Genomic DNA, 70,573 nt, shown 5'->3' on the forward strand with positions numbered 1-70,573 from the left:
CTGCTCAGACGAGGGCACAGATGGCTGGACAGTGGACAGATGGGCCAGGAGGGTAGGCAGCTTGGTGGGATGGAAATAACATGAACTAGGTAGGCATTGGGAGTCCTGGGCGCAGAGCCTGTCTGTTCCCCGAGTTTGCTGCACGCATCATTCTGGTCTCTTTAGCTGCCAACAACGGAAACACTTCGTAACCCAGACAGTAAAGATACTTATTAGGAGCCTCAGAGCGTGACACAGGCGTGATGGGCAACTGAGCTCCGCTTCAGGGATCCTTCCTGTGACAGGAGGCAGACAGGGTTTTAGGTGAAGGGGCAGGTAACTCCTAACAAGAATTGAGGATGTGTTGAACTACCTGCAAACACTGTCCAGGTCATAACTGTGTGACCTGAGTTACTTCTCTGTGCCTCAGTTTCCCCCACCTTGGTGTTCTGAAGCTGGCCACTTTTTCTTTACATCTACAGTTTGCTTTTTGCTGAGGAAAATTCCTGGCCCTGGCCCCAGATGGCACCTCCCCTACCTGGATACCTAGGGAATGAAGTTTGAGGGAGCTAGGTGAGTGAGCACGTGTGTATGGTCTCTGGGGGGCACTGAACCTGCATATTCTGTGACCAGTGACTCATTTGCATAATGTGAGGAGCCTGGCCACCTCATTTCCATCGAGCTGGCATGAGGATGGCACTTCCAGCTCATCCTCTCCCACTGCATGCTAACCTTGCCGATCGCAGGCCTGCATGGTGGTCTACCAAGCTGTCCTTCTCTATGTTGAGGAGTTCCTAGCTAAATCCATTGTCCTATCAGAGACCCCAAAGCCACCTGGGAACCTGACGCTACCCTATTTTTGACCTTTAAAGTCCTTCAAAGGCTCAAGAGCAAGACTGGGTACCTGGAATGCATCAGGGGTAGAGGGCGGAAGGATGCTCCCACACCACTGAGGTGGATGGGGAAGGCAGGTGTATCGATCGCTAAGAGGCGTCAAAACAAAGTAAGCAACAAGAGAAGCATGAGGCAGGTGTGGGGAAGCCTGGAGGGTTTGGCTCTGACCTGGAAATTATGAAAACGCTCCATGAAAGAGGTGATGGCTGAGAAGAATACACAGGAGGAGTAGGTTGTGGCAGGAGCTGGAAAGAACATGGCGGCTTGAGGAACAGTGTGAACCAGTGAGAGCAATTCCATTTGGCAAATAGAGATGGCGGACAGGATGTTGAGACGGTGAAGGGCTTTGTGGTGATTGGGGAGGCATGTGAGCAGCCTGAGAGGGCAAGCAGGAAGTCCATGGTAAAGCGCGAGCCTATTATGATTCCCCACCCCCACCCCAGCTTCACACTTGGGTGTCATGGTCTCTCCCAGCTAAGCTTCCTCTTCTCATGTGGGGTCCTCCGTGTCACCTAAGACAGGTGCTTGCTCAGGCTCCTCTGCCTGCCTCACCGCATCTGCCATCTTTCTCTTCATAAGCACTGCACAAAGCCAGTACCTGCTCCAGGATGCCCACAGTAGCACCCAGCCACCTACTCTTAGGCAGAGGAACAAACAAACCCACTCCCTGATGTCCTTGAACAAGCCCCTGCTGGAACTTCCTCCAGCTCAGAGCAGTTATTTGCATCAGCACCATCAGCCCTGGGCTCCTAGGAGTTGGGCAAGTGGTCCAGGCTGGGTGTGTAACTATGTAACTATGCCTACAGACATGGCATAAAGGTACTAGTGATGATATCCAGGCTGCAAGAAGCTTGGGATATGAACCCCTTATTTACAGATGAAGGACGGGTCCAGCACAGAAAAACGATGGCCCAAAGTCCTCAGCTTGTGGGGATAACAGTTGTACTGGATCATAGTAACACCATTCACAAAAGCCCAAAGGCAGAGCCAATCGATGTGTCCATCAGCTGGACAATGTAATGCTGTCTGTCCATACAATGGGAGATTATTTACCCACCGAAAAGAATGAAGTACTGGCTGGTAACGGTCACCAGCTTGGATGTACCCTGAAGACATTATGCTGAGTGAAAGCAGCAAGACATGGAAGTCTCCACGTGTGATCCTACCTCCGTGAAATAGCCAGAATCGGCCATGGAAACACAAATAAAATCAAAGGTTGCCAGGGACTTAGGGAATGGAAAATGGAGTATGGCTCCTTAATAGATAGATAGATAGATGGGGTTTCCTTTGGGGAGATAAAAACGTGTTGTAACTAGATAATGCAGGTATTAGATGCCATGAGTTTATTCAGTGTACAATGATGGGTTTCATCCAGGTGTAGTAGTACACGCCTACACCATTCAGGGGCAGAGATAGGAAAATCAGGGGTTCAAGACCAACCTGAGCCGCATAACAACACTATCTCAATAAATAAAAATAAACATTAGAGGTTATGCTATGCAGACTTTATAACCAGATGCCACCTGCTGAATCCTGAGTCCCTCCCTCACACCTGTGCTGCTAGTTCCACCCCCCCCCCTCCTCCTGCAGACTTGCTGGACCCAGGCTGGCTCTGGGAGTCTCGTGCTACCTCTCAGTACAAGAAAGCCACACAGCCACGTGCAAGAAGGACTCCCCATCCTAGAGGCAGGGCTCGTGACTTCTGGGAGGAGTCTCACCTGCTTCCTCACGCTTCCAGTCAGTGCCCCAAGTGAAATATCTGTACTGCCCAAGTTCTCACTCCGGCAGCCTATCATCTACATAGAAATATCCTTTAGGAAGTAGCTCCAACCTTCCCTGTGGAGGACACTTCCTCCTCCCACAGACTTGAGGAGAACTCTCCCCTTGAGTGGAACTTATGTCCAGACATCAGTTAAAGAGAGAGATGCCATGACACACTCATGTTAGCACATCCAGCTCTTTGGTCCGATGGGAAGGTCCGATGGCTCGCTCAGCACCGCGTTGGACTGCCGGAGGTCTCGCTCACAGGGCTTGCTCGGCAAGCACATGTTGAAGGCACCTCATCATCTCTGAGGCTCTCTGCTTGTATGTGTGGCAATGGGAGGCCACTGAGTGAGTTGACACAGCAAGTTTTAGCAAGTGTTGCCCAGCTGACAGAGAAGGAGGAGGAGGAAAGGGTTGCCCACAGCAATCCACTCCATGCTGCTATTTCTGTTCCTGGTGAGCAAAGCGAAAGGCAATACCCAGAGGCAGGGCTTCTCTATGCTGTGTGAATGGACCACCTTGGCTTTGGAAATCTGCTCAAACTCCCGCCATCGTCGAGACACACAGCTCTGAGGGGGGCAGAGGCTGGAGTCCAGCACAGGGCAGAGCCAAATCTTGCTCCGTTTTCCTCCACAGTGTTGGGTGCTACTCTCTCTGCTTTTCTGACTATGAAATTAGTCATTTTCTAGGAAGCTTATTTATAGAGTCCACTGCATGCATGCAGCACTGAGCTATTCTAAACGTGGCTGGGGTGTGAAAGCAGGTGTGAGTCACTTGTGGGTCTCTGTCCAGATACCTTGGTTATCTTTCTGCCTAACATAGTCGTCCACTGACTTGGGGTATCTTCTATCTAGGGTACTCGGGATTGAGAGGTTGTTCTCAAACCCAATTCCCATGGCCCCCACTTCTGCATTCAAATGTGTGTGTGTGTGTGCGCGTGTGTGTGTGTGTGTGTGTGTGTGTGCGCGCGCGTGTGTGTGTGGGTGTGTGTGTGTGTGTGTGTGTGTGCGTGTGTGTGTGTGTGTGTGTGTGTGTGTGTGTGTCTCATCATCATCATCATCATCATCATCACTAACAAAGGAATTAGGATGGTGCAGCAGTAAGAGTTCCCAGCCTAACTTCAGCTTCACTCTGATGAGACCTTGGGCAAGTCACATAATCTGCTAAGCTTTGTTTGATGAACATTATTTCCTGGGGTCATGCTAAGGGCTCTGTTTCAGAGTCTCTGGAAGGTGAACCAGTCTTGTGGGAGAAAGGAGGAGAAGGAGGAGGTAGTGGTGAAAGTGATGATGATGATGATGATGATGATGAAGAAGATGATGATGGTGATGATGATGATGATGATGGTGATGATGATGATGATGAAGATGATGATGATGATGATGAAGATGATGATGATGATGATGATGATGGTGATGATGATGATGATGGTGATGATGATGATGATGAAGATGATGATGATGATGATGAAGATGATGATGATGATGATGATGATGGTGATGATATTATACAGAAGGCACCTGCAAAACCCTGCCTCTCTTCTAGAGCTTGACACCATAGGGCCTGTTCTTTCCCATGGGTCCCCCTGATAAGGTGGATCTAATCAAAGGGACACTGAAGGAGGCATTTTTTTCATCTTTGCTAAAGGCTGGGGCTCAACCCTGGTCCACCAACTTCCCCTAACAATTTCTCTCCCTCTGCAGGAGTGAAAGAGAGAGCCAGGCTGCTGATGACTCCGAGGGAGGGACCCCGGACATGTGCTGTAGTGAGAGGCTGTTGGGTAAGTGTCCTCCGCACTCCTATGACTCAAGATCTCAGACTTGGTGAAGAGGTGGCACTTGACACAGACCCAGAGGCCTGGCTGGCTTTGAACTTACTATTCCAAGGTATCTGTCGAGCGGGGGATTTGTTTCTCAAACATTGAGTGTCTTTCTGACCTAGTGCCATTGGGGCAGCTCTGTCTCCTCTGGGAGAAAGAGCAGACAGGGTCAAGTTATGCTTAGAGGTAGAAAGGAAGAGAGTAGGCCGGGGGCCTGGCACAGGGAGAGAGCTGATGTGTCAGCGAAGGCCTCAGAAGCAATGGAGAAAATTTGAAACCAGATGATAGGATCTGAGCTGAGGGTGGCCAAGCAGCCTGCAGAGAAGCCTGGCTAGAAATCAGAGCCTGCCTTTGGAGTGCCGGCGACCACAGATGTGGGAGTCTGCCCAGCCATTTGAACCCCCGTTGTGGTTGTCACCATGGAGATGGCCAGGGCACGTGCCCACAGGGTGGCAGCATGGCCCACCAGTTGTGGACCACATCCCTGGTCAAGGTAAACTGCCTCCGAAGGAAAGGTGCAGGGAAGACAGCGAAGGTGGTTTTATTAGCATTTCATATGTTTCAATTCTTTTCCTCATAACAAGTGTCCTTGCGGCAATGTTACAAAATAAAGGCAGGTGAAACCAATGAAAACTTGCCACACCTTTGTCACGCAGCCTACGTTTCCATCTCCTTCACCCAAATGTTTGTTTCAAAAATAGCCATTTGAGTTCTAACTTTGAAGGCACAAAACCTGTGGTGTCTGAGAAACCTCGTGATCATGCAAGGTAGGAAGCTCTAAAATGCAGTCTCCGTGTGACATTTAAGATTGGCATTGGAAAGAAACAGATATGACTCTGAAGCAGTGACTTCAAAATAAGCAATGACAGCTTCTGTTGCCCACCCGTCCCCATGTCCCTGAGTCCCTGAAGCTCCTCTAGCAGCCTGAGCCTTTGCTGCTGTCTGCACTTATCCTGTAGGGGGCGCCCTTGCAGACCATGGTCTCCTAGGTCTCCTAGGGTGGATGCAGCTCATAGAAGGCATTCTGCTGGCGACCAGAGGAGCTAATTGGAAAGAAAGAATTGTCTGAAGGATTATGAAAGCTGGGTACCTGAGGGGCCACTGTGTGCCAGAGGGGGAGGGGTGGCAGATCCATCCTGCATATTTTAGCGTGATGGCACAAGTCCAATACATAGACATGAAAGATCTGGGCCCACAGGATGAAGAGCTTAGCTTCCTGACTTTCAGAGTGGTCCAGTCATAGAGCTGATGATTCCAGAGGAGGGAAATGAGTGTCCCATCACTGGAGGCATCCAAGTGCTAGAAGATAAGCAATGGAGAGGAAATTTCCACAGTGGGTGGGGGATCTCAGTGACATCAAAGTCTCTTTCAACTATTAAACACTTCTGTGATTCAGATATGAGTCATAGAATTCGGAGATGATTCTACAACCAGAGATGACCCCGCTGGCTAGAAAATATCCGCGGAAAGTAGGACATAATGTATAGGAAGCCAGGGAGGAGCACAGTGTGGAGGGAAGAGCACAGGGCTTGGCATTTGGGTCTGGCTCTGCTATTTACAGGCTGTGTATTTATGGGCGAGTCATTTAACCTGACTGGACCTGCCTCCAGCCCGTCACCTGAGAATAGAAAGAACAGCATGAATATTCATCTTCACACAGGTCCTGGGAGAGTAAAAAGATGTGACCCACTCATTGGTTCTGCAAGAACATTTATTGAGCACCTACTACGTCTCAGGTACTGCATTGGGAGCTGGGACATAGTGGTAGATGAAACACAGTCCCTACCTTAATAAAGGTTCATGGACAGGTTCTGTGCTGGTCCGATTCTGGAAAATGGGGCAAAGCCACAGCAGAGAGGTTACAGTAAGAAGCACAACACGTTTAATTCTAACTCTCCTCCCCCAGAGCCGGCAAACAATGTGGAATGGAAGAGGAGATTAGTCATCTCCATTGAAGCTGGCACGTTGCCTGCCTTATGCAATACTCAGGAAGTTGGTATCATTTACTGCCCCCATCTCACAGATGACAGGACCAAGGCCCAGGGAAGTTGGGCTTTCTTCCCAAATTCCCTTAGCTGGTTGACGTTTGGGAAACAAAGACTCAGTCCAGCCATTCCTGAGCCAGTGACCTCGCCGCTGCCCTGGTCTACCTGCACCGTCTCCACAGAGTCAGTGTTGTCTATAGATCTGTAGATCGACTAAGAAAGAGTGAAGGGATGCTTGTCCCCACGGGAGGATTTAGGCAGTGTCACTGTGCCTGTCTCCCTCTGTGTCCTACTTCTGGAAAACCCTATCCGCCAAGGGCCAGGAAGGTGTGTGCCCTCTAGATACCCACGATGCCAGGCAAATATGCTATTGTAATGATTATTTGTGTTTTTGAGCTTTATTTATCATGAACTCTTTAAGGCAAGGCCCACTCTGTCTCACTTCTGTGTCCTCCACGCCCAGCATTCACTCATGTATTCATTTATTCACCATTACCTGAGCACCTACATGTGATTGGCACCGTAATAGTTTCAGGAGACACAAAAGAAAGCTAAACTGAGAAAGCACCTATGCCATAAGACTGTATATTATGCCTTAAGAGTGGAACTTCAGGCCTAGAGAGATGACTCACCTGTTAAGATCACTGGCTGTCCTTCCAGAGGGTCCAGGTTCAAGTCTAGTACCCACAGGGAGGCTCACAAATTGTCTGCACCTCCAGATACTCCATGACCTCTGCAGGCATGTAGTATACAGACATACATGGAAACAAAAATCCATATACATTAAATAAATTAATTTAAAGAAAGAAGGGTGGGATTCTGGTCTTAAACCTGGCTCAGTCACTAATCAGAGAGGTATCTTCCTGCATCTGCTATCTATAAAGTGTCAAGATTAATCTTTGCAGGGCTGGAGAGATAGCTCAGCAGCTAAGAGCACTGGCTGCTCTTCCTGAGGAGCTGGGGTCATTTTCCAGCACTCACATAGCAGCCACAGCTGTCTGTAACCTCAGCTCCAGGAGCCCCAACACCCTCACAGAGGCACACATGTAGGCAAAATATCAATGCCCATAAAATAATTTTAAAAAAATAAAACATTTTTTTAAAAATGAATCTTTGGTGCCATATAGGATTGCTGGTTGGCTCAGTGAATTAATAGAGAGCTGAGGTCATCCGCAAGCATCTACTGTAGAGGGAAGACAGGCAACACATAAGGAAGGGGGAATCATGGGCAAACAATGGAATGGCCATAGGAAAAGATGAAAGCTAAGCAGAGGGAGTGGGGAAGAACTGGAAGGTGGTTTAGCACTGCGATCATGCAGCGCTGATCCTGGTGTGAAATATATTGCCACAAAGGCTGGTCATCCAGATCTGCTGACCTAAATGGCAACCTGGACATAAAACAGACAAATGTACAGAGGCCAAGAGCGCTGGGGTGCTGGGCCTCAGGGAGAGCCCATAGACACTGTGAGCAATTGCATAATGAGGATAATGGTATAAGAATACAGCCCCAAGTAGTCTCTCTCCCTCCCTACTGCCTTCCCTGCTGGGCAAAGATACAGGCAGAGTGAGGGCCAGCCAGGCCCGGTGACTCATCCATTCCCACACAAACTTCAGAGTGGGGTGACATGGCCAACACTCAGAGCCTCGGTCACCCAGACCTGAGCCAGCATGAGGCAGGTCATATAGACCTCTTAGATAATGCTCCCTGGAGTGAAGATGTCTTTAGGCATCACAAGTAATCCGGAAGCCCACAGCTGCCTTCAAAAGCGGGTAGGCTGCTCACACCCTCCAGGGCAACTCCCACATGCGCTCACACACTTGTGTTTGTTCTCATTTGACACAGCCGCATGCTCACACGCGCTCGCGCGCACACACACACACACATGCCCACACAGTCGCCCAAGCACGTGGCCTGCCTCAGACTCACGGGGCCCTGTGGGGGTGGACACGCACCTCCGGAGGACACGCACCTGCATGTCTCCTTCCTCTTGCATGCTCAGCTCGCTCAGCTCTGCAGTGACGGCTGCCTTCATCCACCATGCAAGTCCCCTGGCATCTAAAAGACACACCATCCCTCTCACTCTCTCTGGGTCTTTCCTGGGACTGCACCCTGACCTCCTCATGCGCACAAAGATCAGAAAGCACACTCCTTCCCTCTGCATCCCCTGTTCTACCCTTGCCATTTAGCAGCCTTGGTTGCAGAGACCATGGTTGGCACTTGGTGTAGACCTGTCACTCCATGCTTGTGCAGACATCTTTTCTTCCCCTCACACACACACTCTTCTCTCTTCCACTCCCCTGGTGACTCGCTTTACCTTCTCACAGTCACCCAAACACATGGGTACTTGCAAACCCACAGCCCCTGTCCTTGGGCGTGTAGGCGTTCACATTTGCATGGAAGCAAACAACACTGCTAATGGTGGGGCCTCTGTTCCTTCCCCCAGCCAGCATTGCCATGGCCCCAGCCTCAAACCCAACCGCCTCCTTCAAGTACACAGGAGTTAGAGAAGGCTGATGCCAGTGACGAGCGGGCCACAAGATCGAGTGACAACATTAAGTCTCACTTTCAGTGTCTCCAACGGGCAGACTCTTGGACAAGCTGACTCCTAAGATTTACAAGAACAGAGATCACAAGTGAGGTCTTTAATGGTATACCACCCCCCAGTCAATCTCTCGAGGCAAGGGCCCTTGCATGTGTGCACATAGGCACATCACCCTGTATAACCTATCGTGGTCCACAGTTCCCCTCAATCAGTATGCACCCTCAAAACCATGCTCCTGAGGGGGAAACCTTCTAAGTATCAGGTCATGATAAAAGGGAATTCTGAAGACATCTTTATCAGAGTACTGCCTGAGAAGAAGGCATGGACACCAGGTAGGTGCATGGGCACCTAGACCTTGTGAATTATTGGCCTAGAAGAATGGCGTGGCCTAATGAGAGGAAATGCAAGTCCCACGTCTAAGAATGTCATTGCTTTTGAGACCAAGGTGCCCCAGAGAGCCCCTATAGCTGACTAGACTCGTGATTGTCTCAGCTACCCTTAGAGTTAAGTGTTTGATGTTAACCTGGGTTCACACAAGGTTTCAAGTATACAGTGAAGGCCCAGAACTTGTCCTATGGGTAGGGACAGAGATGACTTCTTGGGTGGGTAGCTATGAGCCCTGCTTCCATCTTCAGTCTTAAAGGCAGATCCCAGCCCAGAACTGGACACAGTCGATATGTAGGTTGACCAATGTTCAGTGGATTATCGTCTGCAGCCAGGGAATTGATCTTGGTCTCAACAAGAAGCAATTGCTTATCCTGGGTACCACTTTATGGAATAGAGGAAATTGAGGCCTGTACTAACAAAGGCTTGCTCATCCTAACTCCGCAGTGACCCCTACTCCCTTTCTGCTGGGTTTTATTTCTTTGTTAGATTGATGTTTCTGTTTTCATTTAGGGCTTCTAATACATTTAGAGATGTTTACACTGACATAATTTGAGCCTTTGGGCCATTACAAACAAAGCACTGTTAGGATGTGCTAAGACACTAATGGAGTGACATTTTATAATATCATTGCCTTGAGAAGAGGCCCTGGCCAGGTATCTACTAGTGAGCAGTGGTAGAGCTTCACTATTTTCTGACACCAAGATAGAAATGAGAGCAGAGACCGAGGAGGCCGAGCCTTGACATGCTTTGGGTAGGTAGACAGACCTGGGTTCGAGTTTCAGCTCTGCCACTAACCGGCACCACAGCCTTAGGTAGATCATCTGAGTTGACCTCAAATTTCACATTCTCTAATCTACAGATGGTGATAGAAATAAGATATAAGGTTACAGTAACTAGTGACTTAATAGATTGAAAGTGTTTATTGCACAGTACTCTGTAAATGGTAGCTAATAACGGTGGTGATCATTCCAGAACAGGAAGCATGAACAGAAAAGAACTCTTTCATTTTTATACCCTGCTCCAGGGCTCAAACTTCAAGTTCTGGCCAGTCCTTTGGCAGCATAGCTTCCATGACTGTCCACCACAGGCCTGAGAGTTCACAGAGCCAACATAGCCTCAGACAAGAGTATTGTTGCAAAGTCTGGTAGGAAAGGGACCAGCATTGGTAAGAGAACAGGGGCAGACATGGCTGTAAGATCATAGGGAGTTACCTAGATGTGCAGAGACACTAGAAAGTCTCAGCAGCTGCTGCCCCCACAGAGGTGGATGCCAAAGCCCATTGAGATAGGTGAGAATTCGTCACATTCCCAAGACGTGTGGGGACAGATGCTCTTCTTTTCTGTCCCATGTCCAGCTATCATAACTCTCGATATGTTCTTTATAACCTGCTCGTAAACCGTGCCTTTTCAACCTTATCCTTTGACTCCCGCTCATTTCTTCTTTGCAGATCTCAGCATCTGTTTTACTTAGATATTGCTGCCTTTGTCTCAAAACTTAGTGGCTTCAGAGACCATTTTAACCTGCTCAAAAGCTAAAGCTCAAACAAGAATCTGCCAAGTAGGCTGGGCTGTGGCGACCCATGCCTTTAATCCCAGCACTTGGGAAGCAGAGGCAGGCAGATTTCTGAGTTTGAGGCCAGCCTGGTCTACAGAGTGAGTTCCAGGGCTACACAGAGAAACTCTGTCTCAAAAAAAAAAAAATTCCTCCAGGTGTTGTTCTGTTCCATATTTGCGGAGGTAATCCACTGGGCTGCGTTCACCTGTTGCTGACCGGGGAAATCATCTCCAAGAAAACTTTTCTTATATACCTGGTGCCTAGGTCTCTGCCATGTGACTTCATCTCTCTCTAGTTAGCCTGGGTTACCTCCCAGCATGGTAGTCGCGAGTACATGGACTTCTCATAGAGCAGCTGACTTCTGAGACAGAACACTCCAAGAGGGTGGAAACTGAAGTTTCCTGTTTCCTAAGCCTCAGAAACGATAGTATTATTTTGATTGACTGATCAGGGCTAGCCACACTCTCATCCCAGATTCGAGGAAAGGAAGAAACATGATTCCTCTTGATGGACCGAGTCCAGGAACCTACACCCCTCTCATCTGCCATAGCACACTTCACCACCTCCTCTGCTCCTCTTACATTGCTTTCTTTCTTAAATATCAACTCCTTTCCCCCACTTCCCACCCCATTGTTTTTCCAACCCTTTCCTTATTTCAACGGCACACTTCAGCATATCTTATGTCTTTGGCTCTTCTCCCTGCTTGCAAGAAGCATGGCTGCATGTAGACTCACCCCCAACACTTGTAAGGCCACTGTGTGCTATATCAGAATAATTTAAAGTTGGAAATAAAGTCAATACACTTTGAGATGGAATATTTTACATCCTTCTACCTGGACAATATTCATCGGTGAGGAGTTGGAAAGCCGGGTTCGTAAATTAAGCCAGGAGATCATTATGACTCCTTGGCATTCTGCATTAAGATTCAAGGTTTGAGCCAGGCGGTGGTGGCACACACCTTTAATTCCAGCACTTGGGAGGCAGAGGCAGGCAGATTTCTGAGTTGGAGGCCAGCCTGGTCTACAGAGTGAGTTCCAGGACAGCCAGGGCTACACAGAGAAACCCTATCTCAAAAACAAAAAAAAAAAAAAGATTCAAGGTTTAGAGAAAACCCAAAGCAGCCTAGCTGACTGGCTCTGTCCACTGCAAGGATGCTCACGCACACCTATGTGCAGAGGAGCTCTGGTCCATGCATCTGAGCCCCAAGCATGCCTTCTGCAAAGCAGAAATGCACACATCAGAAAACAAGACGAGAGAACATCATGCTCAACAGCCAGACTCAGGCCAGTACATACAGAGAAGCTTTAGATTTGGGTAGAAAGGAGGAAATAAACATCTTTTTGGCTTCCTGGAACCCATCACTTGTAAGAAGGATACCTAGTAAAAGAGGAAAGCAGAGTCCTTAGACATAAGGACAAACCAAGAGCCATTTTCCTGATGTAATGGCAGTGCTGATCACATCTGCCCAGGTGCTGGGCATCATTCTCATAGCTGGACCAGGACAAGCCCCTGCACCACGCCAGCCCCCAGGTCACTCTCCTACACTGGAGAGCAGGGAAATTGGTCTCCTGTAGCAGATGTGCGGCCACGGTGAGCTGGTGTGTGCATGGAGCGTGTGAGCCACAGTCTATTCACTGTATCTGATTTCTATTGTTAGCTTCAGACCCGGATATGAATCTGAGCCCTTCCTTTTTAAAGATTTGGATCCTGAACAAATCATTTCACGTCTCTAAACATCTGCCCACCCCCACTCAGGCTGTGGCTGACTGTGACTGTTAAGAAAGATTGTCTTCTTTTTTTCCCCAAATTCCAGTTGACTATCACCTTGCTTAAAACAGGCCATTTCTGATGCAGCAAGATAGATTGTCAAATTAAGGTGCTTGCTGCCAAATCTCATGACCTAAATTCAATCCCAGGAAACTACATTGGGGGGGGGGGGAAGAGAGAGAGAGAGAGAGAGAGAGAGCGAGAGAGAGACCCACTCCTGCAAGGTGCCCTCTGACTTCCACACACGTGCAAACACACATTCAAAAAAGGTACTTAATTAATTAAAATATGAATTTTTAAGAGACCATTTATCCATCACAAACAAGGCCATTTGGGATTGCACTTCTTCTGTCCACCCAGTTCCAGCCTCTACCAGCCCACACCAGTGCTCCTAGGTACACCGTAGCCATACCCAGACAAGAGGATCTAAGTCCAGCCTGCTGTCATCTCAGGAAGCCTGTCATTTCAGAAAGGGGTAAGGTTGCCTGTGTTAGACAAATTTTATTGCACCCGTTACCAAGAAACTTTACAGCTTAAAACATTCATTATCTTACTATTTGTTTAAGTCAGGAGCCCAGGGATGATTTAAAGGGCTTATGGTTCTGGCATAGCCTTTCAGAGCATCTCAAAATGTTGGCCATGGTACAGTAATCTCAAAACTTAACTGAAGCCAAACATCTGCTTTATCTAAATTCACCCACAGCTGTTAACCTGTTGGTCTTGGTTCCCTTCAAGCAGACCCTCCCATAGTGACCCAATAAGGACACTGGTTCCCCCAGTGGGGTGCCTCCAGAGCACATGCCATGCAGGAGAGAGCACCCCAGATGGAAGTCACAGTCTCTTCTAACCTTATCAGAGAAGTGATATGCTTCACTCCTGCTGTGTGCTTTTGGCCACAGAGCCTAACATGGCCACCATGCGGGAGAGACTGTGCAGGATTATGAATACCAGGAGGCAGGGCCATTGAGGGCTACCTTGGGGAGTGTCTACTACATTGCTTAAAAGATGAATAATTAAATCTGAAAAGCTTTTAACAAAGCTTAATATAACTATCACCCTCCATCCAGCTTCAGTTTCAACCCACTAGAATATTTCTGTATACTTCCTTCTTTACATCTTTCAGTGTTCAATTTGCATGTTAAATTCTATATAATTGTATATATGGGCTAGTGTGCCATCAATCTTAAAACATAAATATAAAATGTCCATCTCTTAACATAGTTAAATCCTTATAATCCCAAGAGATAGAGTCTTAGGATGTACCAATTAACCATTCCAAAATGCTAATTAAACGGTAGTTGTAGGTTGAGGGGGGCACCCCTTATCCCTGCCTGCTTTGTTGGCAGACCCCAAACCTGGGACTTACCCAAGCCCTTGAATCCTAATGGGGGCTGGTTAATCCTATGAGACCTCTGTAGAGAAAGCTGACCAAAAACAAAAACATGGCATCCTGTTTCCCTATAGAAAACCTACAAAATGACTCAGAGGCCTTGTTGGCAAGCCCACTTTGATAATGGGAGATTCAAAGGCTCCTTGACAATCGTCTGTGCTGCAACCAGACCCATATGCCTTTCCTTCTGGGAGGTGTCAGTTCCCAAGCAGGACCTCTCTCCAGCTCCCTCAGCTTTAGGAGACAGAACTAAAGGCCCTGCCTGTCCTGTTTTCTCTGTAGACACCAGACCAAGTTCTACTTCAGTGGTTTGATTTCTAGTTTCCTTAGAGGTCAAAAGGATGTTAAGAGTTTCCAGCACAGCAGGCCGTGCTTCTTCAGTGGTCCACATGAGGCCCCGGTCTGGCTTCCTGAACTTGCTTCCTTTTCTCTCTGCTGTGCCCGCTATACATAGTTCATGTGTCTAACGTTCTTTTTTTTTTTTCCGAGACAGGGTTTCTCTATGTAGCCCTTAGCCCCAGCTGTCCTGGAACTCACTCTGTAGACCAGGCTGGCCTTGAACTCAGAAATCCACCTGTCTCTGCCTCCCAAGTGCTGGGATTAAAGGCATCCAACATTCAGTCTTATTCCAGCCCTTGCTGAATAATTTCAACAACATATCACACTATTTTTAAATTGTGTATATTGAATAGACAGTCTATGTCTTACAATGGCGGGAACTAAAGTCTTTTCTGACTTGAAGGTGAAGCAGTAGAAACAGAACTTCGAATTTCGATCCTCTCCCATATTAGCAACACACAGTGTGCTCCTCCAACAGGGCGCTGGCTGATGCTTCCGGTTGTCAGCTCAGCAGGGTAAATCACGGAGGTTCTGCCTGACTGCTAAGCTTGCTTTTCAGCTGGTCGGGTGGGATAAAAGTATGTCTACTTAGGATCTTTTCAACTTGTACTGAGTTTCTTGGGCAGGAACTCCATCCTAGGTCAAGTGTTCCTGCTTCGTGTTGGATCTCAATTTGTTACCTGGTATCATACGTGATTCTAAGCTCTGCCACGGTGTCATGTGTGGCTTGGTATTTTGCTCCTAACGAATGCAAATGCTCTCTTTATGTGCCTGACCATTGGGCCTTCCTTCCCCTCCAGTAACGGCCATCCAGACACACCATCTCCTCCATCACTCCATCAATAACACAGGAGAGAAAAATGGGAGGAGAAAAATTACTCCTCCCTCACAGAGATGGTTCAGGTTTTGGTTTTGGTTTTGTGTGTTTGTTTTGTTTTTTGTCAACTTGACACAGCTGGAGTCAGTTGTCTGAGAAGAGGAAATCTCCTGTTGAGAGACTGTCTCCCTCAGATTCTCTGTAGGTAAATCTGTGGAGCTGTTTGATCAATGATTGTTGTGGAAGGACCCAGCCCACTGTGGGCGGTACCACCCCAGGCAGGTGGTCCTAGACTGTAGCAATAAGCCAAAACCAGCCCTTCAGGAGGCCCCCATGCACTGCCTGTGAAAACAGCTTCAGCTTCTGCCTCCAGGTTCCTGTCTTGACCTCCGTCCATAATAGACATACACTGTAAGATGAGATAAACCCTCTTCTCCTTGGGTTGCTTTTGGTCATAGTGTTTATCACAGCAGTATAAAGCAAACTAGAATACTCAGAGACTATGTACATATACATTTTTCTCCGAGCTTTGAGTCTGAGACCACACCCTCTGGTTTCAGACCAGCTCAACAGACAACGGGGAGGCAGGCCTTGCAGGCAGAAGCCTAAGGAACCAGGGCAGGCTAGACCATTTCTACTGGCCATGGTTAGGCCGTTTATCCTTTATCCTAAGATAAAAACAATAGACAGCCGTGGATTTGGATTTCTGAGGTCATTTAGCCGAAACTGCAGAAGATCTCCAAGCTAGGGCTTGGCCTGTCACTGCTGTGAGTCTTAGGCCTCCGTCTCTCAGGATACCCCCTGTGGAACCTATTTGCTGTCTCACTAATGAGGGGGCAACATGAAAGAATTGAGAGACAAACCTCAGAACCAGGGGGCAGTAGTGCACACCCGTAATCCCAACACTAAGGAGAGAAAGGCTGGGGATCCGGAGTTCAAGGTTAGCCTCAGCTACATAATGAGTTCAAGGACATTCTCAGGCTATATGGGACCCTGTCTCAAAAATAAAACAGTCTTACGCCCTGGACCTTTATTTCTTCATCTGGGAAATGATAAGGTCAAATGAGAAACTCTGATCTTCCGTGTGTCTTCGTGCTTAGATCTCAGGCCCTTAGGGTTCCTGGTACCCCATCACTCCAGGGTATCCAATGTCTGTTCCTTTGTTTCTCAGCATGGTGGCTGGCACCGAGAATGCACCCACAGAGTCCCACTGAGCCTCCACTCCGTGGAGTGCTGGGCCTTTGTGAGCAGCTGCAGAGCTGTTTGTAGTTTCACACAGAATCCTTCCATTATATCCTGCCCAAAGCGTACTTGAGTGGCATTTTGTTTTGAAAGTGTGTTAGCATTCTAGATTTAATTAACTGGCGGAGACAAAGCCTGGCTGTTTCCCTAAACCCTGTTCAGGCCCTGTTCAGGTCAGTGAGTCTACCCACTGACCCCAGCTCACAGCCAGCAGTCTCAAAGCCCCAGCCTACATCCAGGTGGGGCCCTCATTGTCCTCCTGGAGGCTCAGCTGGTAGATAAACAGGAAGTCCTTACTTACCTCAGCCCGCCTCCCTGCCCCACCTCTCGCCCACCTCATCTCTTACTTCTGGCTACCATCTACAGAGCATTCATGACCTGCTAGGTCCAGACTGAGCATTTGTGTGTTTTTACCTCACAGTATCCCAAAAGTCATACGAGATAGTGTTTGTACAACTGTCTTCTAGAGGAGAACTAGGTTCAGATTGTCATTCAGCCACTGTGTTTATCCAGGGTCAGGCATGTAGCAAACAACAAAGCTAGGCCTCAATCTGTAGCACTCTGAATCTTTAGGCTTCTAGCTGCTACAAGAAGCTGCCTGCCCAGAAGCCAGACTGGCTTCAGCCTCCCTTGAGTTTCCAGACACAGTTTCCCATCAGGCCCCCTTCCAGAGAGCAGACTCTCCTGTCTGTGAGCAGTAATCAGCCCATGTGTCCGCAGCAGACTAAGCAGTGTGTACCCTTGACCTCCGAGTTCCTACTTTAAGAGTCTTCTCTAATCAGAAAAGTCTGCCCACCGAGCGTCGTGATTGACTGTGCTGCAATCTAGGGTAACAGAGCCAGAATGAGAAGGCTTATGCTGTCACCAGGCCTCCTGGGTCTGTGTCCTGACCCTTCCATCCATGTGATGGCTTTGGGCAAGTGTCTTCTTTTGGACATCTTTCTTTTTCCTGAACTGTAAAAGAACAGTCCCATTACCTCTGTCATGCAGCCATTCGAGGACTTAGTAAGTGACCTCAGTGCTTGTAAAAAGGTCACCGAAGTCTCTTTCCACCAGGTAGCCAAATTTCATACAAGAAACCAGCAAGCACACGTAGGATTTCCATTTCCAGCCTGGCAACTTTGCATGTGGCCTTGCTTCTGCCTGGGATGGGGGCAAAGACCCCCACCTATTGGTGAAGGGACTGGGGAAGATTTACTCCTGCACAAACGACCACAGCAAGGCTCCACTCCTCGCCCGAGTCACGGGGCTGAGAATGGTGAATCCTGCATTCTGGTCCAGAATCATCTTCTCACGCCGAAAATAGTTTTCCTATTCTACCCCGTCCTGCCTGCCTGAGGAAACAGAGAGATGAATAAGATGTGGGTGATGGGGCTGGAGAGATGGCTCACTCTGGAAAACACTTGTTGTGTAAGTACGGAGACCTGAGTGTGGATCCCTAGAATCACAAAAACAAATTTAAATATATATGGCATCTGGTGCTTATAATCTCCCACCACCCCCCAGTCCTGGAGGAAGCAGAGAGAAGGGAGTCCACGGAGCTCACTGGCCAGCCAATCTAGACTAATCAGTGACACCTTGCCTCTAAAATAAGATAGACAGGGGCTGGAGATATGACTCAGTGGTTAAGAGCACTGATACCTCTTCCAGAGGTCCTGAGTTCAAATCCCAGCAACCACATGGTGGCTCACAACCATCTGTAATGGGATCCGATGCCCTCTTCTGGGGTGTCTGAAGACAGGTACAGTGTACTTATATATAATAAATCTTTTTTAAAAAAATCTAAAATAAGATAGACTGCACCCAGGTTGGCCCCTAGCATCTACACCGCTCACACAAATACAAGACGTAGGCCCTACTGTCAACCAGCTTACCGCCCACCATAGACTCCTCCCTCCACAGGCACGTGTTGTCCTGCTGTGCCTTTTGTGGATCTCGGTCTTGGTGTTCACTGGCTAGCAGGACTGATGGAGCAGAGATGTCAGGAGCCAGTGCACACTCCCCAAAACCTACGTCTACTGCCCATTGCCTTTGCAGAGAGGAACTAGAATTTTTTTTTCACCAGGATTTCTGGTGCTCCTAGACCCCTGCTGGCCTTTCACTTGCATGCATGAGTGTACACATACACACACACACACACACACATACACATGCACTCATGTGACTCTATTTCCTAAGGTGTTAGGAGGGGTTGAGAGTCAATACTCCTAAAGCTCTAGGAGCTGTATGAACTTGTGGTAACCACTCAGTCTGTTCCCAGAAGCTCAGCATGGTGGCTCCCATCTGTAATCCCAGATTTCGGGGGGGGGGGGGGGTGGAGGAGGGGCGGTGCGGGAAGATCAGGAGTCAAAGATCATCCTTGGCTATGTGAGGAGTTCAAAGCCAGCTTGGACTATAGGAAATGCTGTCCTAAAGGGGTGGAGGGTGTTGGCTCATAAGGTTTGGGGTAGCAGACAAGCCCCGAGCTTTGCCACTTGGCTACCTAGTGACCTGAGACAAGCCACGTCCCCAAGTTGCCCCTCGGTCTTTTCAGAGAAATTAACAGGCTGAGCCAAATAAGGCTCCCTGGCTGGATCAATAGTCAATGGCTTTGGAAACCTGATCAGGACTAAGTGTCATGCCCAGGTGGCAGGTGGTCTCCTGTGAACAGTAGAACGCCCTTAGCTGGGTAGTCACTGCTGGCCACTCTGAGAAAGGAGGAAAGCTGAATGGGACAGTCTCCCTCCGCACATCAGCAGGAGCAGGCTGAGCCAGGCTTCAGCTCCAGCTATGGTGGGCTGCTGCTGGAAACAGGCGGATGAGTCACTGGGGAGCCTCTGTGGTTCTCGGGCTCCACGGCGCCAGCCCCCGAGCAGCGGAACTGCAGAACTGAATGGTGTGATTTGAGAGCTGGGGTACAGGAGAGATCAGCGTGTCCTCGCATGCTCCAGATGACATCTGAGGCCTTTTTGCCTTCACTGTTTACCCCGGGTCTCAGAAGTGTTGGCCTAGGTTACTGATCCTGCCTCTCAGTCACTCTTCCCCTCCCTCCACATCACTCAATATCCTAGGATCCATCTGCCAAATATCATGCGCAAAAGCTGCACAGCACCCCTCCCCCAGGACAGCTGATAGGGTTTGAGGTTCCCACATGACCCTTTCCTAAGAAGTCATATGGCAAAAAGAAACCCTCCCTTAATGTCAGGAAGCCCTGGGTTCAAATCTCAGGTCTGCATTTATTCAGGAAAGGTACTTAACTTCTCTAAGGCGATGTTTCCTCAACTGGAAAAATCCCTTTCACCCCACTCGAGGCAAGCCTGTCAAGAGCCTCATATCAAATCGCCTGTAAGCAAGCAGCCTCTGAGTGGTGGGTTCATGTATCACAAAGCAACTGCCTTACTGTGAACTGCCGAAGCTAACCCTCCATCTGCCTCTCCCTGACAAATGGGGCCTAGTGATAACATCTGTCATAGAGAGGCCAATGCAACTACTTTGTAAACAGCACAGCCAGCCCAGGGAGGTGATGTCACCTTTCCCAGAAAATGATAGTGAGTGAGAGGGAGCACAAGACAATAAGAAGTGCCATTATCTCTAGAAGACGGACAAGAACCAAGAGAACTAATGGGCCAGGGCCCTGACATCTTCAGGGTCGCTACTAAATTCCCGGGGCCTGGCCCAGTTCTTGGCAAAGTAGGCATGCAGCAAATCCTTACTGAATGGCAGGGAAGCAAACCCTTGTGGTCCAAGCTCTTGGCATGTAAATTAGTGTGCACTGGATCCACACACAGATGAGCAGAGGCTAACGACGGGGATGGGGGTCCCAGTGCAGTTCTCCACATCTGCAATTTCAACGACTTTTTCTCAGGGATCCCCACTGCACTACCCACGCATGGAGATCAGGGCTTCTTAATGGGAGGTCTCAGGATCATACGCACAATACAGTGTATGTCTGATGGTGTAGCTAATCTGATCGTTTCTGGCCAGATTTTTTAATTGTAAAAAGATCTTATGTTTTATTTTATGCATGTGTGTATACATATTAACATTCATGCATGTGGTGCAGAGTCCAGAAGTATACATATCAGATCTGCAGCTAGAATTACAGGTAGTTGTGAGCCTCCTCGTGTAGGTGCTGAACCCTGGTCCTCTGAAAGAATAGTGAGTGTTCCTAGCCACTGAGCCATCGGGTTTTTTTTTTTTTTTTTTGGTCCCCATTTTTTTTAAATTTTCATATTATCATTAGTGTAGGGGGTGGGGAGAGAGAGTGAGAGAGAATGACACATGCGATCAGAGGACAACTTCATCAACTTGATTCTCTCCTTCTACCTTTATGTAGGTTCCAGGGATCAAACTCAGGTCACCAAGTTGTGTGGCAAGGACCTTAACACAGAGTCATCTAACTGGCCCCAGAAAATGACTTTACATAAACTCTGCTCTGAACGATGTACATCTGCCTGGCTCCTGGTAAATCTCATCATTTTGTTCATCGGAACCCGCAGAGACTTTTTCTTTAAACGCAGAGCCTTGGGCTAAAACTATACGGCTCAGCTAACAGAATGCCTCTCTTTGACGCACAAAGACTGGGGCTTGATCCCATCATCACATAAAATCAGGGCCAGTGACGTATGTCACTATCACCCCAGCACTTGAGAGGTAGAAGCAGGAGGATTAGAAATTCAAGTTCATTCTCAGCCACACCCTAAGTTTGCAGCCAACCTGTAACCCATGAGACTCTGTCTCAAAGGGACAATAATGTGTAAAGTCTCCTCCACCTTTGTCTCTGAGATCTCCATTCAGGGTCCCATCCTATACAGTTAGCCTGCCATTTCCTATATGCGAATATAATGGCCACAGGGTCTCAGAGGGGCTGGCCTGCCTTCTGAGTGGCTGTCACGTTAGATGCAGGGCCACGTGCACTACCATTCTCTATATCCCACATTTTTTCTTTTCTTTTTCTTTTTCTTTTTTTTGGGGGGGGATATATATCACCTAATTCTACATCACAAACAAACAGGCTTTGGGGGAGTGATGTGAACACACCGCTGAACACTGGTTAGACTCTTTCCAAGGCTTCCAACATGCTGATGCTGTTTCTTTGGATAACCACCATGTCGACATTGTCCTGCTGCCCGCTGGCTGCCATCTCCACACACTCATCATGAAGGGATCAAAGCCCCGCAGGATTCTTTGTACATGCCTGCCACCGTTTAATCTCAATGATAACTTCTTGTCCATAAACTTCTTCAGTTTGGGAGGGAGGGCTTTGCTCGTGTCGACTCCTCAGCGGTCTCGACACAACAGCGAAGGTAGAAGGTATTCCCCCACACTTCTAAGTGTGGATGGTGTCAGAGCCTGAAGCTTGAGAGTACTTACTAAGATTCGTAAGACCTGAACTCAGAATTCTTTGTTCCTTTTTTAGAATGTCTTTCTTGATACAAATAAGTAGACAGATAGATAGATACATACATACATACATACATACATACATAGATTCATAGATACATAGATAAATAGATATAGATAGATACATACATACATAAATAGATACATACATAGATACATAGATAGATACATAGATACATAGATACAGAGAACATAGATGCATAGATACATAGAACATAGATGCATAGATGCATAGATGCATAGATGCATAGATACATAGATACATAGATACATAGATATATAGATACATAGATACATAGATACAGAGAATATAGATGCATAGATACATAGAACATAGATGCATATATGCATAGATGCATAGATGCATAGATGCATAGATACATAGATACATAGATAGGAATTTAGGATATATAAATAAAATTACCTCTCCTCTCCCTCTCCTCCCCCCAAGACTGACATGGTAGCACACAACCTTGATCTAAGCACTTGGGAGGCAGAGGGAAGTGAATTCAAGGCCAGCCTAGTCTACATAGAGAGTTCTAGGCCAGCAGGGCTACACACTGGCACCCTTTCTCAATAAGTACACAAAGACTGCTGTTAACCCTTACTGTGCCTCAGATCATCACACTACCTGTGTGCAACAGCATCCCCTCTTCATCAGGGCTGCTCTGCCTTCTCCTGGGCGCATTACCTTCTCTTACAGTTAGTTTAAGGCTGATACGATCACACTGTGTGCAACCTCGCCTTTTCACACTCCAAACTTCCAAACTTTCTTTCCGTGCTATTAAATATTCATCCACAGAATCATAATATAATGGCTGCGTGATACTTTATGGCAGGCAAGTTTCATGCTCCTCAGACTGGAGCACATGTAACCCTGAGGGCAAAGCCACAGGATAAATGTCACCCGTCTTCCTGAAGCACAAATTTGATTCAAAACTTTGGGAGGGGAAAAAAAACATTTTAATATCAAAATGAGTACTATGCCACAGTGTACGTTAGAGAAAACCCATCATTTTTTAAAAAGAAAGCAACAAAGTCCTGATCTATGTGAGCTTAATGCTGTTATCCTCTGGGGTTAGAAACAGGTAAGAAAGAGATTCCGGTTCAAGTTCCTGTGCACACATATGCATAGGAAAAGGCCCAGGGAAGAGACACGACTCAAGGGCTGCAGCTTGAGCTAGCCTAAGAAGCCAGTGGTCCTGGCCTGCACCTTCCCACCCCTCTCTACATGACACCACCGTCAAATGTGTGCATGGGGGCCTTGCCCTTGAGAAATCGCTCTCCTACAGAGGAGGACACTCTTCCCACACAGTCCTGCTTCTAGCAGCAGCTTTTCCTCCTTTTGCACCAAGAATCAAACTGAACTTACCGGTCACCACAGTGAGCCACCGTCCTCTTTCCTTCTTAGGTCCCACCAGCACTCTGACATATCACCTATGCACATCCATTTGTTCTGGTTTTCCCGTGGAACTAGCAATCACTCGTTCCAAAGCAAGAACAGTAAGTATGACCTGCCACTTATCGGGTGCCCGCAACGTGCGTGTCAGGAAGTATACAAAGTCTTATCTATAGTATCTAAACTCTTCATAGCATCTCTGCAAACTATATATTATCTCCCCCACCACCACCACTACCACCTTATTGAGTAAAAGAAGAAAAGGAGGAGCCAGGCAGGGTGGCACACATCTTTAATCCCACACTTGAGAGATAGGCCGATCTCAAAGTTCAAGGTCAGAGATCTTCATAGTAAGTTCCAGGCCAGACAGAACTCCACCTGTCTCCAACATGCAAACAAACAAAAGGAATGGGGTAAAATAATATGGACTGTCCATCAGGCACTCATCCAGTCAATAGGTATCAAGCCTACACGCCAACAAACTGATATCACTCTGCCCTCGGGGACTTGTGGGTGAAGAGAGCCAGTGACGTTCTGCATGTCATTTTACCAACCATAGTGAGTGTAGTGTATCCACAGTCCCAAGTGACTGCCTCAAACTGAAACCATCTCTTCTTGACCAAACAGGCCACTTTGAGGGGGCGAAAAAAACAGCTCTTAGCCATTCTGCCCTTCATCTCCCCTTCATAAAAGAAAAGCCAGGGGGGGAGTGATGGCAACTTCCTAGGGATGCTGTGAATAATGAGTGAATTAATGCTTACCAGCACTCAGAACAGAGGCGTGCCAGGTATCTTGTGGTGGGCGGTAGTATAAAGGAAGGGCATGGGTAATGGGGCAGAACCTAGTTCCGGTGACATTTGTCAACCACAAGATGAATAGGGGTTTCCTAGGTGACACAGACAGTGGCAAAGGAGGGAGCAGGGTGTTGAAGGAATATTCTGGGTAGAAGGAATAATAATAGGCAAATATTAGGTACAGCAGCAGCTCACCTGGGAACCACAAAGCTACAGCTGGACCACAGCACCAAGGAACTTCCGGAGTCTGCAGCTGGCAGCAAGGAGCCTGTGATTTTAACAAGGCATCTCCAGGCCCGAAGTTCTTGCATAACCCTGTGCATCTAAGTCTGATGAGAGGCTGGGTAACGTTGAGTGAATGAACACATGTGCAGCTGTGTTGGCTTCACACGCTTCCCTTGTCAGCCAACAAATGCACGCATGCAAGTCCACATGTATTTCCCAATCGTCCTGCCCAGCTGGACATATCCACTTTGTCAGGCTCTTTCTTTTGGGTGGGATGCTAACCTGAGTTTGGATGGAAATTTCCAGCATCTGGAACTCAGTGAGGATGCTGTTCCTGGTTCCCCACACCATATCAGGATGCTCGGATCTAAGCTGGCATGTTAGAGGTGAAACTCCCTTTTGACTAGTCTTGATGGAAAACAACCTCCGGAATCAGGATAGAGCAGAGCCTCTGCCCTGCAGGCACAGGCAGAGGCACTCGGAGTACTTGGTGACAGCCTGTGCTGCCCCTGACAGGGTGTAGAGACTCAGTAAGAAAAGCAGGGTGGACTAAGGCTGTAGAGCAGTTAGTAAACTGGTTGCTGTGCATGCAACCAGGCCCTGGGTGTGGTCCCCAGCACCATATAAACCAAGCACGGTGGTACAAACCTGTAACCACAGCATTCCAGGAGACAGGAAGGGGGCTCGGGGGAGGGCATTGATCAGAAGTTCAAGGTCATCCTCAGCTACATAGTGAGTTTGAGGTCAGCCTGAGGAAGAAAGGGAGGAAAGAAGGAAGAAAGGAAGGAAGGAGGGAGGGAGGGAGAGAAGGAGGGAGGGAAAGGGGAGGGAGAAGGAGGGAGGAGGGAGGGAAGGAGGAGGAAGGGAGGGAAGGAGGAGGAAGGGAGGAGGGAGGGAGGAAAAGAAAAGGAAGAAAATGGAGCCAGGAGGATGAGTATGCAAATCTAACAGCCTGCGTTCAATCCCAGAACCCACATAGAAAAATTAAAAAGATGTTAAAATACCTCTGAAATCCCAGCATTTCTAAGGGGAGGTGGGCAGGGGACAGGAAGGAGGGTCAGCTGAGAGCATCTACAGCGCAGCACCGAAAAATGAGACTGCTTCAAGAGACATCCTTTCAGTAAGCCCGTGCACACATACTCTCAGTTAATATGCAGTTCTTTAAGCCAGGAACGCCTGGAGGGTGGGGAGAGATGGCTCTGCGGTTCGAAGCACTTGCTGCTCTCCCAGAGGACCTAAGTTTCGTCCCCAGCACCCACATCAGGCAGCTCGCAGCCGTCTGTAACTCTAGCTCCAGGGAGTCCAACGCCCCTGGCTCCCTTGGGTACCTGAGCTCATGTGCACATGCCCACACTCACACACATACGTCTACACATATTAAAAATAGTCATTGTTGAGGGCTGGACTTCAACATGGCCCAGCAGTTAAGAGCACTGACTGTTCTTCCAGAGGTTCTGAGTTCAATTCCTAGCAACCACATGGTGGCTCACAACCATCTTGTAATGGGATCTGATGCCTTCTTCTAGTGTGTCTGAAAACAGTGACCATGTACTCGTATACATTACATTAACAAGCCTTTAAATAATAATAATAATAATAATAATAATAATTGTCTTAAAAAGAAAGGCTAATAATGTTGAATACAGTCTCCATTTCTCAGATGGGTAAACTAAGGTTCAAAGAACAAGTACCCTAGGCTATACCAATTGCAGTCACACCGGAACTAGATGCCAGACAGCCATTATCTAGTCTCTCCAGAATTTCCTTCCATACTGCTCTGACTTCTGCTTCCTGATTTGATTAGTGTGGGGGTCTCAGGTGAGGAGTTGCACAGTCAGAATCACCCCAGGATTTTAGTCTTTCAGCCCCACTTGGAGCACATATTACAAAAGACAAAAATCGAGAGCAGGAGTGGGCGGATTGTTCAGGGTCATGGCCTGCTTATGCCGTATTCTTTATTCCCCCCCACACACCCCTTGCTTTTCTAATTGAGTTTGAGGTCCTTGTTTTTGTTTCCTTAAGAAATGGAAAAGAATGAAGCTGCGTAAATACAACGGTACTAACTCTGAAAACCCCTGCCATTTTAACTCTCTTACTGCAGAAATAAAAGAGAAATAATTTGTCCACCCACACGTAGCTCTTTCTGACGAAGGTAGGTGAATATTGCTTTGCTAATCGAGGGTGACTGCTGGAAGTGGGGCCTCTCTGACTGAGAGGAAAGCTACAGCAGCAACCCCAAAAGGAGCCAGACTACATAGGTCCACAGAGCCCTGAGCTCAGACAGAGCCCAGTCACCAACCCCTCCTGTCCCACCTTCCGCAGGCCTCCCCCAGCCGGTAGAGATGGAGGCACTGGACGAGGCTGAAGGACTCCCCAGCAAGCAGAAAGAGATGCCACCACCCCCGCCACCCTCACCGCCCTCTGAGCCAGCTCAGAAGCTGCCACCTCAAGGCGCTGGGAGCCACTCCCTCGCCGTCAGAAGCAGCGTGTGCCTGTTTGCTGCTTCTCAGTTCCTGGTAAGGATGTCACGGGCCTCACCAAGCCGGGAGAGAGAGGGTGGGTTGAGGGATAGCCTTCTCTTTCTCCCAAAGATGGCTGCCTGGGGAGGTTGAGGGATGAGGACCTTTCTGGTGACCTCGGTTACTTCAAGTCTTCATGACTGGAGTGAAGGGAAGGCTGGAGTTCTGAACTACAATCTCAGGAATTAATTTCCTCATATCCTGCCAACCCTAATGCCTAACTAAAAATCCTGGGTCCCTGAGCCCCGTGTCCTACAGAGTTCTCTCTGAAGACTTCCTGCCTAAGGAGGCCTTTCTGGAAGACACCCCCCCTTCTGTGTGTACCTGTGGGGTCTCCTGTGGGGGGAGGGCTGTCTCAGTTACCTGTGATTAGCTTTTTTCTGAAGAGCCCTGAGGCCTCCTCTGGGTGCGCCACCCTTCCCTCCACTGCCCAGTCTGAGAGGCTCAGGAGTTTCCTGGGGGCTGAAGGTGAGCTCTTCAGGGCAGTAGAGGGGCAGAGGGCGGCAGCTGTGCACTCAGTCTGCACCCTGACTGCCCCAGCTTGCCTGTGGGGTGCTCTGGCTCAGTGGCTATGGCCGCTCCTGGCTGCAGACTACCACAGACCTCATCTCCTCCTCGCTCAGAGTGTTGAACCATCTGGGACCTGCGGTGAGTAAACTCTGGGGGACCCCTAGGACAGCGAGCGGGATGGAGTGGGTTAAGCTGGGGTTCCCATTCCCACCCTCCCCCGCAACACCTGGCTCGGGTATCCGAGTTCAAGAGATGTTTCTAAGAACCCAAAGGCCTTCTGTGGTCATCCCACCCAGACCCAGGATGGATTCATAGAGAAGAACGCTGCTCTTCCCCAATCTCTCAGTATGCTGACCAGTTTTCTGATGTTCCCCAGGCCTGGCTGGGTTCTGAGACCTGGGGGATATCAAGTCTGCTGCTAGTATCTCTGACTGTGAGCCTGCTCATCGTCACCACCCTGGTAAGGTGCCTCTGTCCTCAGCCTCGGTGCCATCCCCGCCCCCAACTCTCTCTAAAGTCCCACTTCCCACCAGCTCCATCTGATCCACAGGCAGGATGACCTGGGTTCCGAATGGGCCCCAAAGATGCGCTTGTCTCCTTTAGCCAGGACACCTCCTTAAAGCAGGTGGCTCCTTTCTAGAAGTGAGCGTGGCCATGGCGGAGAGAAAGGGCAGAGGCAGAAACAACCCCAGGCTCCACCCAGAAGGATTAAATCACAAGAAGCTGGGGACAGAGCAGAGAGAGTGGGGGTGGGGAGAACTTGACGTGTAGGAGTCAGAAGAATGTCGTTGCTCCGAACCTTGTAGTGTCAGAGGGCTCAATCCCACGGGGTACCCCCATGAACCCAGAGGGCAGCAAGCACGGTCCCAGGTCCATGATGCTGTGTGCTCCCAACCAGGTGTGGCACCTCCTCAAGGCGCCCCTAGAGCCACCTGCCCCACTGCCCCCAGAGGACAGGCGTCAATCAGTGAGCCGTCAGCCCTCCTTCACCTACTCAGAGTGGATGGAGGAGAAGGTAGAAGATGACTTCCCGGACCTGGACGCGGTGCCCGAGACACCCGTGTTTGACTGTGTGATGGACATCAAGCCTGAGACGGATCCCACCTCGTTGACTGTCAAGTCCATGGGTCTACAGGAGAGGTGGGAGGGGTAGAGGAGGGGTGGGGCTGGGATCACAACTCTCAGCTCTCTTTAGAGGGTAGGTGCCTAACTCCTGGTTTAGAGGACAGGGTTATCTTCATAGCTTAGCCATGCATAGACCTGTACTTTTCCAGTAATGCATGTTGATCAGGGTACCTCAAGATGAATGCCCAAAAAAAATAATAGTAACACAGCCCCTTCCCACGTACACACAGGCATGTTTAGGGTACACATATATGCACCCGTACTCTCCTTGGCTTGAGGAAGTCGGAGTTAGTTTCCTTACAGTTTTAACTTAAGATTCCTTAAGTTTTGACTTACCTGTGTTCCTTGTAACTTGTAACAAAGGGACAGTAGATAGCATTTCCCAAAAACCTCCTGGGCATGAGAACCCTACTTCCCCAGAGGGCCCATAGGATTTCATGAACATGCTTTGGGAGATAGTGTCACCCTCTGTTTAGAGCTAAGTAAGCTAACTCGTGTCTGGTTTGAGATACCCACAGAATGTCATTTAAAAAATACTTGATGAGGACTCAGAAGACCTAGACAATACTTCTTTGGCCCAGCCACTTCCTCATAGTGAAAGCCTAGACCATGTTAGTGCCCTCCCGAGGCTCAGTGTCCCTTCCTATGTAGCCAGGATCCTTTCCGTCCTGATGTTTTAGGCACTGCATGATGGAGTTGGTCCAGTATAGACATCTTTGCTGCTGTTGGCTGCCCTTGTGCTCCCTCCTCCCCTGGGTGCAGAGGGGTGCTGGCCTCTCCTAGCTGAGATGCACTTGACCCCATGCCAGCCTCATTCTAGAACTGTGCTATTGAGGTCTGAAGCTGCACTCCTAAGCTTGAGTCTCACCGTAGTATATATCTCCCCTGTGGGCCTCCTTCCTCAGCAGAGTCCAGAGGAAGGCTGTTAGGGACAGCACGAGGGTGAAGCTTTTAGAACAGGGGCCTCCATCCCACTGTGGGAAGGAGCAGATGGTGTAGGCAGACACGTATGGTCCTTAGGACAGGTTCTTGTTACATTCCTCTTCCTGGAGCCCACTCTACTCTCCACTGACCACCTTCCTCCTTCTCCTCTTCTATGACCCTTGCAGGAGGGGCTCCAATGTCTCCTTGACCCTGGACATGTGTACTCCTGGCTGCAACGAGGAGGGCTTTGGCTACCTGGTGTCCCCACGAGAAGAATCAGCCCATGAGTACCTGCTCAGTGCCTCCCGTGTCCTCCGGGCAGAGGAGCTGCATGAAAAGGCCCTGGACCCTTTCTTGCTGCAGGCGGAATTCTTTGTGAGTCCTTCCAAGTGGCCACCCACCTTTGTACACCACCCGGCCAGTCAGTGCTTGTGTGTACGGCCCCAAACGTGGAACAGACTAACATCTCCTAGTCGTCATCTCTGAGACCTGATGTCCTTACCAGGAAAGTCAGACAAATGGCAGGAGTTAGGGAGATGATAGCTTGCGTCAGGCAGACAGTGGTGCTTGGCAAGGTCCTTGCAGGAGTTAAAGGGGACAATACCAGAGAGCAGGCAGACAGCGGTACTTCTGGATCTGTTTCAAGGACCGTGCTTTGGAAGCTGTAGAAAGCAGCAACTTCCTGGTGGTGTGGTTCAGTGGGAGAGCCTGTGCCTAGCAGCATACACAAAGTTGGGTCAAAGCCCATAGGAAACGGACATTCTGTTTCTGCACTCTCCTGTCTTCCCACCCTGCTCTGCCTCCATTATCAGGGATGTTTTTCCCCACGTCCCTGGGTCCCCGGTTTTCTCTCCTGGGTTTAAAGCTTAGGCCCTAACTTCTTTCCCAACCTCTAACCAACATGTGTTAGATCTAGAAGGACCCAATAAAAAATGGCCCTGATCCCCTGCCTGGAGTGTGTAGCCCTTTAAGAGCTCAGGCATAAGAAAGTGTGGCCTGTGACGTCACCAAAAGTAAGTCTGAAGGGAGCCTCGGCAGTGAGTCAATGCTTTGATACTGGGCCTCAGAAATAGCAAACGCCACTGCCACCGGAGTGTCTTTGTCCTTGTCCCATAGGTCTGCACCCATCGTTAATAAGGGAACCCCAGGAGTGAGAAGGGAGGAACTGAGGCCCAAGGTCCTCTCTCCCATCAGACTCACCAGTCAGGTAGCTCACTCCTTGTGCCATGTGGGCTCAGTGCTCCAGGCTCCCCCCCCCCGCAGGCTCCACCCGCAGGAGAGGGCTGCGCCCCAGCTTTCTTCTCCAGCCTCGTGCTCCACTCCCATACCAGCAGGAGCTGTCCACTTCCAGGCCAGGGGACTGGGACCTTCCTGGAATCATTGCGACCTCTGGGTCTCTAGAAAGCCTTCCTCCACCACCCAGCCTCAGTTCCCACTCTCAGGTCCCACCTCTCCCCATGCAAAGAGCCCTCCATGTCCCTTCCTGCTCAATAGATACCATCAATGTTGGTCAAGAGGAAGGAACACAGGCTGCTCACCCACTCCATGGGCAGTTCTGCACATGTGGGTGGTGAGGGTTTATTATTATTATTATTATTATTATTATTTCTTTTGATTCTCACAAGAGCCCTAGGAAGGTACCACTGTCTGCATTATGCAAAGACTGTATAGTATATCCAGAGACCGTGAGTCAGACTACACAGACAGATTAGAAAGAAACTGCATAGGGAGACATCCCTGGGGAGGCATCCCAGTGGCCATCAGTGAGGGGATAGAGCTGGGTGAACCAGTTAGAGCCAGTTTGGAGGTACAGGGCTAAAACTAGTACTCTCAGCAAGTACAACACCATGAACATAGACCCGGATGGGTCTGGGAGAGGACAGAGGCATGACTAAGAGTGGAAAATCAAGAAAAAAGAAAGCCAAGTCAGGAAGATCACAAGTTCGAGGCCTGCCTGAACTACATAATGAGTTTAGGGGGTAGCAAGCAACTTACTGAGACTCTGCTCCAAAGTTTAAAAGCATTGGGGGAAAGACAGAGCTGTGATCTTAGCTCAGTGGTGAGGGACTTACCCAGCATGCACAAGGCTCTAGGTTCAGTCTCCAGTATCAAGGAAAGTGGGGAAAGGAACAAGAGAGGGAGGCCAGCTCCAGAGAGACTTCACACTCCAGGGTGCCCATGAGACACAGGGCTACTTTGAAGGGACAACAATGGGCCTTCAGGGATGGAGAAGCAGGCTCTCTTTTTACTGGGCAACCAGGGAGGGTTCTTAAAGGAAGTGACCTCACATAGATGTGTGGAGAAGATGAAGGTGGGCAAATATTACCAAAAAGTGAACATCACAAACAAAAGTCCCAGGAGAGGGTGGCAGATGGCAGGAACACGTCCCCAGAGCTACCTGGATGTCTGCTGCAAAGAGAGCAGGGAAGGAGGCGGTGGCTGGCAGGATCACTTTTTGTCTTGTTGTTTTCCCTTGGCCTTTTATTGAATGTCTATCACAAACCAGGCTGGCCCTCAATAGACAATTGCTGTGGTATTTATTTTATGCCCTTGGCATATGCCAGCAACTATTCTAAATGGGTGTGTGCGCTAACTCACTTGGTAGAAAATGTTTATCAAACAAATATGTGAACTCGAGACAGTGCCTGCACTGGCAGTCGGAGGCAAGCGGCCTCTGGATTTGGATTTCTGAGAAGACCACCCTGGAGTTGCTTACAGCCCCGTGTCTTCCTCTTCTAGGAAATCCCCATGAACTTTGTGGATCCAAAAGAGTATGACATCCCAGGGCTGGTGCGGAAGAATCGGTACAAAACCATCCTTCCCAGTGAGTACCTGCTGCTCCGGGGGTGGAGAGGGAAGCGGGGTCCTGTCATCCGGGAAATCGTCAAGTCCAGGACCCATGGGGATGATGAATGACCATCCCAGGGGACAGGATGGAGGCTGGGACAGCCAGGAAAGGGAAAGGAATGAGCAGGCACGGCTTCACCTTCTGTCCCTGGACTGTCACCCTTGCTGGCCAGTGGCATGGAGCGCAGCCGCAAAAGCAGTTACAAAAAGGGTGGCTCTGAAGTATGTGCATGGCCTTTCTCATCTGAGGGAGAACATCATATTTTAAGGAAACATTAAAGGTTCAGAGAAGGTAAGTGGCTAACCCATAGCCACACAGCTGGAAAACCAAGGCTTTAAAGCTGGGCTTCGGTGAACCCAGAATCGGGCTCTTCTGATTACCTATATCCTGTACGATGTAACTGTCAGGACCTCTAACAAGCAGAGCCACCTCCCAAAGAGAATGAGGTGCTGTCATCCTGTAGTGATCTGTCTATCATGGGGTGTATCCAAGAGAGGCTACATAGCAATGCCCCCTGGAAGGCCTGAGCAGAGCTTGTCTCCTTTGGAGGTGGTCAGACCAGCTGACCTACTGTTCCCGTTGTATCCCATGATGCCATTGTCAGGTCATTTGCATCAAGACCCTCTGGGGGCTAGCTCAGAAGGAGGGGGTGGCGTGTTGGAAGTGAAGCTCCCCCCAAAAACCTACTCCATCCAGTGTGTGGAGTAGTGAGCCCTTAAAAAGCAGTTTGCCATCAGCATCTCCAACAGCATGTAAGATGTCATGACTTATTTTTAACTTTTAAAATATCGACTTGTGGTTGCTATGGTTACACAGTCTCTAGGTAGTTACGTTTAAACAAAGCACCATTTAAGGCCAGGATGCCTTATTTGGGCTGCTCACCTCTTTTCTCAACTTATTCTCGCTGCTCCCGTTCTTCCTGCAGGCAGCGGCCTGGCTACCCCAGAACCTAGCGCTTTGCTTTGCTCCTTAGAATGGCCACTGGAGCTAGCCGTACTCTGTGTGGTCCTGCTGAATTCTTAACAGGCTCCCTCCTCCTCCAACCACACCCTGAACCTCCAGGCCCCCACACTCAACATAGAATGCTGTACAGCCAGGCAGAGCTGACCCTGAACCTTAGACTAGACAGGGGAAGGGAGAGACAAAGAACAGGGAAGGCCCAGCAGGGGCAGCCTCTGCGATCAGGGACACCCTGAGATTTATTCTACCGCTGATCACACACATTTCCTGAGCTCCATCCCAGGGACTGAGAATTTGGATTCCGCACACAGAGCGTGGTGTCTAGCAAAAGAAACAGCTCTGTAGACAGTCCCAGGGAGAGCACCACATCAGCAGACCCTCTGAAGACCAAAATTCAGGGTCACAATGCTGTCCCATTCAGCACAGAACCTCAAGCCCCAAAAGGACGGCGAGCAACTGGGAGACAGTCTGGTCCTTCCTGAATGAAAAAGTAGATGACTCCCTCAGCTCCAGCCCCTCCCTTCCCTCCTGATTACCAAATGGCTTTGCGGGTGTTCAGTCTTCCATGTTGCCCAGTTCTTATGAGCACCATTTACATATGGTACACTGGCATAAATGTCCCTGGGAAAGATGCCAGGCAGGACAGCCTGTGACCTTGACACCTACTGGATTGTGCCAGTCACATCCTGACTTGTGCTTTTTCTCCTTGCCTCACTCTCACACAATGAGGCAGAACACAAATCTAATCATGTCCCCCTTCTTCCTTAAACACAGTCAAGGTCACCCTCTCTAAGCATGGTATGCGACACTATCTGGCGTCTGGCTCCTCTCCAGCGCCAGTCTCAGCCTTGGTCTGTGCACCTGCTTGCTGTTTCCTCTCCTGGCCCTTCAATCCCTGAAAAGTGCCCCGACCACCCTGCCCCAGTCCCAGTCCCCTCTGTCCCTCTAGCCCCAGAGCTCTCAGGCCATGCACCACTTGTCTTCCTACCCAAGGGTATCCTATCTTTGAGGCAGGGATCATCCGTCTCTTGTTGATCTAGAAGGCTTTTCTCATAAACACAGCATCAGACATAGCTGGATGAACCTGCAGTCGTGACTCTCTGATTGCAAAGTTCTCACATCTGGCCAGAAAGGACAGCAGCACCCACATCTGTCCTTCCAGCACCTTAACCTGGATAGGCAAAACCAAGACAGGTCAGGCAGAGCGGCCGGTTTGAGCACTCTCTGTTGGCCACGCAGGAGCCCCCTCCTGCTACTCTGACCCCCGCCCCTCCCCTGAACCACTTCTATGCACTCTCTACAAGAACTGTCCACGCCCACATCACCTGTCATGACCTAGGCAGAGATGAGGGGCTGGCAGAGAGCTGGAAATGAGAGGCAGACTCCCATCACCTCCCATCACCTCCATCACCTCCATCACCTCCATCACCTCCCATCACCTCCATCACCTCCATCACCTCCATCACCTCCATCACCTCCATCACCTCCATCACCTCCCATCACCTCCCATCACCTCCCATCACCTCCATCACCTCCATCACCTCCCATCACCTCCATCACCTCCATCACCTCCCATCACCTCCATCACCTCCATCACCTCCATCACCACCCCAGCAGCTTTAGGCTCTTCTCCATTCTCATCATCTGCCGGAAACTCAGGATCACGGCAGTTACGTCTGTTATATGGCGGGTGCTGCTTCTCGGCCCAGGGGCTGTGGTTTCTCCTTTTAACTCTCTTTCTAATATTGTATTTATTTATTTATTTTGTATGCACATGCATGTAAGTGTACAGGGCACACTTGTGAAGGTGTGAGGACAACCTGTGAGATTCAGTTCTCTCCTCCAGCACATGAGTCCCAGGGACCCAACTCAATTTGTTACGCTCGACAGCAAGCATCTTTACCCTCTGAGCCATCCTACCAGGCCCTGTTAACTCTTTTCATCTTTATAAGGAAAAGGAGGTCATCAGGTAGTGACTCTTCACGACATTCCTGCAGTGCCTGTGACAGCACATACTGGCTGTGATCCTAGAGGAAATGTGGGTGCTGTGGAGGAGGACGGAGAGGTTGGGCCCAGCTCACACCCTCACCTGTCTCCCACCACAGATCCTCACAGCAGAGTGCGTCTGACATCACCAGACCCTGAAGATCCTCTGAGTTCCTACATCAACGCCAACTACATCCGGGTATGTAGCTCCATCCCCAGGGCCGTCCACTAAAGGAGAGGCCTGAGCTGACTTGTCCCCCAAGCCAGTGTGGCTCCTACAAGCCTCTGTGGGATGGGGCCCCGGGAGCGCTGCCTCCAACCCCGACCTGACGGGCTGGACTTGGGTGGCTGCAGGGCTACAGTGGGGAGGAGAAGGTGTACATCGCCACCCAGGGACCCATCGTCAGCACTGTGGCCGACTTCTGGCGCATGGTGTGGCAGGAGCGCACACCCATCATCGTCATGATCACCAACATCGAGGAGATGAACGAGGTAAGGGCCCTGTGCCATTGCTTCTCGCTTCCTGCTTTGTGCCCCCCCCCCCAGGTGAAGCAACTCATTTGCATATTAATCTTTATGAAGATCTTGTGAGCCTGGCATGCACTCACTGGTCAGCATAAGGAAATGAGAGGTGTGGAGAGTTAAGGTATACAATCAGCAAACACCACGTGGAGCCGAGCAGGGCCCGGAGCCCGCTACTGAAATCACCCAGTGACCGTGACTTCAGCCATGATCTTCTGCTGCTTCCCAGTCCGCCACTGATGCGCACGCTCAAGATGAGCAGGCTCAATTAATTGAATCTCCATTGTTTAAAAAAAAATAATCCTTCAGAGGGAAGTTAGAGAGCTCAATTGAGGACCTGAGTTTTATCCCATTGTAAATAAGTCCAGCTGTGGTATATGCATGCAGCTGTAACCCCAGTGCTCGGGAAGCCAAGAGACAGGCAGATCGAGGGCTCACTGGACAGCCAGTCTACTTACATGGTGAGTCCCAGGCCATGAGAGATCCTGTCCAGAAAACCAAAGTGGACTGTCCAGGAAGAACAACACTTGAGGTTAAACTCTGACCTTCACACACACACACACACACACACACACACACACACACACACACACGCACACACACACTCCTATAAAAGGGTATCATTTTCATTTTTCAAATGGTGAAACTGAGGCTCAGAAATGAGGAGTAGGTCACAGGTTATAAAAGTCAAGATTTCAACACAGACCTCTATAACGGAGCCTGCCGTCCTTGTACACCCATCTGCTGGCCCCAGCGGAGCAGGAAGGGATGTGCAAGAGCAACAGGAATGTAACCCAGCCTGATCTTGGTCCTTGCAGAAGTGCACGGAATATTGGCCGGAAGAGCAGGTAGTCCACGATGGCGTGGAGATCACCGTGCAGAAGGTCATCCACACGGAGGACTACCGGCTGCGACTCATCTCCCTCAGGGTGAGGCCTGGACCTAGACAGGAAAGGGCTGTCCGGGGAGGCTTAGTTGAGACCCCCAACTGAAAACAGTACTGAAAGGCCTCCTGTGGGTGACCCCTCAGCCCACGGCACTCCCAGGACGGACTGGTAAACAGGGGTCAATAGACTCAGACACTGAGAGAGAGCCTCAGCTGCACCTCGCAAACCTTGCTTACATGTGCACTAAGCTCTTCCTGTGCACTGCCAGTCATAGCAGCTCTTCTCCACATCTTCTCAAGGCCAGAAATACCTGGGCAAGGATGCTTCAAGGGCTTGTCCTCATCGTAAATGAGAGTTCCTTATGACTTTGAGTGACAGTAATGTCCCTTCCACTGGGGTGCTGGCTTCCAGTCTGATGCATCCAAAATGTTCACCAGCAGAGGGCAGGCACTCCTTGCTGCTTTGGGACACTCAGTCATGGTTACAGGAAATGGCAGGAAAAAGAACCGCCCCCCCCCCCCACACACACACAAAATATGAGCAGCACAAAGCAGCTCAGAAGAGTAGGGGACGGCGTCCAGAAAGTTGTGTTGCTTCTGGGATAAGCAGGAGAGGACAGAGATGTTCCTTTGGGGGTCACCAGAAGGTTCTGGTCTGGAGAAGCAATGAGATGTGTTTGTGGAAGGTGAAGTCCCCTGTGATAGCCCAGAATGGTAGAGAAGTTAAGCCAGACACCAGGAAGCTGATGCCCTATCCAGAAACAGCCTGGTGCTGATGCTAACAGCCATAGGGCTCGGCCACAGCAAAGAGCTCAGGACCTGACGTGTGTCCCTCTGAGCTGCCCTGTCTTTCACTGGATACAGTGCTAGGCAAGATGCCGGGGTGCCTTAGCCCTACACCATCATGTGGACTCTGTCCACATGAGCATCTAACAACCAAGACTTCCTGGAGACCTTGAAGGCCAGGGAGTGAGGGGCAGGAGCTGTGGTCAGTGTCACAGCAGAGTAACCCACGGACATGAGGAACCATCTTCCAAGTAGAGAGGCGAGGAAGCAGGCTAGAGAAGATCCAGGGTGTCTCGGTATTTGACGGTGTTTCCAAGCACCTGCTTTGTGGTTCTGGGTCAGGGACTTGGGGCATAATTGTGTCCTGGAGTCTTTCTTCAAGGCACATCTATAAGATGGCAAACACCAAGTAGGGATAGGCAAGGATAGAGAGGGGCAGAGTGCCGGATGGGGTGCTGGGTGCTTCCTGGGAGTGCTGTGTGGGGTCCTGGAGGATTGGTAAGGTGTGACCAGGAATGTGCAAGTGTGAAAGCTCTCCCAGCACGCAGAAGGGGCAGCTGTATGTACAAGCACACATGTGTGCCCATTTCCTGAATTGGGTCATCCCGGGACAGGAAGGATGATGGAGTGAGGGAATTTCCTGGGGTCGCTAAGGGCATGAATCACATGTGAAGGGGTGAACTCCCACCCCATCTTCAAATTCCCACACAATGGAATGGAGGTTTCAGTGTATGAAGTTGGGGGGGGGGGGGGAGCCACTGCACTCAGTCCTCAGTGAAGGGTTTCTCGGTTTAGTGTGGGATCAGAGCTTTAATGGATGTCCTCTCTCTCACGAGAACAGAACTCTCTCGCTGAACTACATCCCCAGCCCTTTTTACTGTTTGGTTCGTTTTGAGACAGCCTCACTAAGTTTCCAAGGCTGGCCTGGAACTTGCTCTGCAGGCCACGCAGGCCTTGAGATTGTGATCTTCCTGCCTCAGGCTTCCAAGTAGCTAGGATTACAGGCCTGAACCATCAGACTCGGCCAGCAAAAGGTCTTAAACACAGATTTGGGTTGGGGAGGGACCATTTTGATGCTGTGGGTCTTTGGTAGTCAGGGAGGGGGATGGCTGGACCTTCCCACCATGGGATGGTAAAGCAGAGAGGAGGCAGCGGCTAATGAGGACAGTGGGGTGGGCAGGCAGAGCACGGTGCCTGTGCTCGTGCTCATGTGACTAAGGGGTGCCCGGAACATCTGTCAGGATAAGGAACTTTCAGACAGTAATAAATTGGATAAGAGGCTCTTTGCCTTTCTTGGATGATTTCAGAGTTTGGAGGCCAATGCCGCATGCATGCACACGCATACACTGATGTGCCACTAAGCAGTATGGTAGATGGGGGACAACAGATCCCCAATCTCATTGTGTTCCTCCCTTTCCTCCCTCCCCATCTCCATCTTTGGATCAATTGGGTCTGAAAGCATTCACATGTATTTGGGGGGTGGGGTCTCTCTCTCTCTCTTTCTCTCTCTCTCTCTCTCTCTCTCTCTCTCTCTCTCTCTCTCGGACAGAGAGGGACTGAAGAGCGAACCCTGAAGCATTACTGGTTCACATCCTGGCCTGACCAGAAGACCCCCGACCGGGCCCCCCCACTCCTGCACCTGGTACGGGAAGTGGAGGAGGCAGCCCAACAAGAGGGACCCCATTGTTCCCCAATCATCGTTCACTGCAGGTGGGTTCCCCTGGCTACCCGCTGGGACAGGGCCACTCCCATCCCTGGGCTGCAGGGTGCAGGGCCACTCCATATCCCTGGGCTGTCCTGTCCCTCACACCACCATCGCCTTGGCCCTCAGTGCAGGGATTGGGAGAACTGGCTGCTTCATAGCCACCAGCATTTGCTGCCAGCAGCTGCGACGTGAGGGCGTGGTGGACATCCTAAAGACCACGTGCCAGCTCCGTCAGGACAGGTCAGCCCACTGGTCAGGGGAGGAGAGGGTGGCCGTGTGATGTGTGCATGAATCGAGGGACAGTGTGTAAGGTGGATAGGGAACTGAAAAACCAAATGGGAGAGAGCAGAATCCGGTCAGCTCTTTTCTTGGAGGAAGGCAAGCGGTTTGGAAGGACGGGTGCTGAAAACAAAGGTGCATCCCTCAAAGGAAGGGCAGAGGGCGATAGCTGGGGAAAGCTGGTCTCTCTAAGCTGCAGACTAGCTGGTGCCCCTAGTGTTTGGGGAAGCCCTCCCACAGCCTACTGCATCTCTACTGGGCAGGGGCGGTATGATCCAGACGTGCGAACAGTACCAGTTTGTGCACCACGCCATGAGCCTCTATGAGAAGCAGCTGTCCCTCCAGTCCTCAGAGTGACCATGCTCTTCCTCTGAGATCCACTGGGCACTGCCAAGCCTGAGGCTGGGTCTTCACCCCAACTACCCAAGATCTTGCCTTGGGTCCTGGGCCTATTCCCTGGCCTTCCCCTTCCTTCCCCCCTCCCTCTTCAGTCTGCTTCCCATCTGTTGTCCTGGCCTGGTCCCTACCCCAAGCCTAGCTCTTCTACTGTATACACTGCAGAGTTGGGGAGGGCAGGGGAGGAATGTGCCAGGCTAGGCCTGGGGCCCCTGGGCCTGACCCACATCATATAGACCTAGGGCCTCAGTTTTAACCATGGTTCCACAGCTACTTGGTCCAAAATGTTTCCATGCCACACCCCAAGTGTCCTACCGTCATGTGTTCTGTCTGTCCATCCATCACAGCTATCTGTACCAAACACTGTGTCCCGGTCAGCCAGGAAAGGAGCCCTGAACTGAACTCTAGCCCCTCAGCCCTCACCCACATCCCCACACCCAGACTCCCACCCCACTCCCCACGTAGAGATAGCTACCTGCTTCTGGCCCCACCAGCTCCTCTGAAAAGGCAGAGTGCATTTGCCATCAGGATGTGGATGGCAGAGACCAAGCAGGGGAGCATGTGATGGTTGGCAGGTCCCAGCTGAGAAGGTTCCTGGGCAAAAGTGGGCATCTCCAGCCTGTGAGGCACTGGAGATGAAGAAGACAGGTACAGCGGGGAACCCCAAAGATCTGAGCCCTGAGGGGGGCCTCCAAGAGTAAGGTGGGGACAGCTCCAGAACTGTGAGACAGCTTTCCTTGTCACTATGGGAAACGGCAAATGTCTCACGATGTGTCGCGCTCTGTGTGTGTTCCCTTGTCCATGTGTGTGTTGAGAGCCCATGAGCCGGGCATGCATGACTCTTCGGCAACATGTGTTATCTTGGAGCCACGTGTTTTTATTGCTGACTTTAAATATTTATTCCACGGCAAACAGAGACATTTGGCGTCTTTTTATAATCCGCTCGTGGTCATTGAATAGAGCAATAAACAGAGCATTTTGAGCAAAGCTAGCCTCCTGGGTCTGTTCTCTCCTTACACCCTGGGCTTTTGTGTGTGCCTCCCCCACCTCCCTACCCCCACCCCAACACACAGACACACACACACACACAGACACACACACACACACACACACACAGCCCCTGCTTCCCAGCGCATGTGCTTAAAGTTGGCCCTCATGCTCACTGGCGCCCCCTGTGGTGATTGTGAATATACACGAAGCTAAATTAAAAAAAAAAAAAAAAAAAAAACTCTATTAATACCTCAGGATTCCCGCTTGCCTTCAGCCCAGCCCACAGAGGTGCACTGCACCCTAGGGAGCCTCAAAGATGTGTATGGGAAACTTCCAAGAAGGCAAAATAACTAACAAGTCACCAGTTGCAACAGACGAGCCTGGGAGACCAAGGGTGCGGCAAGGGGACCTTCCCGTCACACCCAGACCCCTCTCTCACTGGATAGCATGCTCCTTTTCTCTGGAACCCCATCTGAGCTTTAGACTCCCTTAATTTTTTTTCCTTAATGTCTGTGGTATCCCCTCCAAGGTTGAATCTTTTAAGGCCCTGCAGGCTGGTCAGCAGCCCTGCCCTGGGGTGACTTCCAGTAACCGGCAGTGGCTCACAGCCACCCCTGCTTCATTCCAGGGTCCAGGGATACGAAGAGAGGAGAAGCGTCCCAGGTGGCTTATGATCTGGTTCCCTGGGGCCCTTTGGTGGAGGAAGAGCTACCCTCAGCCCAGGCCTTACAAGGGAATTTGCTGGTTTGCAGCTGCTATGGAGCCCCATGGGGCTAGTGTGAGGTGAATGGACTGATCTGTAGGTCCAAGGCAGGGATGGCAGCTCAGGGGGATCTCCCACCCAGAGGATGAGCCCTTCTATCCCGATTTCAGACTGAGGAGGAGGAAGGAGGAGGGTTGATGTCATCCCTTGCCCCATAAGGCCACAGAACTCAGGACAAATGGTATTCCCAGGATGTGTGCTAGACGGTGCATCCCCCAGACTCATCCAGCGCACCTCTTCCCGGTACTGGGGAGACCAAGGCCTTTGGCTTTTTTCCCAACCCCGTTAGGCTGTGCGTGCTACGGTGCCCAAGCATGGTCAGGCACAGATGCCAACCTGAGCCCCTCAGCCTGGAGAGGTCCAACCCTCAGCAGTGAGAAGCAGAGCCTCTTCCACGAGGCACAGGCAGTGTACGCCCTGCCTGCCGCCGAAGCTTTCCTCAGGCCTGATCCCTAGCATTCTGTCCACTCCTGGGTCTAGCTTGCTCCCCTCCCCGAATTCCTACTGCAAGCTGTGTGCCCTCGAGTCTAAGACGCCTAAGAAAAAGACTCGCCATGGTCTATATGGCATCTAGGGATCTGGTGATGATCAGTGCCTGCTACTGAAACAGAAGACGGAGACTGGCGATCCCACCAGCAGAGCCATAGCTGAGCCTCCAAGCCACAGGGTTAGAGGGCACGGGTTACTACAGAAGCTAAGGCTCCTGCCATTTCCCCCAGAGAGAGAGCGGTGAACTGGTGCTTTCTATACAAGAAGGGGATATGGTCTGAGGCAGAATAAATCATCTCGCAACCCAGAGATAGAAGTAACCCAGGCAAAAATGTATAAGGTAGGAACTGGGAGTTAGCCTCGGAGCACCTGCTCAGGAGAAGGCTTAGAGTTCCCTGGGGGCCACTGGGGCAACGCAGGGCTGGAGGAGCAAGAAGATCAGACTCTTTTTCTGGGTGACAAATTTGAATAGGTCATTTCAATCACACACTTTTCCTCATATGCAAAACAGGTTCTTAAAAACTACCAAGCAGGTTAGCTAAGAGGCAGGTGCATCCACTTACTGCAACATCAGGGCTGTCATCAAGAACAAAGAAACATCTTGTGAACTGGCTTACGGAGATCCCCAAGGCACAGAGAACACAGGGCAGAACTGTGTGTCTGGCAGGCCTCCTGACATGTACAAGGGGAAGGCCACATGCATATATATGCCTGTCTGCACGGGAGAGATCCAGAGGAAACCGCAGATTTGCATGCAGGTCCCTATCTGGGGCCTGAGAGGTGGTAAGGAGATGTTTATGGCACCTTATGTTTTTAATATATTAAACAACTGGTTCAAAAAAAAAGTATAAAGAAGAAAAGCTAAGGCTCTGCTTTGTCCTGCGTCAAATGGAAGCAGAGCTGCAGAAACAATAGCCACCTGCCTCACCATTCCAAATGCCACAAGTCCCCAGGACCCAGAAATAAGAGCTAATCAGCATCCTTGCAGGGCCTACCCCAGAATGGCATCGTCAGAAATCCCTCCTTCGGCCTGACTCCCTCTCCTCCTGATGAAACACCCAGCACTGCCTCCCTCTCCAGGTACTCCAGCCCTCTGTGAGCCCTAGTCAGCTGAGTAAGTTTAAGCCCCTGAAACAACCTGGGATTGTTTGTGTTGCTGGGTGAGGAACAAGCTCACTAGTTCCTGTCACCAGTCAGGGAAGCAGAAGTGAAGAGTAAAGAAAAGAGAGGCCAGAGAGTAGACATCCATCGCATTGCCTGGCTGCTCCTCTATGCATTCCCATCTCCCCTTGTGTCCACAGACACAGCACATGTGTGTGAGTGCATGTGCGTGCGCGCACACACGCATAAGGACACACACACAAACACACCACCTCTGAATATCCCTCCTACTCCTCCTTATCTTCAGCAGCCTCATCCTCTCCCTGGTCCACACAGGTGAGTGCCCGAACCTGCTGTCACCATGACAACCACTCAACACCAGCAGATGGTATAGGAATATGTGTCCATGGAGTTCTCCAGCTCCACCACCCACATGGAGACCTTCTCCCAGACAACCGAGACCGTGGGAGGGAAGTGGAAGGGGTGAGGTAATATGAAGTGGGGTCTTCCTCTGCACCCACTCATGGGTAGGTAACCTGAGTGTTTGCTGTGACTTGGTCCAGCAGCAACATCCTCTGTTCTGATCCAATGGATCCAGCTTGAAGTGATGGTCAGCACAGATCAAACCTCTGGGGAAAGAAGACCAGGAAAAACATGAATCCCACAGATGTGTGTGAAAGGTTGACAAACTCTTTAATTGCTTAAGACTTTCAGAGCCAGAGGCAAAGGGATAGCATGAATGCCACACTTGCAGGAAGGTAGATACCTTATCTACACTGAGGAAAGCTAATCCAACTTCACTTAACCAGGAGACCCAGCCTCCAGCAAAGGCAAGACAAGAACATAAACAAAAGCCCTAAAGTGATCTTAATCCTTGGGGGCTGGACTTGAAGGAGAGTGCACCAAAGGAAAGCTGAGGAAGGGTCTCAGGGCAAGTCTGTTCCAGCTGTGTCTCTGGTGCAAGCGATTAAAAGATGGCTGGGAGCCAGGGTGTTGAGTAGCTTCCCTTACAGCCATCGCTTCTACCTTCAAGGTCCCAGAAGAACAGAGTCTAAGTCCTCTGAGTACAAGGTCATGAGATAAACACCATATCACTCTGGCCAATAAGAAAGAGCCTTGAAGTAAGGACTCAAGGTCTGTGATCTAAACTAGAAATTGCAAAACGGTTTTTTCGCATGACTCTCAGCCCTAGCTGTGAATTAGAGCTATCTCAGCATAGGGGTGGGGCTGGTAAAACTAGCCATGCCAGAGTCTCTCCCAGACCATTAAATCGGGAATGTTTTTAAGCTCCTCGGGGATTCTGGTGTGCAGCCAGGGCCGAAAGGACTGACCAGAAGAGTTCAGGCAGGAAATGAGGAAATGCATGTTGGGGGAAAAGTGGGGGACACTGGCAAGAACACCCTTCTAAGGAGACAGTTGTGGTTCGCCTCCCACTAACGAGCAACTGAAATTCACATGTGACAACTTTCCTTTTCCATGGACGACTACTTTTTGTTTACACATTGTAGAGGTCAAATAAAAGACATCTGCAGGCAAAGTGCAGCCACACCACGGCCTGTTTAAGACCTCTGGTTGCTATTTAAAATCAAGGCATGAGAGCGTCTCAGAAAAATGTTTTCTATCTCAGTCCTTCAGACGAATACAGATAGCAAAAGCACCTACTTCACTCGACTGTCCTGGGGATCAACACAATCACCTCTGATTTGTGCCCTACATAGCTCGTGACACAGAGGAAGGGCTTCCTAATGCAGGGCAATTGTTATTCACTGATAACTTATTACTGGTTTAGATCTTCCATAGTTTATACTGCAGAGAGAGAACACTGGCCTAGAGTGTGCAAGGCCCTGGATTCACGCCCCAGAATTGCAAGAAAACAAAACAAGAAGGGGACCCAGGAAGTGAGGTGATTTTCTTTCCATTATGGAAGTCCAGAGACAGCCCCTCGGGGTTGGCGATGTGTCCTGTCCCTCACCCAAGTATCACCACTGCCAAGAAAACCAACACTGAACCCACAGACTGGCTGAGAAAATCTAGAACAGAGTTACAGCCCTCCCAAGAGGGAGCAGGCCCAAGCACCTTATACTAGGGGACCGGAACCTCCAGGAGAGAAACCCAAGAGACAGACGGACGGACGGACAGACAGACAGACCTCTTTACATGTCTCCTTTTATACATTTGTATGAGACTCAAAGTGACCCTATAAAGCTCCTTGACCACTGAGTGGTGGAGAGGTGTGAGTGCCCCCAGTGGCTGAAATTTGATAGAATTTGATGGTTATCATCTCTGATGTAAGCTTTTCTCAGCCACAGAAGGCCTCCTGTCCTCTGTCACTGCCCTTGCTTTCCACGCTCCGCCCACTCAAGCAAACACGAGTCCTCAATCCCTGCCTGAAGTCCCACCTGGAGGCTTCCTGACTTCTCTCTTGGCCCACAGGAAGTTGTGAAAGGACACAGCACAGTATCATCATCTGCTTGTGGCCCTGAGTTCCAGCATCCTGCCTGGAGAAGTGTCTCTGAGTTCCTGAGAAAACATCCCATCATCTCTCTGAGGGTGTGCCTCTCCCCATGACTCCCCTATTCCTTTTTCTCCTCCAGCCCCTTCCCCAATGCCCCCCAATACACACACTGAGTATTGTGTCCCTCCTACTCCAGGCTGGACCCAGATCCCCAGGAGAAGGCAAAATGTGTCAGTGCTTCCAACATACAGGCTATGGAGTAAAACAGTCCTATGACCACCATAGGAAATAAAGCAATGTCCAGAACCCTGGTGCAGAAGACCCCCAAGCCCACCATATGCTAGACGAGGGAAAGGGGGGCGGGGACTGCTAAGATCCTCTATTTAAAAATCAACAAGGAACACATGCTAAAGGTGAGGCTGAACCCCAAAGAGATAGAGGCCTAGAGAACACCCACTCATCACACACCCAGCTGGCCCCCCTGCCAGGGCAGACTGCAGGCCTCAGAGAGCCACCATGGCAACCCAAAAACAGTGGTGGGGAAGGGGACACTTGCTTACATGATGGGAGGAGCCTTGGGGGCTGAGGTGTTGCCAGAGCAAGGAGGGGCCCAAATTATCTGCAGGGCAAGGTAATAACTAGAGCAAAGCCAGAGAGCAGGGATACAGCCAGATGGAAGGGAAGTGTGGAGTCCGGCAGACAACAGCAAAGGAATAGCTGGTCAAAACAAGGACCCAGTGGATGTCTACATAGTGAGCACAGCAAAGAGGGGTCACAGTGGATGGAGGGACACCAAGCTGGGGACACAGGGACCTAGTAAGGGACTGGTCATTGAGAAGGGGCTGGAGATCCTGGAGCCTCCAGAAAAGGCTTGTCAAAGACCAATCATCCTTAAGGCACCTTCTGGGTCACTTCCAGAGAATTGCTACCCAGCTGCAATTCTTGGCTTCCAGAGGCTGATGAAAGGAAGAGATAGGTCACTGGGAGAGCCTGTGATTTCCAAGGCCCTTTCCTACTCCCCTCTGTAAAGGTACAGTTCTGCCTCTCTCCCCCCAACAGAAGTCAGCTCCTTCCCCCTCCCCAGCCCCATGTTTGGATCTCCTGCCCACACACACAAGCTTCCCCAGAGTCACCTCCTGCACACGCCCTCATTCAACAAGCTCTCTGAAAGCCTGTGAGCACCACGCACACAAGAAGCAAACCAAGTTTATTCACTCTTCTTTCCTCTAGGGTCTAGGTCAGTGCCTGAGACGAATATATAAATTGCGTGAAATGAAATACTCATCTCACTTCAGGAAAATGGAACATAAAGTCCGACTTGGGAGATCCATGCCCTTTAGGAGCTCATAGCCCAGGGGGAGGACTCATCAGCTGTGGTAGCTGATGCTGTTGCTATAGAATCAGCCTGTACACGCCCATACCCACACAGCTTGCCCAGTTTTTCACACATAACCCCAACACACACACAAACACACAAACACACACACACACACAACACACACAAACCCTCTTTTTTTCCCTCTTCCCTTCTTGTAGAAAATCTCTGTGCCATCCCCTCCCCTCCCCCTCTAATGGTGTAACTCTGATCCACCTAGAATGGCTGACCTCAGGTGATTCAGACGACAGGTACATTACAAACAATGAGCACACAGATACCATTGCACCATCCTGGCTGGTAACAGAGGCTGGGCCTGTTGTCTCCTCCTCCTTGTCCTCCTCATCCTCCTCCTCATCCTTCTGCCCTTTTCTCCTGGGAACTAGATACCTGACTGTCAGATTGTGCCCTCTTTCTGTCCTCCAGTCACAAAAAACTAGATCAAGAAGCTGTTAAAAGAGATGGGAGGTCTGGGGGAGGTCCCCTGCCTAGGATGCAGTCTCCCAATCCAGCTAAAGCATTTCAAAGGCTTTGTCACAAAAGCCCTGAGTTCAAAGCCCACAGAGAGTGGAAGGTTATCTCAAGGTCGGTATAGAGGGAAACAGTGAGTAACAATCTAGGGTTTCCCTGACCCCAAAAAAAGAAGCAGGAGGTGACAAATGAGAAAGATGCTGACAACTTGGCCCAAGGTACCCAATAAGGACTTTGCAAAGGTCTGTACGGACTATGGTTTCCCTGACTTGAAAGGGCTACTCCGAAAAAGGCAGATGGTGTAGGAGGGGATAAAGAGGAATGGGTGATGGGAGGTGAGTGCCCAGCAGGGGACAGGGACCTGGGGGTCAGGCCTGGGCTTCTCCCCTGCCCTGCGGACACACACACACACACACACACACACAGCCAGGCTGTGTACCACAAATGCTACGAGAGAACCTAGCACCTTCCTACCTTTATTCACTTCATGTCCAGAGTTGCTAGCATGTGAACTCGGACAGACCTAGGTTCAAATCTCACTTGCACTGTCTTGGGTATCTGAGTTTCAATTTCTACCTCAGCAAAAACTATACTTCTCTTGCACATTTATGTTTCTATTGTTGTCATTTATTTCTCAGTCAACAAACTCTTGCTAAGCACTGACCATGTAATTACAGAGCCTGGGCCCAGACACATAATGACTGCTCTGTGAATGGTGACTCCTTCTTCATCCCCTACAACCCCAATCTTCCAGTTGCTCAATTAGTTTATCAGGAAAGGAGGTATTACCTAATGAGCTTAGCCCCTTAAGGGGTTTCCTCCAGGATTCTGGGCACAACTAAATAGAGTCCAAATGCCTCTGATCCTTGCATTTTGATGAACCAATCTCCCCGGTCATTAGAATTCTGAAGCCACTAGAAGATGTAGAAACCAAGGTTGACACCACCAATGTCTTCACCTGCATCATGGAGGTGAAGGACCCCATCCTGAGATGATATGGGTCAAGGTGGGAAGCGCCTAGCCAGGGACCACCCTGGCCCTACCATGGCTTCTACACCATCTGCCTTCTCAGACCCTCTCATAAGCCACGTCTATAAGCCACGTCCTCTCTTACAGCCAATCAAGAGGACACCTTCTGATATCCTTGAAAGAGGCTGGTTCCTAGACTTTGTTTCTAGTCATTCTGTCATTTTCATTTTGATCTGTACTGTCACTTTCCTCTTCCTATGCCCTTGTCTACCCACTTTTGAACAGATGGCCCGAATTAAATAACCCTGAAGGTAACTGAACTTCTGCTCCTAGGAAGAAGCATCTAACGGGTTCATACAGATTAAGAATGTGAACCTTACAGGAAAACAAAAACTTTGGGTCTCACCAGGCTGGATGACAAAGCTAATGTCTTTTCCTAAACCCCTTCATTGCCTCCCCCACCTGTTCTCAGAGGCAGGACACTAAGCCTTTCAGGATTCAGTAAAACAGTCTGACGCGTTCTGAGCACTAAGCTCATGTCACAATCACACTGAATGGACCAGACATGGATGTGCATGGGTTTGATAGAAAGTCAACACTTCAGCATTGTAAATACTATAAATGTTGGCTTGGATATGCTATAGGATAAATCATCAGAAAACACAAAATATTCTTACCTTATAGTAATGAGGAAGAATAGGCCATCATTTACGAATGTAAGATTTATTATAGAATATGATTATTAGTGATCATGACAACAAACTGAAGAAGATACTTGCTCTCTCTAGTGGTGAGTTTGGAGTACACCACTTTGAGTCACATACTTCCAGCCACCTGGCCAGGAACTTTTTAGAAACCATGGATGAAACACACACACACACACACCACTTAATTTTAAAATGCCTTCACCAGCTCGAAGGTTGGGCACTCCTAAGTCTTCCCTGCTACCTCAGACCCAATCAGGGAAGTGGCCGGTGGCCACCCACCCAAATTCTCGCATAGCTAATTGGCTTTCTCTCTTGCAGCTTCTACATCCCATCCTTTCTCTTCCCCCCCCCCCGCTCCCCCCCCAAGTCATGGCGATTCTGTCTTCTTTTTCCCAGTTCCTAACCTGCACAAATCTAAACGTCCTGCCCCGGCTCCCTTTGCCTAGCTGTTGACCACTGACATCTTTATTGATCAATCAAAAACCAACTGGGGACAATGACCGTCAGTATTTACACATGCAAATTCTTAATTTAATCAAAACATTAGAACAAATTTCCAACAGCTATCTAAAATAAAATTGATGTCATTAGAAATATAATGTTTATAAATAATTTTTTAATATAAAGTAAGAGCTGGTGAGATGGTTCAGTGGGTACAAGGCTCATGGTTTGGTAAAGATTTTACCAGAAGGGTTACCAGATTTCTTCCATGTTCTAGGTCTGTACAAATCCAAGGCTGAAATTACTCAGTGAGGTAAACATTTAATCCTAAAATTAAATACTGTATCTAGAATCTCTGAAAGTAAGTAGCCTACAGCTACAGTCAGCTGATGAGGTAGGTGGACACCAAGTATAGGTTGGGTATTACTAACACAAACATGAGCAATCCAATACCCAAGGCCTGACTGTGGGAGGCAAGTGGATAAGCACCATGGCAGTTTGAGAATGAGAATGACTCCTAGGCTCATATATTTGGTAGAACTGTTTGGGAAGGATTAGGAGGTGTGGTCTTTTTTTTTAAAGATTTATTTATTTACTATATGTAAGTACACTGTAGCTGTCTTCAGACACCCCAGAAGATGGCATCAGATCTCATTACAGATGGTTATAAGCCATCATGTGGTTGCTGAGATTTGAACTCATGACCTTCGGAAGAGCAGTCGGTTCCCTTAACCACTGAGCCATCTCTCCAGCTTGAGATGTGGTCTTATTATTCACTGGGAACAGGGGTTTCAAAAGGCTACATTATTACCAGTAAGCTCTCTCTGACTTGTAATTATGTCTCAGCTACTGCTCCCATGCCATCCCCAATAACCTGCTGTCATGCTCCCTGCAATAATACTTATGGTCACTAACACTCTGAAGCTGTAAGCCCCAAATAAGCACTTTCTCTTATAACCAATAGAAAACTAATTAAGATAAATGCATAGTTTGCCATGCTGGATATGAAAGTACACATGGAGGCCCAAAAGGCCTGTCAGGGTTCAGGGAAAGAAAATGTCCTTGAGGGGGTCTATGGCTATATTGGAAAGAGAACTGATGAAAGGACTACATGAAAGGACTACATAGGGATTGGAGTTAGTACAAAAAGAAAGCATGAGATAGACTGTATAGATATTCCTTAGAGACTATGAAATAATGTCATAGGACAGTGTAGCATAGTGGTTAAGAAGACAGACTCTGGAGCTAGACTTCTGGGGTTCAAGTCCCAACTTCTGCTACTTACAGATGTGTGATTTAGAGCAAGTTGCCTTAACTTCTTTGTCCTAGTTTCTCTGTCTGTAAAATGGGAATCATCATAGAACCTACCTATAAGAATTAGATTAAAAATTAGCTATAATGATGCCTATCAGATCTCTAATACGACATAAATTTTTAATTAATGTTAATATTACTGTAGGGGAGACTATGTAAATATCGTAAGACGGGACTCCAGAGCAGACTGTGACTAGCCAATAGAACAAAAGGAAGAGTGCTTCCCCAGCTGTATGCCACGGAAGGTCAATGACCCCCGAACTCCACCTCCCTGCTTCCTGCTGCAGATGAGCCACTGAAGTTCAGGGAAGAAGTGAAACTAGTGGCTGTGACCATGGCGGACAGCTGTGTGGAGGGGACAGACCCACCCCTCCAAGGGAGAGAATGACTCTGTGTGGCAGTTCAACAGGAAGGAGCTGATGAAGGGTAACAAATATGAGATCTCAGAGCGTCTGCGGATGGTCTGACTCACACAGTTAAGATCAAAGATGCCAGACTCAGCAGCACGCAGGTTCTCTGCCCAGGCAGGAACTTGGTACAGAAGGGTCATCTCACTGTCCATTGTGAGTGGTTCAGTGAGAGTTAGACAGATGGAATTCCTGTCCCAGCAGCCCCCATATATCCATCCATCCATCTGCTCTTGACATGATTCTGTGATGGGACTGACAAGAGAAGGCTCTTCTAGTGGAGGAGACAGATGCAAAAGTGTATTTATAATACTTACTAAGCCAGAGTCAGCACTCAGCTGAGTAATAATGATGGACCAAAAACTTACTAGCTCTTAGCTGTGAGACTTTGCCTGTGAGGATGTGAATCCACGTCTCTTCTCCCCCAGACTGACAGTAGCCCAAGACTATTCCACCAAGTCTAGCCTGGTGGGCCAATGAGTTTATTGAAGCTACTTTCATTTGCAAGAATTAGGGGTTGCAGGAGTATGGGTGTCTCGAAAGCAACTGCATGGCCAAACCACTCAGAGTGGGTGACAACTCACAAAAGGTTCCTTCCTCACTGGAGCTTCCTACTCAGTGGTCAGTCTCCTCTGCCTACCTGCGGTAGCACAGCCATGGGGAGGGGCCTTGCACACCTCTGTTTCCTGCGGGTTGCGGAGTTTCCTTAGCTTCAGGTATCTTATGAGGCCTCATCCCCTCCAGGAGGGAATGTGTCAGCTCAAGAAATAGCTATGTAACAGCTCTACAGTTCTCACATCACATAGTCTGTCAATTTGACATATTCCCATATTGTAAGCAGCTGTTGCATATGTGTGTGTGACACTGAGATGCCACACATGTGAACCACACTTGGAATCTGTCCTATGAGTTCATCATTGCTGTGACGGAGGTAGGCATAGCAGCTGTGGGGAGCTGGAAGAAGACAATGTTACAAAGCCCCAAGATTATCCAGAAGAATAGAAGGCAGTTCAGCTTCCAGAGAGGAAAACAGGAAGCCCACACAAAGTAACAGCCTGAACAAAAGCCCAGACATCAGAGAGACAAGGCAGGGCGGGCAGGACGGCTCCTGACTGTCGGCTCCTGACTGTAAAGACGTAAAAGTTGTCCCGATCCACACGTTAGCTAACAGACAGATAGGTGAGTGAGTTGTGTAAAGCCAGCACTCTGCTTTGCACTTCCATGGGTCACATATTGCACACAAATATCCTAGAGCCTCAAGTTCTTGTGATTTCTAGGGTCAGACAAAAGAGGGAGGAGCACACAGAACTGCAGCGAAAGTGTGTGGTGATTTGGGAGGATGCTAATTAGTCTGTCTAGCTAGCCCTTCCCTTTAAATCTATGAACAGCTTCAAAACTGCATGTGTAAAAGAGAGGAGCCGCTCACACCTTGAATGCGAGCTGACGTCTAAGAATGTGTCACCACCCGCAGAGAAAGATGAGTGACTGCTGCCACATAGCCTCAAGTACAAAAGCAAGCAAACTGAGTTGGCCGTTTATGGTGCACAGAGCAGAGATGGTGGGGAGCACACCACAGTGGCCACAGAGGATGGGGTCCCCACTGAACACCCAGTACTGCACCCTCACTGTGGAAGGTACGCACTCTCTCTGCTGACTCAAACTGAGCAAACCGTCTGACCCCAGCAGACCCTCCTGATGGACACTGACTTACCCAGCTCCCAGCTCCAGTCCTCCACCAGACCACAACCAACTTGTACCTCCTCCATTTCCCAATCCTGGCCATCTCTAACCTTTCATATTCTAACCAGCCGTACTTCTAATCAGCGTCCGCTTTGCAGATTCTAAACCAATTTGCCTAACTTCATCTTTTACTTCCAGATTCTGACCATCTCCAGTCACCCTAGTTATCACAAACTTCGATCCTGACCATCCCTACTCCCTCTTCATAACTACTCCACACTGATCTTACCACATCAGGGAGTCTGGGGTGGGGTACCATGTATATATACAACTAAACATCCCAATTCCACTAACCGCCTATATTTCTGCCATCTATTTCTTTCAAGAGAGCATCCTAAGTCCCAGAGGTTCATCCTCCACTAATCAACTTCCCATTAAGCATCTCTTGGTCCTCCTAACTGCCAAGCCTCTGAGTTTTCCTCAGCACCCCTCCACCTGTTCACTGCACTCTTATCACCCATTGGTTGACCACTGCCAACCTGGTTCTCATAAATTTTGATTGACACAGCAACCTTGAATGTCCCTATGACTGCGGTACCAACTCTTTCCCTTCATTCTCTTTCACACCAACACTCTGACCCAGTCCCTGCCTTTCCTTCTCCTTAGAGCATCTAGCAATCATGAAGAGTGGCATGTCGAACATGCCCTCGGCCTGGGCTGAGTTGTGTATAATGCTGAATGACAAAAGGGTGACTGAAGTATAGCAGGGAGGACTGAGACAAGGAAGGGAGAAAGAGATGTTGGCCCATGTTCACACTCACGCCTGCCCCTCACCTCCAGATCACAGGCTTGCCTGGTATGTCGGTGGTAAAGCAGGGTGAGGAATACATGCTGCTCTTCCGCAACATGGGCACAAAGCATGAAGGCAAACACACATTCCAGGCAAAGGGCACGGAAAATGAAGCCTACATATCCACTGCATATAAGGTCCCCTAAAGGTAGAAAAGGTTCAAGGATGCTGGGCCAGCCTGTATACTCACAGCCCCAACACACCTCCCTATTGCTACCAGTTGCTCCACAATCTACTGATGCCTTGCCCTGTAGATCTCCTTCCATTGACTCATCCATCTGGAAAACACTAGCTTTCCGGTGACCATGAGATGGGCTACACAGCTTACATGAAGGCGCCCTTCCAAGCAAGGCTACTGCCCAAAGTGACCTGGTTCTAGGAGGGTATGTAGGTGACCCAGAGGAAGCATGTGCCCGTGGATCTCAGTGAGACCTAGATCTGCTCACTATCTCCAAGTGTATACATAAAGGCATCAGCTTGGTCCTGTTCAATCTCAAGAACTACTATCACACAAGTGGCACAAGAACTGCCACTGTGCACCTCAAAATGCTGGGTGAGGACACAACCATGGGGTTGTGTGAGAGTGCCAGTTGCCCAGTAATCAGAGAGGGTGACTGGGACAGAGACCCTGGACAGAGTTTGAGTTCTGACTGGGAATGGGATTAGAATGTTTGTTGTCTTTATAACCAGAAGCCAATTACCTACTATCTTAAGTGGCCTCCGTCAAGAGACCTCTCTCTAAGCCTCTTTCCCACCAGGAACAGGGTAAGGGTTTTTACCCTAGCATCTACTTTTAATGCCTTTCAAATGCACGACCAAGCACACAGTACACAACACATCTTGCAGTAGTCACTTGTGTGCTACTAAACAGTGAGGATGCGGTTGGAGGTAAGGAGATGAGGTGAAAGAGAGGTGGGACTGAGGTGTAGAGGTGAGGTTGGTTGCAAAGAGCACTGAGGTGGGAAGTAAAATGAGATGAGGTGGGGGGAGGTCAAAGGGTAGGGATAAAGAAAGAATGGGAAGCTGGAGTTGGGATGGGATAGGAAAGGGATTTTAGATTGTTTTGAACACACACCAGCTTGCCACAAAACTGGGTCATGGGAAGGTTTGAATTTTCATTTACCACCCCTGTGTCCTTAGTGTTGTAAGCACATAGATGCAGAACATCTAAAAGGGTAAAACTAGTAGACAGATAAGTAGCTGTAGCCCAAGGTCAACACTAACACTAGAAAGCACGGGAATTCTGGAACCTCCAAAAAGGGAGAGAATTTATCTGGGAGGAGCTTATGGTGTGAGTGGCAGCTAAACATGGTTTGCCAGGGGCTGCAGAGCAGCCATTTCTAGGTAGGCAGGAGGCTCAGAGAGGCAAGGATCAAACTCTCTGAGCACATCTTAGGAATGCTGGGCACAGGACAGTAAGGGATCCAGAAAACTCAGAGTCCATTGATGACCCCAGGATAGCCAGACCTCTGATCAAGTGAGAAGCCCTTCTGACCCTTTGCCTCAAAGCCCCATCTGTGAAGCTGTTGTCTGACTCGAGACCATCTGAAGTCTCTCCCAAGGCCAAGTGCAGTTCCTGGGACTCTTGGGTAACTATGCACATAAATAGAAGGCCAGCCTATGAAAGTGGTGATCATGGTAGGATGGAGAGCTGTTGGCAAGAAGTCCTGGATTAGGACTGTGGAGATGGATGACAAAGCGGCCAACTTCACCGCCAAGGCAGAGAGGGAAAAGTTTACATCTGCTGTATTTTCGTGGTCAGTTCAGAGGGTGAAAGTGACCCACCTGAGACTAAGGAAGCCTTTCCTCATAATCCCACAGTTGAAAGATATTGCCTAGTGTTAAGGGGTGCACCTACAGGTCAGGATGGGGCCCTTTGGCCACTGAGGTATGCCGATCTGCGGGGAATACTACAGGCTCATTCACTAACTACAGTGTAGGGCATGCTGATTGCAGACGAAGAACAAATGTCATTACAAGAATCAACCACGCTTCTTTCTTCATTTTGGAAGAATTCATTTTGGAAGCTGAGGGTGCATGACACTAACTTAGAGATAAGCTTGAAATCACTTTCATTTTTTCCAAAGAAACCCCTTGGCAGTGTCAGTATTTTAATTACAATTGCTAATTAATTACTAGCTGCACCCCTCCCAACTGATTTCCAGGTGTCAGTGTGTCAAGGCTGGGAACTATGACACCAGAGTTGCAGGAGCTAGAAGACTTGTATTGCCTACATCTTACACAGTAAAACCATCTGCGCTTTAATAAACATCCATGCCTGCCCTCTATCCTGAGAAAATTCAATTAGGGTATTCTGAATTAAGACCCAGATACTAATTGGTGGTTGGTGGGTTTCCACATATTTCCCATTTAATGTTTAACCATCATTGGTTTAGGGTGTTTTAAACAGGCAGAAATCAATATGGATTGAGGAACTATATACATGCTTCCCTTCCCAGTTTTTTCCCTGTGTTACCCATAGAATCCCCTGGTGGCTGATGTGACCAGGGAATTGGTGACCATGAATAGAATGTCCCTACCCAAAATAGAATGGGCCAACGCTTGGCTACTCTGTCGAGTGAAGAAAGACAAGAAATAATCTGTGGGTAGTAGTCATCAAGGACCCCATTCAGGGTGAGGTACTAGGAAAAGAAGTTTGGGGCCAGGAGGGGGCATACCTTCTCCTCAAGCTCCGTTGGGAGTTCTAACATCCCATTATCTCTCCTTCTGTGGTCTCCACTCTTTGATCTCCTATCTCATATGAGATATGAGGCCTCATGACATCTCTTCTCCCCACCTCAAGCAGAGTATACTGTGGAGACAGCACACAGACTAGAAAATCTGAGTTATGACTGTATGAAAGACCACTCTAGGACATCCCAGCATGCCAAGCAGCTCAGAGGTGATCAAAGATCCTATTAGTATGAAACCAGGACCAACACATTAGTAGAACCAGCCCCCTAAGAGAGAGAATGTCTTCACTGGGAAAAGTCTGCACTTCTGACAACTGGCAGTCTCATAGAGGAGCAGGGCTCACACTCAAGAGAAAGTCAACAAGTGAAGATTGAGTATCTGGGACAGTGAGAAGGCGGGGTGGGCAGAGTGTTTATCAAGCTTTGCTATCTCTTGTTAGCTAAGTGAGTGGGCACATTGGGGTTGAGTAAGGATGCTGGGTGGACGCTTAGGACGTCTTGAGCTCTAGACGTGAGATGGGGATACAGCCGGTAAGTGGAATTGCTGGAGATAGCGAGATTGAATCTGGGTTTTTAATGTAGATGAGTTGAATGTGTTGGGTGTGTTGAATTTTGAGGAGATTGAAACTACCAAGTTGGAAAAATAACTAAACTGGCACATTGTTGAGTAATCAAGTTACTATATTAAGGGTGCTCGCTATGGGAGCTGTTGTAGAAGTGATGAAAGCTAAGATTCAGGCATACTGCTGAGTGTAGGGACTAGGCATGGGGTTGGGATGGGTGAATCTGGTGACCACCTGGATGCCCCTGATACCCTAGAACCTCCAGGCCTGGCACAGGGCCTAAACATGTCTGGCTCCTCTAGCTGGTGGTTTTCAACCTGTGGGTCACAACTCACAAGGGTCGCCTAAGACCATTAGAAAACACAGGTATTTACATCATTATTCATAATAGTAGCAAAATTACAGTTATGAAGTGACAAGAAAAACAGTTTTATGGTTGGGGGTCACTGTAACATGTATTAAAGGGTCGCAGCATTAGAAAGGTTGAGCCACTTTTCTAACTCAAGCATCTCCCTTGGCTGCTGTGAGCTGTATGCTGGGACCCGCCATCCCGCTACATCCTTGAGATGAGATGAAGCAGCAAGAAGAGTACCAAGTGCTTGGAAGATGTCATCCCAGGTACCTGGTACATGGCAGGGGTCCTCACCAAGATGTCAAAAAACCTCTTTCATATACGAATTGTGGTGAGGCTGGGGTTGGAGACCTGTGATGCTAGATGAGGGTCCACACCATGCCACCACCAGGTGAGAACACAGAGCTATAGGTTCAGGGCCCCCTGAGGCTTCATGCCACAAGGAAAAAATGGGGTCATGTTCTGATCAAGAACAACTCATCATACTCCTTATGCCGGGACAAAGTCAAGGGTAACCTCTGGGATCCCATTGCTTGAAAAAAGTGCAACACCAACACTGTGCCAAAGTAGTAGCTCTGTGTGCCAATGGAGGTGGGAGGATTGTAGAAACAAGTAAGACACAGGACCTGCCTGCCCAGATTGCACCTGCTAGGAGACACAGGTGAAAAAGTAAATGCTTCCAAGTGTTCTGGAGAAGCCAGACATCTTGGTATGGCCTGTACCTCAAGCATGAAAGAGGTCGGGAAAGGCTGGGGGTTAGGGGAGCCTAGACCTGAAGGGTGGTCCATGCCCTTCCTTACCTGTGTCTTCCACCGTAAGAGCCCCCGGTTTGACCTCAGCACCTGGCTAGAGCCACACAGTGGTGGATGCTGGGACAGCCTTCTGCATACCAGGAAGTGTTTACCGAGTTGTCACCCATTCTATCCCCCTGTGTAACCAAACTGGGTGCTATAGGCATTATTGTCCTGTTGTCTCTGACTAATTCTGTGTAGTGGCTATTCCTGGTTGTCAACTTGACTATATCTAGAATGAACTACAATCCAGAATTGGAAGGCTCACCTATGATCCTAATCTGGAGGCTGAGATAGAAGTTTCTGACCTGGATCTTCGCTTGGAGATCTTGAAGCATAGTGACTATGAATTCCAGAAGATTAAGATAAGGAGAACACTGAGTTTGATGTCATCTGGGATTAAAAGTGTGGTGGCACCCGCCTTTAATCTGGGCCACACCCTCTTCTGGACACCTATATAAGGACATTGGAAGAAGTGAGAGTAAGTATTTACTCTCACTCTTTCTTGCCTGCTTGCCTCGTGGGACTGAGCAACTGCTAGATCCTTAAACTTCCATCCACTGCTGCTGCTGACCATTGTTGGGGAGTTGGACTACAGACTGTAAGTCATCAACAAAGTCCCTTACTATATGGAGACTACCCATACGTTCTGTGACTCTAGAGAGCCCGGACTTATACATTCTGCTACTCACCAGATCCCTGTCCCTGGAGCCTAGAAGGAAAATCTTTGATAACTGGAAGAGCCTTCATCCAAATACTTTCCAGTGACTGAGTGGCCTATCTCCTGTTATTGCCCAGAGCTTATCACCGTCCACTGTGCCCTGGCAGAAAGACAGCATCACCATCAAGGGCTGGAAAACCACCACCAAGGGCAAAAATAATCCAAAATTCCTCATTAGCAATACCAAGTGTTGTGACTGTGGAGAGAATCAGATCTTGCTTCAGAATGAGTTTGCAGTCACACACAATGACTCTGAACCTGTACACCGAGTGTAGAAACTAGGCATGGGGTTGGGATGGGTGAATCTGGGAATCAACTGGATATCTGTGATGCCTTCGAACCTCCAGGCCTGACACAGGGCCTAAACATGTCTGATTCCAGATAAAAGAAAAGTCCTGAGTGTATGTGATACTGCTGCTGCTGCTGCTGCTGCTGCTGCTGCTGCTGCTACTACTACTACTACTACTACTTGCATGTAGTAGGTGCAGACAGTGGTCAAAGGCAGGGGCAGGGGTTAATCCTTGCATAATTTCCGTGCTTGTGGCAGGTACCAATGGTGACAGATGCCTTTTGCCACCTTCCACGATCTATGTAGTTCCCCACCGCTATTTAAGCAACCTACGGCACAACCTTTTCTGGTGAGCAGACAGTGAAGCCTACTTTGACACCACAAAAGGAGGCTTTATCAGCCTTTGACTGTAGAGAGGCTTCTGCACCCTCTCATCTCAGAGTCCTGAAGCCCTGGAGACATTGACCTAGAGCACAACCCTTGTTTCAGACTCTGCAGTCGGTCATATCTGATGAGATAAATGAGGCATAAACAGAATAAAATCTGCAGGGAGAGGGGTGGAGAGGGGTGAGGGGCAGGAGGGTGCCACTGGAGTGGAATCTACTAAAACTTAGAGTCACCTCTTAACAGAGGACTGGAAGCTTTCGATAAAGGTCTGAAGAGCCCCAAGAACTGAGAACAGTGAACCTTTATTGAAAGTACACAGTTGAGCATCCCATGATTGCTAGCACCTGAGAATACAATCCCAGTCACCCAGGTTCCATTGAAACAGCCCCAGGGTATCTTTTGCTCTAAGATGAAGGTGGCTCGTAGTGCCCATCCCACCTACGCAGTGAGAACCTGAGCACCTACCAAGTCCTGTCATCAGAACTGGCACCACACACCCCACTTTCTGACCCCACTCAAGCCACTCACTGTGGTCTGTGGCCAAGGCCACATCATGACTGGCACCTTCCTTGGGAACCCATGGCTCATGGTGCTGTCTACAAGGGTGATGTCAACATCACTGCCAATTCAAAGATCTGGCACAACTTCGCCGGCAGCCTATGTAAACCAGTCATCCCCCACCTACACGCTAAAGGACGGCAGTGAGTATTGCATGTTGCTAAAATATGAACTAGGCAAGAACCACAAAAGCTCCATGCTGCCTATGGTGAAATCACCACCAGGCACAGCCTCGGGGGAAGACAGATCCACCCTGTCCAAGGGCAGGAGCTAGCGCTGTTTTTTATTTAATCTGCCATCAAGAGGTACAAATGTTCTCCCATCTTACCAATGTTCTATATAATGCTCCAGGCACCTGCAGATGTGGGAGTTGATGATTCCTTGCTAAATTGGGACAGCACACATGGACGGGCTGAGACTCACCTTTTAAAAAGATAATGGCCACCGGGTTTAAACCAGACTGGCCCGTCACGATTTATCCAGCAGGGTTCTGCATGAAATCTATATCATTTACAAATTTTCTCAAGTGGTTTTGGTGTGCATCAATACTGAGAAGCACTGGGCATGTGAGAGGCTCAAACACTAGGAAGACTGAAGGGGACCACTCCTCTCACACATGCCTGCCAAGCTTTTGCTTGTGAGGAGATACTTGACTCCTCACCCAACCTATGTCCTTCACGACTAGCAGCGTGACACCTCCAAATGCAAAGCCAACCTGCCATACTTTGGTTGTTCAAATTCCCCCAACGTTCTCCAATCGTCACATTCAAATCCCAGCATCCTGTTCCCTATCTCTCCAGCTTCTTGCTCTCTCACTTCCTCAAATTCTCTGTGGTGGTGTGCCTCCATGGTTGTGGTCTCCATAGTTACAAATCATTGTTTAGCCAGTTAAAGATGATGTCTTTCCTTGTGGGGAGAGAGGGGATGTGGGGAACGTCATCCCATTGCTCTGTCTCCCACGTGCTCAACTAAGTGTCTGGCACTAAGAAGATGAGGCTTCCGGAATGGCTGCTGAGTTGTGTCCAGTCCTAAGCCAGGAGGGCATGGGCAGGGTGGGTGTGGGGAAACAGCTCTCATTACACACCCAGAGATCCCTGATTAACTCTAGTTAGTTTTAGGGACATGGATTAGGGACATGATGCCACTGTTGTCTAACCAGCCTGTTTCCTCACCTACTGGGTTATGAGGAAGTGCCTAACAATTCCTGGAAAATGCCAAGTGTGAGCGGATGGCAGCTTTTGATCCCATAGCTAATCCAGCTTGGGAGACATAGGGACCAATCTCTATGTAGTGACTCTAAGTCCAACAATTTCAGATCTTTCACAAGCACTAATAAACATTTGCTTGGATCTTTCAAAGTCTAGCATCGATGGCTGAGAATCTTCAGAAAGTGGAGCACCTCACACCAGCTCCGGCCCAGAGGCATCGGCATCAGCTGTGATGGGGGGCTTCTCGCCAGTCTGCCTTCCGGTACCTGTCACTGTACCTGTGCAGGGAAGGCACAGAGCAAAAAACTCACTGAGCTCGCCCTCCCTGCTCCTGAGCGCGGGTGGAATAGGAACCCCGGAGATGAACACATACAGAGTGGACCAGCTCCAAACCCACCCACAGGAAGTCACCCCAGGGGCTTCCCTTCCCTCTTCATAACCACCTCAACCCTCCCTATCCCCTCAGAGCACAGAACAGACTTCCTCCCTTCCCCATCCTGCTCCCTCCTGTTTCTTCACAGCATGTAGAGCTACAGTTTAAATGGGTCCGGACCTTGCTCCCTCAACATCCAGCCGTCCTCCAACGGAAGCGGGAAGGAGCTGCCCGTGCAGCTTACTGGTTTTAAACATGTTTTACAGTAGAATAATCCCTTGAAGGATTTTAAACTAGAGGCTTATAATGAGGGCGGGTCCCTGAACCCTGCTCCTCCCTATAATTCTTTGCTCTCCGTGCCCATGAGAAGATACTATTAAAACTTTAGTTTGGGTCTAGCTTAACAGATCATAGTAATATACACAGTTTAATGGCAGAGAATAATTTTGGCACGTGAAATGGCTTGGGTTTGATCCCCAGTACCAAAAAGAACAAGAACAAAATGTTTGAAAAGGAAAAAAATTCATTCAACACCCATGAGGTTTAGATCTCCTGTATCACATCCCCCAAAGGCACAGCAAATATACCAATGGCATATTCACCAATGGCCCTTTCTACTTCAGGACTAGAGCACTGCTTGTTAAACTCTGAATGCCTCTGGACCAAGGTAGAACAATATTCTACCAAGGCTTCAGGTCTAAACATCGGCTATTCTGATCCCATTCTCCCCACCTTCCCAACCATAGATTATGAATCTGCACCATTCAGAGAAGCAGCAGAGCCGGGTGTGGTGGCGCACGCCTGTAATCCCAGCACTTGGGAGGCAGAGACAGGCGGATTTCTGAGTTCGAGGCCAGCCTGGTCTACAGAGTGAGTTCCAGGACAGCCAGGACCACACAGAGAAACCCTGTCTCAAAAAACCAAAACAAACAAACAAACAAACAAACAAAACAGAGAAGCAGCAGGTCTGGGCTGGGGTGGATGGGTAATGCAGCACCAAAGACCCTGCAGAGCTAAGGGCAACCAAGACTGCTGGGCACCCATACACTGGGGACTATGTCAAGGACAAATGCAGAATACTGGCAAAACACTGCTCTTCCCCTACCCTCCCCCTCCCGACTATAATCACACAACCACACAATTAAAACACACACACACACACATCACCAGGGAAGTGAGACCCACTGAAACAAGTACAAGTGTCAGCACAGCCAGGGAGCCAGCCTAGTGCCAAGATGCCTGAGCCAAGATGACTCTGACCCAGGCTGTGAGGACAACCAGGGCTCCTGGCACCATGCCTCCACCCCCTGTCTGAGACAGGCACGTGCCACACAGGCAGACCAGTCAGGAAGCCAACGTCCCTTGGGTTTTCATTGTATTTATTTTATTTTTTTCACACGGGCAGTCGAGGATGGAGTTGCCCCATCCTTGCCCCCCTTGCATTGACTGTGCCTCGGGTCTAAGACCCTAAAGTGTCCTTTAGAACTCACTCCCAGAGCAGGAAGAAAGCGTTGTTGCTGTGCTAGGGGAGGGCCCCGGCTCTGAGCCAGGTTAAGCACCCCTCAGGAGCTCTCTGAGGCCTGCCACTTTAAGTCTTTTGCAGACAGCAGGACAAAGACATACAGTTGGAGACTAGCCCCTTCCTTTGGCATGGTCCACCCTAGCCCTGGGGACAGAGACTAAGGGTGATGGTAGGAGGCCTGAGCGGCCTGGAGAGAACAAGGACCAATCCGAAACCTTGGTACCCTCCAGCTTCCAGGCCAACCATGTCCCTCTACTTCTGCTCATGGGCAGACATCCATCCACCACTTAAAAGACTGTGGAAGTAAAGGCTGGACACAGAAAACAAGACTCCACCCATCAACCAGTCTTCCCAACTCGGGAGCCTGGGAATGGAGTTTTTCAAGCCTGCTCGTTCGTGGGTCATCTTGGAAGAGAAAAGGTGGGAATGGGGGCAGGGTGGCCTGGCATTGCCATTGGTCCTGAAGGTAAGAGATAGTCACGCTCTTGCATCTAGTAAAAAGAGAGGGGTCAAAAAGCACCATCACCTTCCAGGAGGACTTTGATGGTCCTGATGGGGTGAGGAGATGTCTACCTCTGACTCAGGTGAGGGAGACGAGGCTGCCTCTCTGAGCTCTCTGGGTCATCCTGGACTACCAGCCTGCCTGGGAGCCCCCTTCAGCATACCCCCTTCAAGCCTGCCACTTTCCCAGAAGCTGCCTTGCTGATCCAGCTCCTGCTCAGCCCCCAAAGTCTGGGCCCCAGTCCCAGGAGAACGTGAGCAGACCCCCCCAGTTCCTTCAGTTGGCCTTGCTCAGTCTGTGGTCTTCCACTGGCTCTCGGCTCTCGACGGCTGACAGGGCAATGAGCATCTGAGCGGCATAGTAAGTGGACATGATAAGCGCCCGAGAGTAGGGCACGGGGAAGCAGAACTTGTTGAGAGCGATGGTCAGGTCGGAGAGGATGAAAAGCAGCGCGCCACCGCCCGCCGCCAGCTCCGTCCACCGCCAGGCTGCCCCAACCAGCCGCAGCCCTGCCACAGCTCTCCAGCCCATGAAGCTGATGAGGGCCACATAGACCCCCACCAGGTAGGTGAAAGCACCTGACAGGCCCGGGTAGAGCAGGGCATAGCACAGGCCTGACAGCACTCCAATCACCAGGCCGGTCCGCAGAGCCAGTGGCCGCATGCCAAAGGCTGAGGCATAGAGTATGTGTGCCACAGCAAACATCAGGAGACCTGAAAGGGAGAGAGGATAACGAAAGCTAAAGGAGGGCGGGAGGGACCGCTCAGCGGTTAAGGACACGGACTGCTCTTCCAAAGGTCCCGAGTTCAAATCTCAGCAACCACATGGTGACTCACGACCATCTGTAATGGGATCTGACGCCGTCTTCTGAAGACGGCTAGTGTGCATACACATAATAATAAATAAATCTTTAAGAAAAAAAATAGAATGCTAAAGGAAGGTTCATAACTAAAGAGTACTTGAGTGCTTGAGTGCTAGAGATAACCCTGCAGCTTTGCTCTGGGACTAAGAGGTAGTAAGAAGGGCTAGAGCTTTAAACTCACACTCTCCCTTAAAGAACTGGTCCTCTTCTAACAGAAGACCAAAGTACCCAGTCTCAGAAACTCTCCAACTCCCTGTCCCCTCTTCCAAAGCCTTGTCCCTCACCTTCTCCAACCCCTGGACCCTTTTTTTCTCCAGCCCCAGGTACCCGCCCAGACAATTCCTGTCACTACTGACCATGTTCAAAGTATCCGTGGTCCTGCCAGATGAGGAAGGCATCCCCCACAGCAGAGAAGACGAGTCCCACAAAGATGAGGGAGGCACTGGGGTGGGCCAGCAGGAATCGAACGCCATGGGCCAGAAGAAAAAGCCAGAGGCAGAAGATGGGCAGGCACTTGATGAGGGCGCTGACCCAAGACGGGCTGGACGAGGGCAGCCAGAGCACAAAATACACACAGGTGGCCTTGAAGAAGGGCACCAGTTTGGGTCCTTCACTCTTCACCTGGAGGAGACAGAACAAGGACAATACTCCGAGGTCGGGGGTGGGGGGGGGGCGCGAAAGCCCACAGCCACAGCGGGATCTAAAATCTTACACCTTTTCCCAAGACTGTAGTGCATACCCCAGCCCTATACCACTGAGAACAAAGAGTTGTGACAGAGAAACCTAGGCTGTCTGGCTCCAAGCAGCCAGCGGGACGTGAAAGCCATTATCACCCTGAGGCTTGTTTTACCAGGACAGGCAAGGGCTCCACTGTCCTGTCACACTGGTCCGCTCTAGGTCCTGGAACCTGGCCAGAGTCGTCACTCACTGGACCAACCGTGCCGATTAGGATATTCCCTTCTGAAGCCTAGCGTTGTTCCCTTCTGCCTTTCTCCTCCTACGCCGCCGACAAGAGCCCCTCACCACCTCTCCCTGTCATCTGGAGCTCCCGGCTGTGTAGAACTGGAGTAAGGTCAGAGGGAAACCACAGAAATGCACTGACTGACCAACTCATGATCCAAGCTTTAGAGGCAGGACTCAGGCTTAGGGCCCTGGCAACACCAGGTGAGTGTGGGAATGGAGGAGTGATAGTCCCTCCAACCCACAGGCTTTCTGTCCTACCCAGTCTGCCCCCTGACCTTCCACTCTACCTGTCTTAGACTAAAGGTGGCATCAAGGACAAAGAGAGGTGCTAGGGATGCTGGGAAGAGAAATAGATCTGTGTTGGGAGGAATAAACAGCCCTTGAATCGCCAAAGATTTCCAGGGCTAGGAAAAGGGGGTGTTGGCCATTTCTTTCCCAGAGAACAAGAGCAACTTGAGGCACCAGAGACAGGAAGGGGGTGGGGAGGGCTTCTGATCCGGAGCCAGCAGACAGGCTGGGAGGAGATGGGGAACTGAGAGGGGGGAAGTTGGCCAGCTGACTGGGTCTCAGCTGGATTAGGGGGAGGGCAGCTAAAGAAAGGTTTTACTCAAGGCCACTGCAAGCACAGGCTGAGCTGGGGGAGGAGAGCCTGCAGATGTTCTGTGGTCTCCTGAAGCTCCTTCCCCTGGGTTGCTAGTTCAGGGTTTCTGAGCGTGAACTGGAGCAGCTGGGGTTCCCTATAGACCCTCTGGCTGTGAGAGCAAGCCAGTCCACACAGGGCTCTGAGGAGACACACTTAGATTCCCTGGCTACCAGGTACCTGATGCAACTAGGGAAAGGGTAGGGAAGAGACAGACAGCGGGTCCAGAGTACAAGCTTGCTCTTGTTTTTCCAAAGGTTAGAGATGGGGGCAGAGTTGACACTCCCTTCCCATGGAAATTCCCTTATCAGCGATAGTCCGGGTGAGGGCATGGCCAAAGGGAGGATGCCCAGCTCCACCTGTCAGCCTTCAGAAACATCATCTTTGCTCTCTACTCCCTCCACTCCCCAGGCCCATATTTCCTAGAAGAAACTGGCAGTAAGTGGCGAAATCATGACAGTCAGAGAAGCCAGCCTTAGAAGTGTGAAGAGACAATTCAAAGGTTGGAGTTGAGAAAAGTCTGAAAAGGAGGTCAAGCCAATAGAGAGTGAGATCCACCTTCATCTATCGCCTAAACAGCGTTGCTAAGACAGAGGCGTCACCTCCTGCACCTACAAAGCTAAGAGGAAACCAACTTGGGGCAAGATTCCCAGGAAGTCTGCACCCGCCCCCCCCCACACACACACACCCTGTCAAATGCTTCCCTGAGGGCGCACCACGCAGAACCATACGGCCTGCGGCATCCAGTCCCAGGCCAAGACCCGCAGACCCGCTCCAGACACTCTTGGATCAACAGAGTCACGCTTCCGAGTCACGTGTACAATGTTTTCCTCCCTCCCGCGGGCAGACAGGGGGCCGCGCGGAGGAGGGGCGCTACGAGAGTGAGGAGCAAAAGACCGTGACAGCCGCCGCTTCCCCGGAGGGGACTGCAGCTTCCTCCGCCCCCCTCGGCCGCCCGGCTCGCCGCTGCCTTGTCCCCAGGCCCCGGGGGCTTGGTCGCAGGCTCGCGCGCTCGCGCACTCACCACAGTGACCGGGGACACCATGGCGGCGGCGGCGGCGGCTGCTGGCACCCGCTCCGGGTTGCACCGCCAGGACGCACCCAGAGCCAGGTGAGCAGACGACTGAACAAAGCTGGGGTGAAGCACAACACCTCCCGCGCGCCGGGCGCTCCGAGTACTGTCTGTGAACCCGACGACGTCACCACAGACCCAGCCAATGAATGGGCCGGAGCTTCGTGTGGGCGGAGCCCGGTTGGCGGCGCCCGCCCGGCTCCTTCTGTTTCTGTGCTGAAAACGGGACCCTCCCACCCCCGGGCGTGGGCGTGTCCTCAAGGCCACGCCTTCTTTGGGAGGCGTGCCAGGGCATCCCGGAACGTGAAGGCGACCCCCAAGGTTGGGTAGCCAGCTTGGCTAAGAAACAAGCTAGATGCATCTTCTCTTAACACCGGGAACAAAAAGCAAAGGCAGATTCTCGTCAGCCTTTAAACATACCATCTCAGCGGACACAATTCCTTTAAGAGATGGCTTTGACAATGTAGTCACACCTCCCAATGGACACGGGAGGGTCAACAGACACTGAACCTTCGGTATGGTAAGAGAGATATGTATCCAGGCACACAATGTACAACATAGACTTGTAGTAGCATTTAGCACGCATGGACACTTGTGCACTGAACAAATAAAGCTACTGAAAGGAAGCTGTGGGTTGACCATCATCCTTCACTTACCACGCACGAAAGACAAGGGTGAAAGCAAGCAGCAGCCTGTATGTGGACCCCATAACAGCAACGAGTAAACAAATTACAGGCACTAGGTTACCTTTGATGACACACCCCTCACAGCTGCAACAACAGTGACCAAAGTACCCAAAGGAGTGTAAACTGACTACATGAAATACAATGTAATGGTTATAATACTTAGTGGGTTGGGGCATGTTTAGAAGTATGTGTTCAGAATTTGATGGATTGGCAAGGAATCAAATGGACTGCAATGCAGCTGTATTTGCTATTTCCATAGCCTTTGCCTCTCTAGCCTAGATTTCCTCAGCTGTCAAATGCATAGGTGACCTCTAAGGCTCTGCTCAATCCAGAGGAGCTGTGTAGCATGAAGAAGGGGAAAGGTACCTGGTTTCAGGACGTATAAGTCTATCTAGCAGGCTACATGGAAATGCAGGTTTCCAAATACATCCGAAAGGGTAGGAATGTGGTGTAATATCCCCCGAGCTTTAACTGTGGTGTCAGCTGTTGGGAAGGAGAACACTGACCACTTCCTGAGATGGGGATACAGGGCCATATGCTGGACCCTAGCCTCCGTGCTGGCCAGGGAGAGACATATTAAACTCTCCAGTGAGCCCTTCCTAGGGTCATTCTTTTCATGTCCTTCCTCCAGGACCTTTCCTAGCCTTCCTGGTCCCTAAACTACCCACTTGACATCCCCTCAGAGAGGGACATCCCTTTTCCTAGTGACAGTATTGACAACCTAAAATTCCAAAATGGCATCCAAAAAAAGGATGAAAGTCAAGGTTTGGGGGCGGGGGAGTCACTTGCCTAATCTCTAGGGACACTCCTTTTTTTTTTTTTTCTAGTTAGGAGCTTCTCACCTACATTATCCACATGAGAGATGAGAACGGCTGTCCCCAAGGCTTTGTCATACATACAATCACCAAATGTGTTGCTCGGAAAGAATATTGAACTGAAAGCAATACGGACTTGGGCCCTCCTTGCCTGGGACTTATTGGTGGTAGAATTGGGCATATGTTACTCCATCTTTGGAGCCTTGGTTTCCCATCAACAGGTTATAAAATCACCACATACATTGACAAACCCTCCCATGTCACTTACGGGAGGCATCAAGCCAAGCATTTTTGTTTCTCTGGACCCTAGTTGGCCTAATTATAAAGATGGGGTTATGATGGGGGGGGGGGAGATCGAGTGTAGCTGAGGTCAGAGTTGTCAGAACTCCCTGGACAGATGCGGTATTACAAGCATCTGTGAACTGTCTGAAATGGCAGCCCTGCTGGGAACAGAACCCAGGTCCTCTGCAAGAGGAATATGTGCTTTTACCCACCAAGCCATCTCTCCAGCCCCTGAGATTGTAAACCTTATTAGCTGTTCTCAAAAAACTGGGGCCAGCCAAAATTACTGGAGAAGTCTTTTTAAAAACATGTTGTTGGGCATAGTGGTACACACCTCTAACCCCAGCACTCAGGAGGCAGAAGGAGGTGGGTCTCGAGTTTGAGGCCAACCTGGTCTACAAAGTGAATCCAAGACAGTCAGGGTTCTGTCACACAGAAGAAAGTGTGGGGGAGTTAATGTCCTACCTTAGCCCTACGAATTCACCAATTGTCGTAAGCTTCATATACAAATACCCAAAGATACAAAAGATATAAGACCTAGAAATATTATTCACAGGATTTTACTGCCAGCAGGCAAAAGTAATTACATAAATAGGTGGCCCACAAAAACCATAGCATCTCTCCTCCATGCTGCTTCTAAGACTGTCCTGGTGCCCATTTAGAGTTGTTTGTTGTTTTTGTTTTGAGACGAAGTCTCACAGTATGGCTCTGTGTAACCTGGAACTCTATGTAAATCGGCTGGCATTAAACTCATAGAGATCAGCTGCCTCTGCCTCCCAACTGTTGAGACTGAATGTGTGTCACCATACGCAATCCAGATATATCCTCAGCCCTTCCCTCTGCCCTGGGAGCCCAAGCCCGGTCTCCCTGGAAATACAGTGCTTCCCAGGACTCCCACTTCTGGCTGAATTCAGCTGAGAGCCTGTCAGGTGGGAGGAAAACCAGGACAAAGCCCACTTGACCAGGCCAAGAATCTGGCATCTCTAGAAACTATCTCCTCCCTGGCTAACCTCACACTCTCTTTCGAAAACCTCGGGCTTTGGCAGTGTGTCTCTGAACCAGTAGCTGATTTTGTTACCTAATCTTCGTCTTACTCTGTCTGCTTGAACTCACTGAATTTCTGCCCTGCCCTAACCTTATCTTTGAGGGCAGGATGCCCAAGGACTTCTGGCCTCTTCGGGTGGCCAACTAACCATCAGGTTTAAGGTCTATACTAGATGACTGCCCCATGACTTCTGACTTCCTTACAATCCTACAATAGTGTGCTAAATGACACCTCTCAGCACCACAACAGGTGACCAGAAAGAACCATCTACCAAACAAAAGTAGGGGCATCTGAATTCTCAGAAATTTTCTATTCATCCCCAGAAAAGACAGGACTCTTTCTGTCCTTCATTAGCCTATCCCTCCCATGTTTCTTTTACCGAGGGTTATAACTTCCTGATTAGCCATTAGAGCAGCTACTTTGCAAATTTATCTTCCATTTCTATTCTTGGCCAAGAATAAAAATCTCCACTGTTCAGTGAGCAAATCCATTTTATTGTGGATTCCATAAC

At 49.6% G+C, this 70,573-nt stretch overlaps 3 protein-coding genes and 1 pseudogene across 4 annotated transcripts; 2 read left to right on the forward strand and 2 right to left on the reverse strand.

The window, feature by feature from the left end:
- The first annotated feature begins 532 nt into the window (after positions 1-532).
- Positions 533-39,794, forward strand: Ptpn5 (protein tyrosine phosphatase non-receptor type 5). 2 transcript variants are annotated; one of them, XM_052178670.1, is made up of 14 exons: positions 533-552; positions 4,341-4,417; positions 26,603-26,796; positions 27,340-27,447; positions 27,686-27,769; positions 28,208-28,449; positions 29,544-29,733; positions 32,098-32,182; positions 35,272-35,351; positions 35,507-35,644; positions 36,493-36,603; positions 38,896-39,056; positions 39,178-39,291; positions 39,594-39,794. In XM_052178670.1, the coding sequence occupies exons 1-14, from the start codon at positions 533-535 to the stop codon at positions 39,685-39,687; spliced, it is 1,698 nt and encodes a 565-aa protein (XP_052034630.1). In that variant the 3' UTR covers positions 39,688-39,794. The 2 variants fall into 2 exon arrangements, with proteins under 2 accessions (XP_052034630.1, XP_052034638.1); XM_052178678.1 differs by lacking the exon at positions 27,340-27,447 and having other exon boundaries at positions 27,668-27,769.
- Positions 21,513-21,721, reverse strand: LOC127682308 (small nuclear ribonucleoprotein G-like; annotated as a pseudogene).
- Positions 39,795-43,430: 3,636 nt separating the features above from the next.
- Positions 43,431-60,366, forward strand: Igsf22 (immunoglobulin superfamily member 22). The gene is given in 25 exon segments (XM_052192648.1): positions 43,431-43,552; positions 47,536-47,565; positions 47,567-47,671; positions 48,272-48,351; positions 48,354-48,376; positions 48,487-48,574; positions 51,089-51,137; positions 51,139-51,247; positions 51,250-51,376; positions 53,555-53,697; positions 53,729-53,886; positions 53,993-54,037; positions 54,039-54,163; positions 54,166-54,291; positions 55,348-55,484; positions 56,288-56,372; positions 56,612-56,659; positions 57,251-57,313; positions 57,523-57,677; positions 58,166-58,194; positions 58,196-58,253; positions 58,936-59,118; positions 60,016-60,124; positions 60,127-60,209; positions 60,211-60,366. Coding segments are annotated over 25 exon segments (2,436 nt in total).
- A 2,669-nt stretch (positions 60,367-63,035) lies between these two features.
- On the reverse strand, positions 63,036-67,359 carry Tmem86a (transmembrane protein 86A). The gene is made up of 3 exons (XM_052162191.1): positions 67,187-67,359; positions 64,916-65,180; positions 63,036-64,410 (listed from the first exon to the last, which is right to left on the reverse strand). The coding sequence occupies exons 1-3, from the start codon at positions 67,205-67,207 to the stop codon at positions 63,974-63,976; spliced, it is 723 nt and encodes a 240-aa protein (XP_052018151.1). The 5' UTR covers positions 67,208-67,359; the 3' UTR covers positions 63,036-63,973.
- Between the last annotated feature and the right edge of the window lie 3,214 nt (positions 67,360-70,573).

This window comes from Apodemus sylvaticus, chromosome 1, assembly GCF_947179515.1.
Source record: "Apodemus sylvaticus chromosome 1, mApoSyl1.1, whole genome shotgun sequence".
Taxonomy (NCBI): domain Eukaryota; kingdom Metazoa; phylum Chordata; class Mammalia; order Rodentia; family Muridae; genus Apodemus; species Apodemus sylvaticus.

What these genes read in the sequence shown, in the direction of transcription:
- Ptpn5 (XM_052178670.1), top strand. Translation starts at nt 533, where the DNA reads ATGAAGTTTGAGGGAGCTAG. An exon ending in TGCGACTCATCTCCCTCAGG is followed by an intron (nt 36,604 to 38,895) that starts GTGAGGCCTGGA and finishes TCTCTCGGACAG; the next exon opens with AGAGGGACTGAAGAGCGAAC. An exon ending in TGCCAGCTCCGTCAGGACAG is followed by an intron (nt 39,292 to 39,593) that starts GTCAGCCCACTG and finishes TCTACTGGGCAG; the next exon opens with GGGCGGTATGATCCAGACGT.
- Tmem86a (XM_052162191.1), bottom strand. Translation starts at nt 67,207, where the DNA reads ATGGTGTCCCCGGTCACTGTG. An exon ending in TGGTGTCCCCGGTCACTGTG is followed by an intron (nt 65,181 to 67,186) that starts GTGAGTGCGCGA and finishes TGTCTCCTCCAG; the next exon opens with GTGAAGAGTGAAGGACCCAA. An exon ending in CCACGGATACTTTGAACATG is followed by an intron (nt 64,411 to 64,915) that starts GTCAGTAGTGAC and finishes TCTCCCTTTCAG; the next exon opens with GTCTCCTGATGTTTGCTGTG.